The 72,089-nt window shown below is 34.4% G+C and overlaps 7 protein-coding genes and 1 long non-coding RNA gene across 9 annotated transcripts in view; 5 read left to right on the forward strand and 3 right to left on the reverse strand.

Annotated features, from left to right (window-relative positions):
- Window positions 1-316: 316 nt before the first annotated feature.
- Window positions 317-3,033, reverse strand: LOC120343046 (uncharacterized). 2 transcript variants are annotated; one of them, XR_005569567.2, is made up of 3 exons: window positions 2,967-3,033; window positions 2,141-2,362; window positions 317-2,006 (listed from the first exon to the last, which is right to left on the reverse strand). It is a non-coding gene; the product is annotated as an uncharacterized LOC120343046 (long non-coding RNA). The 2 variants fall into 2 exon arrangements; XR_013474950.1 differs by having other exon boundaries at window positions 2,766-3,023.
- Window positions 3,034-14,660: 11,627 nt separating this feature from the next.
- On the forward strand, window positions 14,661-16,069 carry LOC120343228 (TIP41-like protein). Its single transcript, XM_039412361.2, has one exon. The coding sequence runs from the start codon at window positions 14,745-14,747 to the stop codon at window positions 15,570-15,572; it is 828 nt and encodes a 275-aa protein (XP_039268295.2). The 5' UTR covers window positions 14,661-14,744; the 3' UTR covers window positions 15,573-16,069.
- Window positions 16,070-16,114: 45 nt separating this feature from the next.
- On the forward strand, window positions 16,115-19,694 carry LOC120343225 (AP-4 complex subunit epsilon-1-like). The gene has a single exon (XM_039412359.2). The coding sequence runs from the start codon at window positions 16,127-16,129 to the stop codon at window positions 18,284-18,286; it is 2,160 nt and encodes a 719-aa protein (XP_039268293.2). The 5' UTR covers window positions 16,115-16,126; the 3' UTR covers window positions 18,287-19,694.
- A 4-nt stretch (window positions 19,695-19,698) lies between these two features.
- Window positions 19,699-25,348, forward strand: LOC120343226 (inositol-pentakisphosphate 2-kinase-like). Its single transcript, XM_039412360.2, has 5 exons — window positions 19,699-19,977; window positions 20,293-20,470; window positions 21,061-21,190; window positions 21,746-21,917; window positions 22,639-25,348. The coding sequence occupies exons 1-5, from the start codon at window positions 19,847-19,849 to the stop codon at window positions 23,420-23,422; spliced, it is 1,395 nt and encodes a 464-aa protein (XP_039268294.2). The 5' UTR covers window positions 19,699-19,846; the 3' UTR covers window positions 23,423-25,348.
- Window positions 25,349-26,019: 671 nt separating this feature from the next.
- Window positions 26,020-33,121, reverse strand: LOC120342259 (serine/threonine-protein kinase 38-like). The gene is made up of 8 exons (XM_078110673.1): window positions 32,857-33,121; window positions 31,977-32,099; window positions 31,285-31,492; window positions 30,134-30,391; window positions 29,466-29,654; window positions 28,695-28,890; window positions 28,018-28,130; window positions 26,020-27,569 (listed from the first exon to the last, which is right to left on the reverse strand). The coding sequence occupies exons 1-8, from the start codon at window positions 33,028-33,030 to the stop codon at window positions 27,454-27,456; spliced, it is 1,377 nt and encodes a 458-aa protein (XP_077966799.1). The 5' UTR covers window positions 33,031-33,121; the 3' UTR covers window positions 26,020-27,453.
- A 1,454-nt stretch (window positions 33,122-34,575) lies between these two features.
- Window positions 34,576-43,165, forward strand: LOC120341820 (lipoyl synthase, mitochondrial-like). The gene is made up of 8 exons (XM_078110674.1): window positions 34,576-34,751; window positions 34,845-35,032; window positions 35,530-35,704; window positions 35,944-36,100; window positions 36,706-36,892; window positions 37,243-37,388; window positions 37,820-37,890; window positions 42,728-43,165. Exons 1-8 carry the CDS (start codon window positions 34,695-34,697, stop codon window positions 42,890-42,892), a joined length of 1,146 nt encoding a protein of 381 aa, XP_077966800.1. The 5' UTR covers window positions 34,576-34,694; the 3' UTR covers window positions 42,893-43,165.
- Window positions 43,166-43,948: 783 nt separating this feature from the next.
- LOC120342060 (mitogen-activated protein kinase 1-like) lies at window positions 43,949-56,042 on the reverse strand. The gene is made up of 8 exons (XM_039410729.2): window positions 55,869-56,042; window positions 54,322-54,504; window positions 53,557-53,746; window positions 51,804-52,035; window positions 50,984-51,115; window positions 48,646-48,836; window positions 48,072-48,141; window positions 43,949-47,478 (listed from the first exon to the last, which is right to left on the reverse strand). The coding sequence occupies exons 1-7, from the start codon at window positions 55,973-55,975 to the stop codon at window positions 48,094-48,096; spliced, it is 1,083 nt and encodes a 360-aa protein (XP_039266663.1). The 5' UTR covers window positions 55,976-56,042; the 3' UTR covers window positions 43,949-47,478; window positions 48,072-48,093.
- Window positions 56,043-67,981: 11,939 nt separating this feature from the next.
- LOC120342089 (glutamine synthetase-like) overlaps window positions 67,982-72,089 on the forward strand; it is an 8,930-nt gene continuing 4,822 nt past the window's right edge. Inside the window, exons 1-5 of the mRNA XM_039410764.2 lie at window positions 67,982-68,438; window positions 68,828-68,992; window positions 69,278-69,439; window positions 69,628-69,774; window positions 71,392-71,531. Of these exons, the coding sequence (XP_039266698.1) occupies window positions 68,833-68,992; window positions 69,278-69,439; window positions 69,628-69,774; window positions 71,392-71,531 (609 nt within the window). The 5' untranslated portion in view covers window positions 67,982-68,438; window positions 68,828-68,832. The remainder of the gene's footprint in view (window positions 68,439-68,827; window positions 68,993-69,277; window positions 69,440-69,627; window positions 69,775-71,391; window positions 71,532-72,089) is intronic.

Raw genomic sequence — 72,089 nt, forward strand, 5'->3', positions numbered from 1 at the left:
AAAGCAGGGGTTTCAAACTCGCGGGCCGCATGCGGCCCCAGAGAACTTGGAATGCGGCCCTCGAACGCTTAGCAATAATTGCAATATTTTGATGAAGCTTGGGGATGAAAATCGGAAATATCAAAAGGATTGGGAAGAGTTGTAAGACAACAATGTATGCTTAGTATGCCGTAAATCTGTTTCGAGCTGGAAGTCTTATAATTTGAAAATGATGCAGTCGGAGCATAGCGGTACGCTGACGAACAAAAATTTGACAAGCCAGTTGATATTAAACCGTTGAGCAATGACAATCGAAGGCAAGTTTCGCACTAGAAAAATTGCTGAATTTATTTTTATTCAACAAAGTGCTGTCCGCAAACAAGGAAACACAAGCGAGGTGACTTCTGGATTTGTCACCCAGTAGTCCTGCCAATAGATGATATCCACATTGCGCGACATTCCGGATCTTGGAATATAACTGAAGATCTATTTCGTTGTCTATCTACACTATACGTACAGCCAACGGAACAAAACGAAATAACCATTTTCAACAGCCAAACAAAACGGAAACGTGTAATCCGACTTGCAACTGACAGAAGCCTAAAGGACGTTTTTGTTTTTTTGCCGTCCAGTAAACAAAGTCACGTGACCCGTGCAAGTCCTCTATACTTTACCATTGTCAAATTTTCGATGCTTATTTTAAGAGTGGTTTCGCGAGTTGGCGCCTGTAATGGGGTATTTGTTTCAAACCGTCATTCTGATTCATAGCATTCAACAATTTGTTTTTTACAAGTAACGGTAAAGAATTTTGGCCTAGTTTATCACAGCTCTTTCTGCACTAATTTTTTATTACTGCAATTAAACAGAAACTTCTAAGAAGACAAAATGAAAATTAAATGATTTGATTTATATTTAAATTTCCGAAACACAACTGAAAACTAACTAATAGAATTCAAAAACGCGAAAACGAAGTAATGTTTACGACCACGCCTGAAAATATGTCTGAGTGAAAAAGGTGTCTGAGCGGATGGGAAAAGGAACATTGTTACGCCACTTTTTGTAGCTTGCTGATTGGCCAATGTCACGAAGTAAACGAGGAAGTCGATGCTCAAGGAAAAAACATACCACTTAATAGTACAAAATGTGGCGGAAATGTCTGGTCCGAAAAGTTAGTCATTTGTTTGTTTACTGATCTATACATGAAACTCTATGAATTGCTGAAATTAATCAAACATTTTCAAAGATCCAGATTAACCGATGATCACGTGACAATGTTAATTAGAGTTGTTACTGTAAAATCATTTAAGATATTAGTAAGTTGGTGGCATAAAAAAGATGCCAAACGTCAGGACATACGTAATAAAAAAATATTGAGTTTATTCTGTAGTATTTTTGTAAATTTTATGTCTATATATCCAGATTAAGTCATTTTTAGTGTAGGCTATGTACTATTCTTTCCTTATCAAAACTTGTTCAAAAGTGTTTTGATTAGTTGTGCATAAAACTATGATTTTTTGTAATAAACTGTAAAAATAGTGAAATGCAAAAATGTATATGTAAATGGCATTTAAGAAAATAACAAAACTTCATTCGGCTGTTCAATTGCATCACAATATATGTTACAAAATACACCTATCCAAAAATATGCTTCAAGTATACATTATCAAAAACTGTTTGTGGCCTTTTGCACAATATGATGAGGCCCTCGAAAACCCACGAGTTTGACACCCCTGCTCTAAAGTGCACAATTCAATTTGGCTCTTACACGACAGACTATCTATGGAATATATGAATCTGTAGTTGATGCACAAAGATCAGGAAGCTCCAAGGAGCTCTGAGGAAAACACTCACAGCCGTATAAATTCCAAATTCTTTGTTACGCTTCTTGCCAAACAAAAAAATTTGGCATCTCATACCTTGGGTTAATCTCCTTGTCGTTATGTAGGCAGATGAAAAATGCAAACAATACCTAAATTTTGCTTCTTATTCATATTATGTTGGCTGATGAAATGAACTATGATGAGTAACTGAAAAGAAAATCAAAAGTGTATATTTACTTTTGAGACACCCTGTATTTTCCTATACCTCAAAAAAGCCTTCGTTACTGCCAATCATTCTATTATCTCACGCACACACTGCAGGTAACTTATTTTGCAATTACCTGTCTAGTCGACAACAATTTGTTGAGGTAAATTGCCACAGGTCTCCGATGCTCCCATCCATTGTGGAATTCCCCAAGGTTCTGTTTTAGGACCCCTTGTATTCTTGATCGCGATAAATGATTTGTCGTTCTGCTCCAATTTCTTAACCAAACTTTTTGTTGACGATACATGCCCGCTTGACAGTTCAGAAGATTTGAACACGCTCCAAGACAAAGTGAACTCTGGAATTAACAAAATATATGATTGGATGACATGTAACAAATTCACAGTGAATGTTGATAAATCAAAAGGGATGTTGTTCAGCCCCAAAACTTGCACCAGACACGCAAACGTCTCAATCAAACTTATGGGTATCACGTATGAAGTTGTCAACTTTTCCAATCTCATATTCAATAGCTGCCTCCCAAGCAAACTTGCATAAATTAGAGGCTCCACAAAATAGAGCCGTTAGAATTCTCGCTGGAGCATCTATTCGTTCTAACTCAAACACCCCATAGATCAGGGCTTCTCAAACTTCTGGGCTCGTGGCCCCTTTCGAAATATTAAAAATTTTCGCGGCCCCTGTTCATGTTAATAATGCAAAACAGTTCGAAATATTTTTATTGACACAGTCAAATTTTTCACCTTTTAGTAGGCCTACTCCATAACAAAAACAAATTCCCTTTTACTCCGATTAACACTACTTATTTATTCAGTGTGATGAGTGCGAATGTTTTGCAGCAAGTCCAGCCGTGGCTTAATGTTTGTCGATTGAAGGCCTCAATGATAATGAATTATGACTTCTGGCCACCGGCGGCATGGTCCTTATCATGCTTCGTTACTCACTTTCAATGATCAAATTTAGCATAAAGCAGCGGTTCGTGCAGCACTAGATTATCAGAGAAAAACTCACGGCGCACCTACAGGAAAAAATGCTGCCTTCAGCTAAAAAAAATAATTTTATTATCGTTAATGTGCACTTTATGCCTTTTAAAGTTTATAAACAAGTAGTAGACCTAAAGAATACAGGCGAGAGGTTAACTTCTCTTTTTAATCTCGGCCGTGTTCTTCTTTAAGAAGCTAAAAAAATCACTCATGTTTACCTCTACTATTACGCAACAATAGACCCTACGTAACAGAAAGTGAACAATATAGAGTGGTGAAATGAAATCATTGATTCATATTATACATCATTTACAACAATGAAAAAAAAAATAAAACCTTTAGAATGAATAAAATATTCAATCATAAATTAGTTGATATATGTAACACAAATCTCTTAATTTTCGAAGCGCACTTAGCAAAGCACTTTCCGGAACCGCTGGCATAACGATTGAAGCCGGCATCGTTGTGCAATCAAATCAAATCGGGTTCACGATCAGTATATAGACATTGGTATGCAAGCGCGAGGATTCTACTGTGTTTCCCCGAAAATAGGAAAATGCGACCTAGCCCTCCACTTAAAGTAAAACTTACTCGATAGCGCAATTTTTTTTTTTAATGGTTAATGATCTGTTTAGCAGTTATTTTAAATGAAAACGTTTTATGCTTAAGTAAAATAAGTTTTCCTATTTTGTATATTTAAAATTCACGTAATTCCTTAATTTGTTACTAAAAAATGAAAATAAAAGACATCTCCATTAAAATAAGCCCCATTATTATTTTTCGAAAGAAAAATTGGAAACACTGTCTTATTTTGGGGGAAACACGGTAAGATGCTGTATTCACTCGGAATCGTGAGTTTTTTTTACACATGTTTTAATAATTGTATTTCGAATCAAGAGTCTGAAAAAGTGCAATAGACATAGTACTTTGTGTAAAATTGGTGTTCTCTTTGCGGCCCCCAAAATTCGTTTCGCGGCCTCTAGTTTGGGAAGCCCTGCCATAAATCAGGATACTAAAATTGTCCGACATCCACAAATTAGAGGTCTCTAAGTTTATGCATCAATACCACAACCATAATTTACCAGCAGCCTTTGGCAATTATTTTATTAAGCTTAGAAACGTACTCGTACATGAGCACAACACTCGCTCCTTGACAAAGTCTAATGTATTTTTACCCCGTTTTTTCTTAAGCAAAACTCAAAATTCCTTGAAATAAAAAGGTGTTTTATTTGGAAATAGTATTACCCACAGTTTACTTGACGTAAAATAAAATATAAAAGCTCATGCTTTCTTTCTACCTGTCTCCTGTCAGCACTTTGAGTTGATGTGCTGTCAGCATTCATTTTTTTTAATCTTTCTTCATTCTGTATATACAATATGTATTTTCTGCACGTGTAAAAATAAACTACTGACTGACTACTTTGCGGTAACTGAAACTATTTTATAGTTGAAACCATAATGAGCTGATTCATAACCCCAAAACATGCACGATTTTTTGTCTGGAGAAGGCGTTTGATTGCTACTCCACGTAGGCTTCGTGCAGATGAGTGATTGTTACATAAGTAAACAATGCTGTCGCTGTTTGAATGTAACAACCCTCGATAGATCACTAACTACTATTAATAAACGATACTTGTTATCAGAACAAGCTACTTAGGCTACATGATGTTAGTTTAGCACTGTTTATATAGGTCAGCGTTTCCCAAACTGTGTTCCGCGAGCATTCCGTCGGAAAGGGATCAAAATAACGACTAAATTGTTCGCCATGGCGATCTCGAGATCGTAAAGTTGTCGTCCAACTAGCGACCGTTCAATAACGCGTCACCGTCGGTCTAAAGAGGACTTACTTTTTGAGGGTACTGGCATTCCCGTCAACCGTCGGCCTAGTTTTTTGGCTGTCAAGTTCACCATGAAGTTTACAGCAATGTTTTTGTTTTTTTCTATAAGCAAACATTTAGGCCGAAAGGTAAAAGGTCAACTCTTCTTCCTCCATCTCTGCTTGGTTTTACTTTGAAATGCTGAAAAAAAAAATCATTCACGTTCGCTAAACTCGATTCAACAGATAAATAAACTGCATCTCGCAAAGTTGTATAGGTCAGCGTTTCCCAAAGTGTGTTCCGCGAGCATTCCGTCGAAAAGGGATCAAAATAACGACTAAATTGTTCGCCATGGCGATCTCGAGATCGTGAAGTTGTCGTCCAACTAGCGACCGTTCAATAACGCGTCACCGTCAACCTAGCTTTTTGATTGTCAAGTTCATCATCAAGTTTACAGCAACCTTTTTAGTTTTTCTGTAAGCAAACATGTAGGCCTAAAGAATAAAGGCAAAAGGTCAACTCTTCTTCCTCCATCTCTGCCCAGTTTTACTTTGAAATGCTGAAAAAAATCACTCACGTTCGCTAAACTCGATTCAGCAGATAAATAAACTGCAGCTCGCGAAGTTGCAGCAAGTACTTCTATCTCCATTATTACGTAACATTAGAGGCGCGTTTTGGAAAGCAAAGCATATAAAAGGGGAAAAATGAATTTATTTAGTTTATATACACAGCATTTTAAAAAAAGAAAGAAAAAACATTTATAATAAATGAAATATGTTTAATATTCAATCATATTTTAGTTATGTTTAACCGTAGTAGTATATATTTACGGTTTAACACAATTTTGTTAGTTTTCGCGACGCATTAGGCGACTCGCCACGGCGACCCTTTGGGAAAGGCTGTATTACACCATTTTTCTTTATCAATTTTACCCTTTCAATTTTTGGTGTTCCGCGAGGCGAGATAAAAAGCGTATGTATTACGTGGCCAAAAAAGTTTGGGAAACACTGATATATATCGGTAAATCTTTGGTATAAAATCTATAGGTTTATATGTACTAAAATGTCTTTCTGGCGCAAAAAGATTTAGAAATATGCTTTAACTGATCCTTCACTCTAAATTTGTTCCTGGCCGAGACCCGACAATATTTTGAGCATCGCAGCAAAGGTGACCAACAGGCTCGTCATCTAAGAGTTCCGAGTACCGGTGGGGTGTGATATTTGTGGGGGGTCTATAAATCTATCGGCCTCTGTACATCTGCAGATACATTCATTTAAATTGTGGTTTAATTTCTGGCAAAAATAATTCTAATAGTCGTAACTCGGGTTCATACAACTTAATCATTATCATTTATCCCCCACTTAATAGCTATTCTGGGCGGGCTTGTAGCCCGCGAACAAAAAAAAATATGTTGACTAGCAATTAAGATGTGATCTTGTGTCATGATTTATAACAGGGGTCGGCAACCTACATACAACCCATGGAGTAAAATAATCCGGCCCGCGACGAGCGACAAAACCGGTTTTGTCGATGAATTAATTTTATAATCTACTAATAAAGAGGTTGAATTTATTATATATATAAATCTTTTTAATTTCAATCATAACGAACAATGTCGAAAGGGAACGGTATGAAACCATTCATGAGAGTAGAAGTGTGGCGAGCTCATCAATTACAGTATGTGAAAGACTGAGTTCATTTTGTCTTTGGTTTAGTAATAAGAATCACGCCACCATTGAATCAGGGTTCGATGGGGATCAACCCCAGGGCTCAATTCGTCATATTACACTATTGAAACATTTCCAATTTGCTGGCTTTATATTATCTTCTACCCTACGGGGAATCCATAACACAGTTTAGTCCTGTCTGGTTTGTTAGTCGCTGGTTCGATCCGAGTGTGCGTTCACAACTTCGTCGTTACCAAGAAAATTAATTTATTTTTTATCTTCAGATATCAATAATAACTGGAGAAATTAATTATATGGTAATCCCCGTCAAGTTAGCAGTTAACGTCGGGCTTTCGTGAATAGGCGGGCAGTGAGGAGTGAACTGAATTTCCCTATCTCAGGTTATAAAATACTCGCGGCTAAAAATTTTGAGCATCGGTTTCATGGATATTTTTCCGACCCTTGACCCCAGAAAATTTTTTCCTATACTTTACTTTGGCACAAAAATTTATGCTTATGTTCAAAATCAGCATTTTTATCAAGAGTATTCAACTGCGTACCGCTTGCAGGTAGGCCTACTGACAACTAATTTTAGCCCAGTCTATCACAGTATCTGCGGGACACATTTTTGATTATTGCAACTAAACTAAAGCTCCCCGGAGAACATAATGACAATAAAGTTATTTAATTTACAACTACTTTCCAAAACACAACTTAAAAATGACAAATAACACGTGAAACAACGAAAACGACGCAATGTTCGCAACCATGCTCGAACATTTGTCTGAGTGGAACAAATGTCTGGGCGACCGCATAAATACCAATTGTTTTGAATTAATACTAGAAAATGGTACCACAGTTTCTGATCCAGTTCAAGTGGCCTCCGAATTTAATAAAATCTTTTCAACCATAGGGAAGAAACTTGCAGATAATCGCACGTTGCTCAAAACCATGTAGGCCTACCGAATTCTTAGATGTAACTTCGCAGAACTCTTTCTTTCTTGAATTAACAACACCTTTGGATGTTCTCTATGTAATCAGGAATCTGAAACAGGGTAAAGCTGTTGGGCCCGATGGTATTTCCTCCTATTTCCTAAGAATAGTTGCCGATATTATATCACCGGTACTAAGTCATTTTTTCAATTCATCGTTCAGTCTAGGCATATATCCTTCCTCATTGAAAATGGCTAGAGTAATACCAATATTTTAATGTGGTAAAAAGAATAACCATTCGAACTACAGACCAATCTCTATTTTATCCTCAATTAGCATCATGGCGGAAAAGTTAATTTATACTAGAACAGGGGTTCCCAAACCAGGGGTCGGGACCCCAAATTGGGTTGGAGTGATAAGTAGAGTAGGTAGGGTCGCAAACAGGTCATGGGGTCGCTGAGTTATGGTCGAGGATGGATGTACAAAACATCTAATATTTGACAAACAATGTTAAATTAGCAGTTTGCACCATGGCTTACTGTAAAACAGGCTCATAGGCATCGCTCTATGCTTATGCTATAGAAAATGTAGGTGATTATTGTGACATCACCGTTTGATTTTAGCTTATTTTACTTGATACCACCACATGACCAATCTCAAAAGCCCAGGTAAAAAAGCTCTAAAGTTCCATGAAAAGATATATATACCTGGGGTCGCACTAGACACTTGAAAGTTGTCTTTGGGGTCGCCCTGAAAAAAGCTTGGGAACCACTGTACTAGAATGATGAGTTATTGTACCAAATTTAATTTGATAAACAAATGCCAATTCGGATTCCAGGCCAAACACTCAACCAGCCATGCCATACTTGATTTGACTTCATTTATCTATGATAATATAGACAAAGGCGACTATGTCTGTTGTGCCTTTTTAGATCTGAAAAAGGCTTTTGACACTGTGGATCACACTATTCTCACCCATAAGTTAAAACATTACGGTTTCAGAGGTAATGCAGGCAAACTATTATCCAATTACCTGACGGGTCGTTATCAATTTGTTGAAGTAGGCCCACACAGATCTTCAATGTTGCCCATCCATTGCGGAATTGTTCAGGGTTCCGTAGTTGGCCCATTAGCCTTTCTCCTTTTCATAAACGACTTGTCCAACTGCTCGAACCTCGTAAGTAAATTGTTTGCAGATGATGCTTGCCTGCTCGCCAACGCAAAGGACCCAGCCACTCTCCAACTTAATATGAACACTGAAATAAATAAAATTTATGAATGGATGTTATGCAACAAACTCACAATAAATATAGATAAGTCTAAAATCATTGTAATCAGCCAGAAATCTCGCATCAAATACCCAAAACTTTCAGTTGAAATTAAGGATAACGAATTAGAAGTAGTCGATTCTTATAAATATCTTGGACTCAATTTTGACCACCAATTAAAGTGGAACACGCACACCTATGAATTGCATAAGAAACTATCAAGGACTGTAGGGATTCTGGGTAAGCTCAGATATTATTTACAGGATTCTACTCTGAGGACCATCTACTTTGCGTTTTTCCAGTCCCGCATTCAGTATGCTATTGCTGCATGGGGTTCTACATCTCAAAAAAATTTGCACAACTTAGAAGTTTTGCAAAATAAGGCTATTAGAATTCTTTCCCGGGCACCTTTACGTTCAAACTTGAACATTCTATACCACAATCGTAGAGTGTTAAAACTACTTGATATCCATTAGCTAAAAAATGCTAAGATTATGCATCAATTCCAAAACAATCAATTACCAGCAGCTTTTGAGCATTACTTTGTGACACTTAGCTCAGTACATGACCACAACCATCGTTCCTCAACAAAGAGTAATTTATTTGTACTTCGCTTTTCACTGGGAACAAAATCTGGAATTAAATGGAATAAATAAAGGGTTAACCAGACGCGATTTTTGGGCGTAATAATTGATGATAAATTGTGTTGGAAACAGCACACAAACCTGGTTCTATCGAAAACAAGGTCGTCTCTTGGTGCTATTACGAAAATAGCCAACAATTTGAATACATCTTGTTTAATATCTCTGTACCACTCTCTGATAGAAAACCATATTCGATATTGTGCCTCAACTTATGTTCATCGCCAAACGTTCATTATCAAAAAAATTCAAAGTGTATGCAACCGTTTTATTAGAAGAGTCTTCTATAGGGGAAGTCAAGAAAAAGTTGATGACTTATTCAAAGAATATAAGCTACTACGCGTTGAGGATTTAGCTAAATTTGAACTATGCAGCATAATGTTCACTTGCTACAATGAGCAACTTCCATCCAGCCTGAACAGATTGTTCAGAGCGAACCCAAATTCAAACAGCAGAAATAAAGAAAAAAAATTATTCCATATGTTAGTAAAAGTATCTCACAATAATCCATTGCAGTATGTGGACCAAAAGCTTGGAATTCCCTACCTAATAGCATCAAAAAATCTAAATCAAGCTCAGAATTTCGTTCCAAACTTATGCAACATTTGTTATCGTCATATTAGCCAAACTCTCTGTTTTGAACATATTACTGTTTCGGAGCTTATTTTTTTAAGGTGAATTGAAAAATGAGGAGACGATTATAGACCATTTGGATTGAAACCACCATCGTGGAACTTCGAAGGCTACCAAACCACAACCCATCAGAGTGCGATTTCAACTCCAAAGGCCACCTCAGCAGGATACAATATGAAACAATGGACTGAATTAATATTTAGATCACCGTTCTAATTCTATTGTCATGCGGAATGAGACAAAGAACAGCAAATTAGGTCTCGGACAGCATATTACATTACATTTACATCAAATTTAAATACAGCCATCAATAGAGTGAATGCTTTTTGTTAAAGTACCATGCTGGGACTTCCTTTCCTCTTATAGGTCATTGCACAAAATGAAATATGTTTTCCCCTTCCCTCACCCCAGGAAACTATACTATTCTATTGTGATTTTAATTCAACTTGGGCACTCCATGACAGAGAAATAATGATTCTTTTTTTAAAGCATCAGCCTTAATTAAATTGTACTTTTATACATTGCTCTTCTTCTGGCAAAAGTGCAATCATGTTGGGTTTTGTTGAAATGCTTTTCATCAAGTTTATTTTTTTTCTGTAATTCTCACCACGTTCGGCTTTAACCTTTAAATAGAACAATAATACATAGGAATTTGATAGCAACACTAAAGCATTTCACCAAATCTGCATGGCTCCCATTTTTTCCGAAATATCTATACTCTATCAAAGACTATATTTATCACTCTTTAGTGGCGCGACCGTATAGGCACTGCACATGTACCTCCTATATTTCGCCCATTCATATTACCGGTATGTGGTCCCACCACTCAAGGGTGCTGTATCTACGCCTAAATTTTTATTTTATCATTATGTATATATGTATTTGGTATATTGTGTTGTCCCTATTTATACATATTGTCTTATAAACTCCCTCGTATAAACAGTTCTGTGTACTCCTCCATTACCACTTTCGGCACACCAACCCATTGCCCCACCTTACACAATTGTCTATATAAGGGACCATATCATATGCATTTAATCTAACATATTTTGTTCTGTACTTGTCAAAAGGGGTGCATGTCGCACATTTGTGTTTTAGGCCAGTACGCTCTTGTCGCTTGTGCATGCGTCCGGTCACCAATATTAATATTGTCAATTTTTTGTATTGCTTACTACTACGAGACTAATAAACATACATACATACACACACACACACACACACACACACACACACACACACACATACACACACAGACCTCTTGAACTTGTCAAGTCACAAAATAAACTACTGACTGCTGATTGACCATTGTCACGAAAAAAACAAGAAAATTGGGGCTTTAGCACCCATTGATTAGTTCCATTACAATGACCATCACAAATATGTCAACAATGACGTAACGATTGAAAGTTGTACAGACGCCCAGACAGATGTTCAAGTATGATTGTAAACGTTGCCTCGTTTTAGTGGGTTTGTATGCTTTAGTTTAGTTGCAAAATTCAAAAATTAGTCCCAAATAAACTACGATCGATCAGGAAAAAATTAGCTATCACCTACCGGTAGGTGGCATGTAGTTGAGTGTTTTTTCAATAAAAATGATGTTTCGAACATGCGGTTTATAAGCGCTAACTCTCCAAAACCATTATTGTATTCAGTACAACCAGTTTAATGTCATTGGTACAACTACAACAAGAGAGCTATTCTCAAATATATGGACACGTAGCGCCACCTAATGACAATAATTTTGATAACGTCATAGCAAAAAAAAAAAAGTAAAAGCCTTCTGAAGAAATTTTTATCTTTAACCACTGAAAATTTCAAAGCAATTGGTCCGGGAATCAAAGAAAAAAGCGATTTCTTCAAAACGTGTCAAAGAACAACATAACAACAACAAAACGATCGTTATGTCCACTAAACGTGTCAAATGGACCGTTCCCCGACCTTTGACCCTCGGAAAATTCTCCCTATACTTTACCATTGCAAAATTGTCAAGGCTATTTCAAGAGTGCTTTTGCGAGTTGGCGTCATTATGATTCATCGCATACAACAATCTGTTTTTTAAAAGTACCGGTAAAGAATTTCAGGCTAGTCTATCACAGCCTAATTTTATTTACTGCAATTAAATTAAAACTCCTAGAAAGACAGAGTGATCATTGAATTATCTGATTTTTATTTAAGTTCCCAAAACACAACTGAAAACTAACGAATAGAGTTCAAAAACGCAAAAACGAGGTAATGTTTACAATCACGCTTGAAAATCTGTCTGAGTGAGAAAAGTGTCTGAGCGGATGCGAAAAGGGGGCATTGTTACGTCACTTTTTGCATCTTGCTGATTGGCCAATGTCACGAAGTAAACAAGGAAGTCCATGCTCGGGGAAAGGTCCATTATGCCAAAAATCTAATCCAATCAGAAACACTCTCAATAAAGCATCTTGGGTCAAGGGTCGGGGAAATATCCATCGATCAAATTCAGTCACTTTGGATCAAATCATATGCTTAGTCTACATCAAGCGCGAGCTTCTTCCCGCTGGGTAAATTTTGTAGGACGAGAATTTTCAGAACGGTACCGGTAATGTTTATCCCGCGCCCAATGTGCGTACGGTATTCTCCATTACAAGGTGCCCCTTTTTAAACCGGTTCTTTTTGTCCGTTTTAGCAACTGCATTTTTAGGATGATACACGCTTTTTTGAGTTTGGTCTATTTTGTATACAGGTACCGGTACCGTATCGTAAATGTAGGCCTATATGGTGAGTGAAGCAGGTCTAGCCCACCTCTTCATGCATCCAACTTGGCAATTCTGATTTGGCATTAGGTGACCCCAACTATAATCAGCTTGACAATATCCCTTGAGAAATATTTTTCCATCCACAGTATATAACTCTTGTTGACTAATTCTGTATCCGATTCGGCCATCCTCATACAATTGTTAATTTGGTGTGGCAAAATAATTTAGCCTATTTATTTATTTATTTTGTATATTTTTCTTTTTACTAAGTAACTTAATTGATTTTGTTTTCTCGCTTCTTTCACGCCCGACCCTATCAATATCATGTCTCAGTCTCAATGATTGTGTGTATGTGTGTGCGTGCGTGCCTTAATTTTATCAATACCTTCCCACCTAAAATCTGTATGCTTTAAACCGTAGGCTACTTGAGGTTTCGTTTGCTCTCCCGATTCTATAACCAGTTTTATTTAAAGTGGGAGTGGTGACTCCCCTATGGGCCGGGGCCGTGGCCCATCGAATTGGACCTCGATCCATCAGGCTATGGGTCGTGGCCCATCAAGTTGTGTAAAGGGACTATTCACTTGGCTAACACAGACAGTCCCCGAACTCATAATAGAACTATAATGTGGAAAATCTGAACAAAATATTGTCCTAACCCTAACCTGGTACACATACTACAGAAGTATCCTTTTCTGTTGCTTGGTATTTTGCTTTATTTTTCTATAAAAGCTTATCGTAAGAAAAAAACTTGGTGGCATACCGCGATTTTTTTCGGTTCGAATATTGACAATTTTGTGAAAATTGAAAATTTTGGTAAGATAATTGAATTCTTCCTGATGAGGCCGTGGCCAGTTAAGCTATGGGCCGTAGATGTGGCCAAATTAGATGGGTCGTGGCCCCATCCCATGAGTCGAAATAAACTTATCCTTATTATGATTCTGAGTGACTCAAGAGTCTCAGGATAAAATTAATGAATTCACAGAAAAAAATACCCTAACATAATACTTACTAAATTATACGGTAATTACTGTATCCAAATTCTTAAAAAACTTATTCCCATAATATTGATTATAGTAAATACAATAATTTTTGTTGGTTATGGGTTTGTTAGCATTCGAGGACAACTTTGATTAGACTACCGGATTGGAGGTGGTAATAACTGAATATTATTGTTGCAATAATGAACAAATTTGATAAGTTTCTTTTTCCTAGTTGCAAGTAAAATTCAACAATTCAACCGTAAATAAAAATGGTTTGAATCCCATGCAGGGATGGTTATGTGCGAGAGGATTGCTGGACTCCTCGCCGCTGTAGGGTGGTTCACGTAACCACTGGTCGGTTACGGCTTCCTCCCTTATCAAGTCCATGCTTCTGTGCTTCTTCTGAAAACAAATAACGAACTAATCCCATCCCATACCGGGCATGGAATGGTAACCGGACAAGAAGCCTTGGTTCGCCATGTGGTTAAGCCACCTTATCGGCTTTCCTCTCCCCCGGGATGATTATGTATATCATTTTTTTATCTTATACACATTTATCAGTACTTGTTGTATTAACAGTTATATACCGGTAATATCTTATATCAGAGTAGTCGCTAGAATAATAGACTTGAGAAATACTGTACCATTACCAAATATATCGACATTATCGTATGCAGGTGCATTCTCGATATTCGCTGTGATAATATTATTGTTTGTAAATTATAATATCATTTTGTTGAAATTGTTTGGAAATTTTTAAAATAGCCTCCATCTTGGGCCAATATCAATATCTTGAGGAAATGATTTTAGTCAAAACTTGTACAATGATAACATTGGAATTGTCCAATATACAGATATAACATTTACATTGGGATTATTTTTTAGGAGTTTGTTCAAATATACGGTAATCAGTAAATAGCTAGTTTCAATAAAGTTCAGATAAGACAAGTTTTAGTTGAGTTTGGCTGAGAGCATAGTATGTGTTGTTCATATTTTCACATATCCTGTTTTACAGATTCTTCTGATTTGTTATAAGTGTGAATGAGGTGCTATTCAATATCAATATTTGTATGATAAATGGCAGCAAGGGCAGGAACTCCGATAGGCCGAAATTTTCAAGAGTTTCATTTTGGACCTTGGACAGTGTCTGCTAAAAAGGGTCCTATATTGAAAAGTGATGATGCTGAAACTTTATCTAGAGAGCTTGAGCTTCCTCAAATTCCTGAGATGACATTTGGTCAAAACGCTATCAAAATCAGCCACACAAACAAATTCAGCATTGAATTTAATGCAATTGATGCACTACGACTTGTTGATAACAAAAGAGATTTGATGAAAGTGGCAGCAGCAAAAGAGTGGATCGAAAGTCGCAAAGATTGTGAATATATTCACCAAACTGTAAAGCCTTTTGATTGGACATATTCAACTAAATACAAGGGCACAATTATCGGGGAACCTGAGCATGTAAAAGTAGAAGAGACAGAGGAAAAAATAAACCTTGAAAAATTGAAAGTCCGGGAAAAAATAGCGTTTTTTGAACAGGCTATTCTATTTGAAGATGAACTTGCAGATCATGGCTGTGCAGAACTAAGTGTTAAAATGAGAGTAATGCCATCATGTTTCTTTGTTTTAATGCGCTTCTTTCTTCGTGTTGATGGTGTACTGGCACGAACACATGACACAAGATTATATCACGAAGGAGGCACAAACTATCTTATTAGGGAGTATTCCGAAAAAGAATGCATGCTAGATGGAAGCAATATTCCAGCAAGTGCGCTTACAGATTCTCATGCCATTGATAAGTATCTTTCTAAAAAGACAGAAATTTTACATAAATTGGTTTTCGATGCAAATGTTACAAATATTTCACAAACTTCTTCCCCATTGTCTACTACAAGTACTTGAAACTCTAAAAAAAACACTAAAAATTTTTGTGTGATATATTTGTGCTGTGTTCGCTTTTAATGGGGTTTTAAATAAGCAGGTCTGAAATTTGAATCATGTCAATATTATGCTGAAACCTAATCCATTTATATTATTCTTGTTACAGATTAGTTGTTGATGTCTAGTTTTTATTTGTTTATCGGCAGTTTTGATAATTTTATTAATTCAAATAATGTTGAATATTTTGGTGATATAGTCCATGGTGCTTTTCAGTATGTTTCAAAATACCATTGACCAGTATAAGACACATTAATTTGGTGTTTAAAAAAATATCGTTATTTTCATTGGATACCATTTTTAATGGCGATCGAATCATATATATAATTTGAATAGACGTGATTATTTTCGTTGAGAGGTGGTAATTTGGTTAAAGTTTAATTCAAAATATGTTTGTAATTCTGTCATATACCGGTATATATATATGTAATTTTGTATTTTTCACATTCTGATTTTTTAGATATTAGTGTTATTTTATAACTATTGTTTATCTCACCACATTCAGTATTTGGTTCAAAATGATGTCATCTATGTTAGAAAAAACCTGGGAACAAACTGTTTCATATCTACGTGGAAGTTCTTCAATTCAATTAAATACTGGAATTAATTTGAAACATCTGCAGCATGCTACTATTGCCTCAAGTAGGAGCATGCACATGCAATCTTACAGGAATACCATAAATGAATGCATCGGTAATATGAGAAGCAAATGTCAAGACATGTATTTAACATTATCTGAGAAACGAGAATGTTTATTAATTGTTATTCAGCTTGGAAATATAAATGAAAAACTGAATTTTGTTCATCCATTCGTTATAAAATGTATTGCGGATTCAAAAAATGTTTTTGATAAAGTACTTGGATACACCGCTCTTGGAATATTAAATCAATCATGTCGATCAAGCGTTTACCTTGCTGTGAATACAATACTCAAAGATATATCCAATAAAAATAGTGCTGTTTCCTGTATATCCCTCACTGCCCTTGCATCTTTTATAGATATAGATCTCATTCCTGTGTTTTTGTCTCCTGTAGAGAAAATTTTGAAGTCTGGTCCTTCACATGTGAGATATAAAGCATTGGTTGTGCTACATGCAATGGTCAGAATTGGTCCGGAATATGTCATCTCAGCATGGAGCATAATGAAACATTGTTTGTGTGATAAAGATCCACAAATAATGAGTGGTTGTTTACCAATTATTGAAACACTGTTAAAAACTAGCAAACCTCCACAAGATGCAAATATTCATGGAAAAATCGTCTTTATTTTGAAACAAGTAGAACAAGGAAGATTGCCAATTAATATGATGCATAAAGGAATATGTGGACCATGGATTCAAATAAGATTGATTCATATTGTTCGTATTTTATCCAAGGAAAATTACAATGAACAACATCTTTCAGATCTGGAGGAGATATTTTCGAAGATATTTGCTAGATTTCAAACTGCAGGCTATTTACAACTGGCTATCATTGAAGAATGTGTTCGCACAATTGCAGCATTACATCCAAAAGTACAAAAATTAGAAAATGTTATGCTGGCTGCCATTGAGACTGCTCTATCCAGTACAGACTTGAATATTTTACTAACTGGTATTGAAGCATTAAAAATTATTGTGAAAATAAAACCAGGTTATTCAAAGCAATACACTAACTTATTGTTGAAAAATTTATCATGCGGTAATAAGTCTCTCCTTGAAGCAACGATGCATTTACTTGAAGATTTAGCAACGGCTGAAGATTGCCAACATATTGTCAGTGTTCTTATGGAAAATGTTCAAAAAGTGAATAATGACAAATTGAGAGAATCTATATTGACTGGTGTTTTAAAACTTATTGAGAAATTTCCTATGGATGAAAAATGGATATTAGAGCATTATCTATATCTCTTGGCCTTCAGTGATGATAGTGATATTTCTTTCGCCATCAATAAAAGAGTTGTAATGTGTTTTTCATGTTTATCTGTGGAAACGATGCAGAACGAAGTTGTGAGATTAAGTAAATCACTTCAAGAACGCTATACAATATCACAGTATTGTACAATTTTGGATATTTTAACGTTTTATCATGAAAAAATATCGATTGAGGATGCCAAAAGAACTATTAATGATATTATGTCAAACTGTCAAAAGAATCGCTGGAAACCTGAATCTTACAGTAATATTTTCATACGGTCACTGAATTGTTTATCTGCTTTATCAGTGCACCATAACTTGAAATTCGATATTAAGGAAGAATTTCCAATCTGTCCTTCTATGCTACAACAACATTATATTGAGACTTATCTTCTGATGCAAAATTCACCATTAACAAAATCAATTTTATCAATTAAATTATCTGCACTCAAAGAACCAAATTTTGATCCAAATTTGTCATTTTTAAATGACTATTCAGAAAAACACGAAGATTCAGTATCATCCTCCAGTGAGGATGAATCTTTTAAGAATCAACTCTCATCATCTAATAATAAAGTTTCGATTTCGATTCGAAAAAAGGAATCTGAATTTTTGGTGAAGCCGTATTCTAAATCAAGATTTGATTCCTCGGTTTTAACAATTGATGAAGATAAAATAAAAAAGAATTTCTTAAAGAATGAGGCAAAAGCATCTTCAAGTAAAACTGGTAATGTATGGGATAAAAGTAGATATAAACTAGATGCTGATGGCACTGAGGAATAATGAATTACTATGTGATGATAGCACAGTCTGAGCATCATAATTAAAATTGTGATTTGGAGTCCTAGAGTTATCTTGTACTTTTGTGTCACACTCATTATTTTATTCAAGTTATAATATCACCACACTTATGACAATACAGTAGAACCTCCACTAGCGAAAGACCCTGAATACGAAATTTCCAAGTTACGGAATGTCTTTTCGTAGAAATATTGCTTTGAATAACCATTTGTTAACAATTGTCAACCATTTGTCTCCCACTCACCGCGGTCTTGGCCTTGTCTAGCTGGCCAACCCCAAAGGTAAACAAACCTATAATTTTTATTCGTTATTTCTCTGTTCTTTCTTCTTTCCATGTGTACTTCTCCATTTATTATGTACTAATCTAAATATAACATATATTTGTTAGAGATTTTAGCCATTATTTATAATTTAAACTAATTTAATTTAAGTTTTATGGGGGCATAGAAGAGATAAGGGCATTTATAGGGTAAAATATGTCCAACTTACAAAATTTCTTGCTTACGAAACGGCTCCCGGAACGAATTAAATTTGTAAGTAGAGTTTCTACTGTATTGTTAAGTTTGGACGTGGATTACTGGAACACATATTGACAAACAATTGTCCATGCGTCTATATTGCATCCTTCATAAAAAAAAGTATGTCAAAAAGTCAGTTATTCATACACATATTTTTTTTATTTCGTTTGGTTGAATTTTTTTCAATATTTGTAGGCAATTCTTGTTTGTTGTTTCATGTCAATATTCTATCTATTTATGATTCCTAAAAAGCTTCAAATTTTTATTTTGTAATGAATAGCTTTTGCACAAATTAATCTTGATGTTAGATATCTTGTACTTAGAATAAAATCTTATCGTTTCGTAATTTTCAGTTTATCTAAATTAGTTGTTCACTGATATTTGTTGCTTTGATCCCCTTTTTACCCAAATATAAGCTGAAAAAGTTGGAATTTCAGTTAAATTGTGATGGTGCTATCTTTCATCAGTTTCTAGTTTTTGCAAGTTAATAGATATATTATGTTACTAATTATTGGGATTTTTTCATACTTTTTTTGTATGTTTTTTGATGGTTAAAACATAAAACTTACCATGTATATTTTTCTATTTCTGAACTTTCTGGAATATTTACTAAGAGATAAACTTCTATATTATTCATATATATATAAGAATACAAATGTTACGGTATTTTTGAATAAGTTAATGGTACTTTCTCACCACAATTGTTATTTTTTAGTGCAAAAATATTATCACTGTCTGAAATCAAAATTTATCTAACAAATGCCCAAGATAGAACATGTCCAATTCATTCCTGACTGCTTTTTCCACCTTCCCAACTAAGCAGGCTAAATTGTAATGTTATGTAATATGTATTACATTATATATTTTTGTAGGCTGATTATTCTTGTATTCTGTAAATGAGTCATGTATCATTGACTTCCTGTATAAGAAGAAGTCGTTTGTTTGTGAATGACGTTATTTTTATGGCTGGTTACTGTGCATTACGAACAATGTGTAGGCAGTTTTGCATTTATGGCATGCCAGAATGGAAGAAATAAGCGATTTTGAAGATTGGGAATACAGAGCAGAAGGAAATCTTCATATTATTGTTGCAAATAAGAGAACAAAGCAAGTTTTGAGATTGTTGAAATGCCACAAAGATCAAACAATTTATGGGTATTTTTTATTTCACATTAGCTACCGGTATATTCTGACTGTATTTTCAATTACCGTAATATACTAATATGATACACTAATTTGTATATTGCATTCTAAAGTGTTTTGATCTACTATCTATTCCTATTACTGATAATAAAATCCAATGCTGGTCAATATACAATACTGTCAAACTGTGTTTGAAGTAATTTTGATTTACCGGTAGTCAAAGTTGTCTACAAACCACAACCAAAATCAGTTTATGACTATCGGTATATTTCTTATGCATAGAAGATGTTCAAGATATTATTGAGAGCTAATTGTTAATTTTTGCAGAGATGTATCAGGATTTGATATTGAAAATGAAATATGCTTTATTCGAAATGTCGCAATACCGCTGATGAGAAATTGTAAAGCTTGCTTTCATGTTGAACGAGCTCCTCTAAGTCGAGACTTCTTGAAAAATATTTCAAAGAGGGTGGAACCACATCGACCAACATCAAGATTGAATAAAGTGAGCTTTGAATAGGGATTTTTACACCTTTGCATTGAAGCAAGGCATTAGAGATCTTCCTGTTCACTTATTGCCAGGGTGGATAAGGTTAGGGATTAGGTCGGAATCTTTCCAGTCTTGAACAGCCTAATCAATTCATTATTACCATAATTATTGAATGTGAAAATAATCTTATTAACTAACCATTTAAAAATCAGAATATATTTATATTATAATATAAACTAAGAATTTTTTTGTTTGAAAAATTAATTAGACATGATATGTATATTATGTGTGAGGTATTATAAATTTGGGGCTTTATCTTATGAACTCTGTATGGCTTAATAATTGTTCTGAATAATAATTCTTCTGAATAATAATTCTTCATCAGGGGACACTCTGGCTAGAAGCATTGAAGCAACATTCATTTTTGAAAAGTTCTTTCATAATTACATTTGTAGTCTATTTATCAACTCATCATATCCGTATTCCTCTGTTAAGAGTAACTAAAACCTGTGGGAATTTTAGATGAAATTGGTCTTAGTCTGAAAACTTGAAAATGAACATCAATGCAGCATCAATTCATCAATGATTGTTACTTTGTTTTATAGATCATAGATCAACGTTGCAAGTATGGGATGTTAATGCCTGACTTCTGTAGAGTTTTGCCGAATCCCACTTCTCACAATGATGTTAATATTAGTATTGAGATTAAACCAAAGCAAGGTTTCATTCTGATAGGTGAGATTTTTTTACAGCCTAGGCTTTTCAAGTTTTAATGTTGATATATGGGAAATAATGTTGGATACAAATCACTCAATTTATATTCCATATTGAAAATTTTTTTATTCAGTTCAGCCCATTATTGTCTGTTACGAATTTGTTTACGAATATATCAGGAACTCATTATTGACGGATGTTCTTTAATAATGGAAATTGTGCCAACAACAAAAAATTGACACAGCTTTATCTAATGGAATAAATTTAGCGTTTCTGGAAAATTTGCCTCAGAAAATTTCGCCACATAGCAAAATTCGCTGCAAGAGCATTTTGCTGTAAATCAAGTATTTGTGATGAAAACCGATAGGTTTATAGGTCTAGGGTATGCTTTTAATAAATACCAAATCTTTTTTAAATAAAAAGGTACTTCAAAAACCTGTTTTTATCACAGATACTTGTTTTACAGCAAAATGCTCTTGCGGCAATTCTTCATGCGGAACCTAAAATTATATATCCATATCCTACTGATTAGCATAATTTTTTGCTGTTGTTCCATGCACTATGTATTCTTTACAGGTCAAAATAGATGTAATTACAGTCAGTTCCAAAGAAATAAGGTTTTGAGCAAGTTTTATGAAAAGGAAAGCACATACTGCCCTCTAGATTTGTTTTCTGGATGCAAGAAAAGAATGAAAAAAGCTATTAAAGCACTTATTCATCATCCTCAAAATAATCTTCGGATTTTCAAGTAAATTATAGTTTCTTGTTGTAAACTATCATTTCTAATTGTAATTTTGATATATTCACCTAGAAGAATGTTGTGACAAGTGTGATACTGTTTTTTTTTTAAATTGAACAATTTCGAATGCCTCGTGTCAAGAGAGATGCAATAAATAGATTATGGTATCATGTTTACTGCCAAAGTGCACTCGCTTATTCTCGTTGATGTTTTTGATCTAAACCTAGGTGCATTTGTCATGTACCTTTGACAGTGATTACCAACCTTTTTTGTTAAATTCCTTCCTCGCGTTCACCCTTCTTACGCATGAAACTACTTTGTTCAATTTGTAATGGATCCCTAGCTAGTGTCACACCTGTTTTTATAAGTAGTTTATATGTGCATGAATAAGTATCAAAGTAATAACGGAAAACTGAAAAATATTATGGATACTACAGCAAATAAAAAGCAAAATTCCTTCCCCAAAACAGAAAACTTCATCCCCGATCGGGAAACGTTGACATTATGAGAATTTCAGAAGATGCTTTTTCTTATCTTTTGGCCGACTTATTATAAAGGAGCTTTGATAAGATAAATCAAAAATTGTTTACTCTTGCAATCCTATATCTTGTAATCAATGGAGTGATATGATTTTAATTGCTTGCAACCTTTGAATCTTCCTGAATTACACTTTTTGGCTACAAGTCTGAATACACCATATTTTTGTAATAACTATTCAATATTATTTTAGAAATGGACACATGATTTATTCTCAAGAAATAGTGGACAAAAAAAACTGCGATAATCATGATTTGTTTAAAGCAACTGTTCTCGGGAACTTTGTCTCACATAGCGACAGCACACGTGGAACAGCAGAAAGATTAAAACGGGCTGCACAAAACTTGCATGATCTTGTTTGCAACCTCCTTCTCCATCCAATATGTGAGCAAAAATCAGATAGAGGACATGTAGCTCAATATTGCGATGCTGGTTTTTCAAATGAGGAAGCAAAAAAGTTGAAATCGCCGTTACGTAAGCAAACCCTTCCAACAAACAGCATATTGGGTCTACTTCTATCATTACAGAAACTGGAAAGTCGTTCAATAAATGAATACTATGATATGTATATGTCTATTAAAAACCAATTGGCGATGTTTCCACATGATGCTCAGAGGCTTTCCATAGAAGGTCCATATGACTCAGAACATTGGAAGAAATTAGTTTTTCAAATTACTAAAGGTGACACAAAATCGACAGCTGAATCGGATTTGAAGAAATTAAATGATCTCGATATAAAAGCATCTTTGCTGAGAAAATTTTTGATTGCGACCAGCTTTAAAGACTGTTCAATCATATTGACATTTCAAAAGAAATTACATGATTGTGATCATATTTCCGCAAAGGATTCACCCATTAGTATAACAACTCGACATGGACAACAGTATTGGTGTTCGTTGGCGCTGGTCGACAGCGATCCCAAACTTTCGAACAGGATTCCACAGTATTATCAAGATGCTTGTAAGCAAGCAGCATAAGAAGTCAGAATATCATTGAAAATATCATTTTCTGCATGTCATTCTTGGGAGCTCAATCCATATCATTTTCTGCATGTCATTCTTGGAAACTATTGTGCATGTGATGAATTCTGCTATCCATGTCTTCTTAGTTTATTTATTCAGTATTTCTTGGTCCTTGGGACATTTTTTGATACTCCCTTAGTGTGTGTACCAGGTTCGGGTTGTGCCATAATTTTATTTCGATTTTCCTTATTTTAGTTCTATTACAAGTTTGAGGACTGTCTGTGTTAGCCAATTGAATATACCCCCTGCCCTTTTTTCAGTCCCTTTACACTCGATGTAAAATAGGTGAACAAAAATAGTTACCTCCATATTGGTACACACACTTCTGGAGCGCTCTTTTTTTTGCTTTAGCTGAAACTCCCAAGATTGGAGTTTTAAGTCTTAATGGCAATGGGTAGAGGGATATTCTATTTAAAGCCATTGTCTTCTATGTATGAATGGACAAATCTTTTAATGTCTCCCTTTTAATATATAATGTGATAAGATGACTTTTCAACCTTATCATATTTGTACATAGATTTATCACACGCTCTGAAGATCCTGTCAGGGTTTATATGGTGTTTGCAATGTAATTTAAATGCGTACTATTAGGTTATTGCTCTGCTTTGTTATTTATCTTATTAATGCAGAATTCAGGCTTTATTGATGCAATTATTTGTATGCAGTTGTACTCGTTTTCTTAGTCTACCTTGCAGTGTCTAGTTTTTATTTTAGGAGACTTCAATATTGCTGCCACAACACAATATATGTGCAATGTGTTGTACATAAAACACTATTGCTATAATTATTTTTATTATGTTCTTTAGATATTTGTATCACAATGCAGGAAATCTGTCTATGAAACTGTGTTATCAAAAGCAAGTGATGCCTCGTATTTGTCAGTGTTCACTGTAACAAAGACACCAAGTACTCTTCCTATCACCTAGCTTTGTATACTGCAAGCTTGAATGCATCATAATAACAATATTTTGTTGCTGTAGGTTTCAAACATTTGTTTTGGTGGCCCAATAGCTCATAAATAAAACTTTCGGAATCTGCACTGATTTTTTTCAATGTATTCGAAGTTGACTTCAACTTAAATTCTAAATTGGGTTCAGCTAGTTATGCCGTAAATTGAGACGATCGTTTTGTTGATTGATTTTCAATTTTTGTCTTGTATAGAACTGAGGAGCTGGTTTCCAACTCTGTCGCTTTATGTTAGAAATTATGTGAAAAAATAACTCGATGGTTAGGAGCCGGAGACTCTTATAGCTCCGGCTGCTAAGCTTGGCCACAGCTATTGAGTGCTCAAGCGAAATTTTTCAAATGAAAAATTCTTCAAATCAGGAATTTCTCGCAATAAATATAACCAATTTTGAATGTATTCGAATATTCAATCAATTTGTTGTATACATCACTGGGGCCCTTGATTAAGTTAAAACAACATTGCTATGTATATTTGGAAAACTGCTTTTCACTTATTCTTTCTATGCCTGTTTGCGATATTGTGTTGTGTATTATTCTTCTTTAATACTATTATAACTGTGGTGGTATTCACCGTGGCACATGTTATACTTTTTATTGTGTAACAACTAAAGACATACACAAATTTAAATAATGCTGCTTACTCTACATCCATATGGCATGAGATATTTTACTGATGAACTTGAATCGCAATTTCATCTGCATGTGAAATAGTATGTTTAACGCAATTTTCCTTTTGGGGTAATGTCACAGTTGCATGTCACTGTGCAATGTATTTTTATTTTTCATTCATTATGCGAGGAGATTACTGCCATCAGGAATGTGGTGTATTTTGTGCAATTTTGCATTGCCTTGCCATTTCATTTATACACATTTATGTTATTATATTTAAATTGCATTATAAACGGTTCCATGCGATATTAGTGTATTTAATAATTGCCTTGTAAAGAAAGTTCAATTAGTAATCGAGGCAGAATTTTGTTGGGAGTGATCACAGTTGAAGGTGACAAAATTGGGGGTCTTGACTGCAATACTAGAGCAGTTATTATTACCAGTGCTTAGAGATCATTCGGATAGAATGACTTAATTAAGCACTGTAAACTGCAAAAATAATCTCAAGCGGGAGCAGTGGACAATAGCAGTGCATTTAAAACCACTTGGTAATTAATAATTTCTACAACTAGTGTTTAATACTTTCAAACTTGAAAAAAGTGTGTTATCCTGAAACAAAGTCGACTGGGGACAAATGCTGAATTTATTATCTTAGCAAGACAGATTTCAGTTATTGGTAATTTTCTTTTATAATCCTGGTTATGCAACAGCACCTTCACGACCTATTTCTCCAGCCTGTAAAATAGCTGCTGGCCAAATAATCAAGATTCTTGCCTAAGTAGCCGTACAATAACAAAATGGAGCAATTCTTCCGATATAATGCAGTGAGAACAACCGAACTAGATTATGTTGTAGTCAACAGTATTAAGACTATTATCACGCATCTCTTGAAGTTCAGGGAAACTGTCAAAGCACCTAACTAAATCTGAAACCATACCAGTTAAATTCAAATCACTACAAAATAAGTACAGCAAACATTGAAGTGCTAATTTTATTCACAATACCAAAAGTATAAGATAACTACAATGAATCGGTATTTGATTTAGAAACTAAATAATGATATATAGATTGTCCTTATAAAGAAAAAATAAGATAGCACAGCTCCTAACAAAACACCATTTCGCGGTGCATGGTATATAAAACTTATATTTCTCATATCCTGACACTGGTCATTAGCTGTTTTTTTAATCATAAACAATTGATGTTCTGATTGGTCACAAATGAAGTGCATAATTCCCAGTGCTTTCTCAATTCATTAACTATTTTATGTGAAATGACTAGCTGAGAGTAGCTGGTTAATATACCATCAACATTGCATAACATGTTTTAGCAGTGTATGTGGCAGTATAAATGCTTTTAATAAAAATAAAACCCTACACGAAAAGATTTCGAAGATATTTAGTAGATTCGATTTATCTGTAACATACCTGCACTCAAAAATTAATTTTAAACAGAGAATCTTAAAACTACCATGTACGGCAGTGATAAATCATAGGACAGAATGAGCTTGATCTTTGGATGACTAAATCCTCAGAATCAAAGCACATGACCACACTTTGGTTAAGTGTCTTCCAAAATTGTATTTCTGATATATCTTAATTAGAACCTTTCGAGCATGAGTTAAAATATGAATCAGGCTAATTATCATGAGTGGGTTTTTGAGTGTTTGATGCAAACAAAGGTGAAACAATAACATGTCAAAGTAACTTACGTCTACTACGACCACACACAGACAGTGGAATGCTACAATATACAAAACATCAAAGTATCGAGTGCAATTCCCGTGCAGGATACTCGAAGAAAGCACATTCAAGAGATTCACATTCATGAAAACACCACAGAAATGTCGAAAACCTAGATAGCATGAACCACAGTACCGTTTATTTTACAAATGAACCAATACATTTGTATCTGCAACATGGGCAATTTTGCAAGTCGTTATTACTGAAACTTCAGATTGAAAAAAGTGGAGTGAAATATTTCAAAATCATCATTCCACAGTTAATATAAGAAAATTTTCAGACAATGATTTTGATAGCGACATAAATGCCAAAAGATGTTGTATTCGTGTTATAAGAGCATATTGAAATTCCTGGAACTTAAAAAATGAACTTATCAAGGGGTGTTAGGGATTACATCTCAACAAATATCGTCTGTAGACGGTATCCACCCATACAATTCAATAATATGTTCATATAATATCTAATGTATAGGACTGGGATATATAGACTTTTCACCCCCCCTGGAGTTTTCCAACAAAAAGACAGTTTGAGCTTCTGATTTTCAGTTCAGTATTCGGTCCAGAGAAAATTTCTTCTTCAGTTAATGATTTATGGGAAAGGAAAATTTAGATGAATAATAGAACTAAAATGCAGAATATTATGAAGGAGTATAAAAATGCTAAAACAGTTTTATCGATTAGGTAATAGTCCGCGTTGTGTCAGACCTTCAAACCTTTTGTATGTGTAATTGATGAAAACCCAGTCTTTAGATTCGTCCATTTCTTTACCTTGTTGTTGTAGTTGTTCTGAAATATCAAATAAAAGTACTCGAACCCCAGGACTATGAACGATTTATATTAAATGCTCACAATTCACAAAAGTAACATTGAAATTTTATTGAAAAAAATTACAAATCATAATTGAATTCAGAACTCAATTTCTGGAAAATAGTATTTGTGGGCTCAATTATTATTGAGAACCTAAGAACTCCAACTTATGGTGTCAACATGAATATGTCCATTGAAAATTTTGTTGTCTTAGGAACATGGTTGACGTTGTCTTAAGAGTGTTCATAAGTACGAGAATAACTGGTTAACTATTTCTATACCAGATATGGTATGGTAACCAGATGAGAGGCAGTGGTTCTTGATGATTAATAATTTTATCAGTTATTCTTGGGAATGAATATGAAAAAGTAATATGTAATTGTTTAACTTTAAATTTAAGACTGATACATGCGTAACCCCAACATACCTGGTTTAATATCAGAATCTGGAAATTCATCAAAATTAGAAGTATCTGTGAGACTTTTAACTTGTACAGGAATAGCAGCTGGTCTATCGCGTATATGCTCCCAGTCAACACCCCTTTATAAAAATGTTGATGTATCAACAATAAAAAGGCAATATGAACAAGAAGGCATCACTTGTCATCAATTGAGAACAAGTTTGTCAAAATCTTTGTGGTGGTTCAATTTTTCACATATTCACAAAGAATCACAATTTAGGGGTATAACACAAGGTGCCAAAGGGATTGATTGCAAGCGAAACTTTACATCTCACTTTAATTACTGAAAATATAAAAGCAACTAGACTAACACTTGGAGAAAAAAAGTGAATTTTAGAATGACAACATGAGCAGCAGAACTACCAATAAAAATTACCAAAATGAGACATTAGCCACTTTATGTGTCCAATATACGTATAAACCAATAACAATAAGAAAGGCAAATATGTAATTAGGTCTGGCAGCTGGTTTGAAATCACAATGGCCACAGCACCAGATTTCATTTTTCACCTCGGAGCTGGGCCCATAGCCATTGGTTTATTTAGTATGACCACTAAAATGGGAAATCAAACTAACTGCAAAACTATGATAAGAGGGTTTCAAATTAATTTGCTGAACTGTAGCAAAGACATAAATTTCCTTACCTGAAAAATTTGTGATTCCTTATTGTTTGAACTCCATCAATACCAAGACGTCTGTCAGCCTCAGCACAGAGAGATAAAATCAAATCACGAGCGATATCAGATATTGGAAGTTCAGGTGGAAATACAAGATGAGTTTGCCAGTGCATAACTTTGTGATATGTTTCTTGAGGACTTTCAGAACAAAATGGAGGATATCCTGCATAGAACAAGTATACATTTATGTAAAACGGCGGTGTTGTAGTTGTTGCAACACAATATGGGTAAATGACGAATTGAAATTTGAAAAATTAAAAAAAATAACGACTTTGTTGAATATTCACATGATGGGATTCCCCCTTACTTTAGTTTCTCTGTACTCAATTCATGGAAGTTTAAAATTCAATTTACAAAAATTTAGATGACACATAATAATCAATTTCCCCTTGAATTGTTTAAAGCAAATCAGTACACTAAAAAATGAATAATAATAACTGCAAGATACATGGTTGGTATTGTGAATAGTCAATTACAGGAAGGCATTAATATACCGGTATGTGAAATTTGGTGAAATATGTTATAATAATAATTGGTAAAACACTCTAATTTAAACTACAACTCATTGATACAATACAGTAATGGACTTCAGTGCCCACAAATGGAGCTGACTTGGGTCCAACTGTTAATAGCAATCTTAATACAACCAAACTCACCACAATCGGTTAAATTTCAACTGCACATCAAAATAAGATCAGCTGAACAGATCAGGTAAAATGGTGTATACTGTATACATACCTATAAGGCACTCATACATAATAACGCCTAATGACCACCAGTCACAAGTTTTCGTGTATCCGGCTTGATGAAATACTTCGGGAGCAATATAGTCTGGTGTACCGACAGTAGAATAAGCGAGTTGACGTCGTTTACTTTTCCACGTTTCAGCTTTTCTTCGTGAATCGTGCAAACTAAGAGGCTTTGATGCTGAAAATTTAATTTTTCTGTTGATAAAACTAATAGTAAATATTATTGAATATAATCAATATTCCATACCCGAAAAATAATTTTAGAATGTATTTGGAATATTGAATTATTCAATTTTAGGCACTCCGGAAGTGTGCATACCGATATGGAGGTAACTAATTTTGTTCGCCTACTTTACTTCAAGTTGTGTGAAGGCCAAGGGACTGAAACTTATGAGCAGGGGGTATATTCATTTGGCTAACACAGATAGTCCCCAAACTCGTAATAGAACCAAAATAAGGAAAATCTGAATAAATTATGGCCCAACCCTAACCTGGTACGCACACTACGGGAGTACCGAATTTTGACCATGCTTGATCACCAAATATTGTTAGTACAGTATCACAAGTAATATTATTATTGTCGAAGGATATACCGTAGATCAAGGACATCATTACAACATTATTAATGTATTTTAGATCGAAACAGTAAAACATTACCAAAGTCTCTGGGTTCTGCTCTTGACAAATCCCTGTAGTAATCAGTGCTGTGGGCTTTTTTCAATCCTGTGCAAAGACCAAAGTCTGATAATTTGACATGTCCTCTATCGTCAAGTAAAAGGTTATCCGGTTTAATGTCTCTGTGAATAAAATCTAATTGATGTATTGAATCAATTGCGAGAATTGCTTCTGCCACATAGAATTGTGTTTGTTCCTCTGTTAAAGTGTCATACTTCATGAGAAGGGTCATCATGTCACCTGTACAAATAAAACTTATGATAAAATAACGATTTATTACAATGAGGAGATGGAATGAAAAGTAGACATTTTGGGGCAACGATATCAAACGGCCAAGTGTGTGTATTTAGAACTTGAATTATAATCTTGAGAAGACAAAAGCATATATTTGTATCTTTAAAAGTCCATGCATTTAGAGAAATTGACTGGTTAGCTTAGATATGGCCAAAACTCAATAATCATCTATTTCAAATACATTCAAGAATAATATTTCCAAATACATAATATAGAATATATTTTAAAATGGGTCATTTTTAATCGATACACTTCGAAGTCAATTATATTCCAGTTGTTTCGTCACTGTCAAATTACTCAAATGCAATCATCCCAACTAGTACTAGCTTGGATTTTACAATAGAAGGATCAAGATAAACAATGGGTTGACTATTCATTTTTAATTCACAGAAATAAAAATAAAGGTCTTCTTGTTCATACAGCAAGATATCGTTAACCTCAAATGATGAATTTCCAAAATATACCATTAATTTTGAAATGAACCCTTAATTCTCTTTTGCATGTAACCAGAAATTTAAAATTTTCAAAATTATCACTTTTGAATCAATTTCAATAATCATTCCATCCGTAACTGTACAAGAGCCACCTTCATATCCTCCAGGAAAATATGGTTATGATAAACATATTGAACTATTAGCTAATCCACTAAATAATAGTTTTCCATCCAAGTGCCAGTATAGTTATAATTCCAAGTAAGAAGATGATTTCATAGGACAAATAAGCTGGTTTCAATCCTGGTTTCAATTCATGCTAATGTTCACTTGTAAATACATCATAAAAATGATGAGCAAAATGTTGATCTATGAAAATTAGCATGACATAGACATTATTATTCATACCTCCAGGAAGAAATTCCATGATTAAATACAGGTTATATGTATCTTGAAATGAGTAAAACATTTTCACGACCCACGGATTTTCTGCCTGAACTAGAATATCACGTTCAGCTCGAACATGTGCAACTTGTTCTTTATCCATCATGTCTTTTTTTCGCAGCATTTTCATTGCATAAATATGTCCAGTGTCTTTTTTTTGGACCAAGTGAACCTGAAAAATTGTGATAATCAATGGTAAAAAATAACTAGAAACTTGCTAAAATCAAGTTTTTGGATACTTAACAAATCACTTTCAACTCGAATCACTTTCTAAGTGGAAATGGAGGTACTCTCACTTTATATTTTTCACTATTTAATGGGTATCCTCGTTTTATGCCATGTGTGGCTTATGCTTACCGGTACTTCAGAAAACTGGGTCATTTTGTGGACTTATCACCAATCCATTATGGCCACCAAGTTTTTAACAAATGGCTATGCTCATGGCGATAGTACGGTATATAATTTAAGCACTGTTCTGTAGTTAGTTGATTATAACGTTAGATAAATTGCGTTTAAATTGTCTAGGAGAGGATTTTATGATACAAAATAATATGCGACGTAAATATCAATACTATCTGTATATTAGTAAAAAAATAAATTCGTAAAATTTGTCTTTCATTAAATGACATGGAAACTAACATAGAATATATACACACCTCTCCAAATGCACCTCGTCCAATGACTTTCAGCATTTCAAAATCACCCAAACCAAGTCGCGTGCGTTTGAGTCTCAAAAACTCTGTCTCCTTCAGAGCATGTTGTTCACGACGACGATCTCTCTGAAATATGGGTTGAGAATATAAGAAGAAATAATATTTCCTCCTAATGCTAGAATGTGTTAGTCATGAAGTTGTGGAGAAATTGATTCCAGATTGGTAATTTAAAAGTATTTTTCCCTTATATTAGCAGATTTGACGTTTATTAAATCAACACCTTCTCCAAATATCTGTATATTACAAAACCATCACAATCTGGAGTTTCAACTTGATGGCTGATAAAGAATCTATTGAATATATATCTTAGCAATATTTCAAAAGTAAAATTCATTATGTTCATATTACACAATAATATTTTTGTATATATAGCTTTTTCACCATTTGAATTATTCAAAACACTTTCCAGCAGCCTAATATATATCCTATATATCAAAAGGAAGGTCTGAATATGTTCTACTACACTTAAGTTTTCATTCTTAATTTCAATTTTCACCTTAGCTCAGAAGGCATTCTTTTGATACCCACTGATCATGCTTTGTCGAATTTGGTTCCAAAATTTTGATAGGAAAGTATACAAAATATTAAGTAATCTAAGTAGAATAGAATATTAAAATTGCGTGCGATGGTCCTGTAGTAGTAAGCAATGGATTTAACTATGTTGGCACCTTTCCCAGGAGTATAATGGGGCAGAAAAATCCTTGTTTGGAGTAGAAATACTGCTGATAAAAAAGCTGAAATCAATAATTTCAAGATGCATAAGAAGTTTCAAATATCTCACTTGGATTTAACAAATATACAAAATGTAGAAAAGGGCATTTACCTCATCAGTTGGTAATTCTTCATTGTTCATGGTCTTTTCCAGTAAACTCATCCTTTCCTCTCGTTCAAGTTGTTGATTCATTAAATTGGAATAAAAAGTTTCGATTGTAACTTTTGCTTTGGTTACTTTATCTAATGTGTGGCCGCTCATGGCAGTGTTGCCAGGAGCTGCCATGTTTGTCAGTTGTTGATCTTTGTTGAAAGTTTAAACTACTTTAACAGCATTTCGAGTCCACTTGGAATTAATTTCGAAAACGTCTATACTGCTGTAAAGTAATTTAATAAATTGAAGCATGAAAAGTTAAAAACAATGATCATATATCATAATATATTCATCCCATGCAGGGATGGTTATGTGCGAGAGGATTGCTGGACTCCTCGCCGTCGTTGGGTGGTTCACATAACCGCTGGTCGGTTACGGCTTCCTCCACCACCAAGTCCATGCTTTCGAAAACAAACAATATAACCAATCCCATACCCGACTTGGAATGGTAACCGGACGAGAGGCCGTGGTTCGCCATATGGATAAGCCGTCTTATCGGCTTTCCTCTCCCCCGGGATAAACAAGTAAATCTCAATCCCAATCCTATATGAACAGAGAATGTATTTTTTTGACACGCCTCACAGCTTCACTTTAAACAAGGCTCTGTACAAGCATCTTATCACTACGTGCTGACGTGAAAATCTTCTATTTTTAGAAAGACGGACGGTAAAAGTTGAGCATCTTACATCTATTGAAATACTTTATAGACAGATAGAAAGAAAATCTGTGGCATACGTAATCGCACAAGTTCAAACATGAGTGGGCCTCACCTCATTCATATAGATATTATAAAGAGTTACATATAAAAAACTTCAGATAGTATAAAACAGAGAGTAAAGTGATTTTTTAGTATTCCGATCATTGCTATCAGAGAAAATCTGAATAAGTTGATTTGATCTAAAATTACAAATGTAGTATTTAGGTATTTTCGAACTTGAAACAAGGTACTGCAGTACTGTACCAAAAAATGGCTGAATTGGTACAAGTTGACTTATTCTACCAGTGACTTAATAGTGTATTAATGAAAATTTATCTTCATTTGTAATTTCAAACTAATGACAGAATGTGGTAATGTGAGGTCAGGCAGTCAGAAGGTATTGATAGACATGGCTGCCAAAAACATACATTCAGACATTACAGTAAATACGGTATAGATATTTCAGACAATATAGACAATTTATTTCTGATCTGATGAATAACTTCGACCTCTAAATACAGACAGGAAAAAACTAAACTCCAGAAACTCTGGAGGCAGGAAGGTGATGTGATTCAATCACAATACCAGAATACTGGTACTCCTTCAACCACGGCCGTTTTGTCAGTAAATCAATTTTACAGTTGGTTATATCCAACGATTGTATATGGATGTTATTGGGGTAACATTAATGCTGTTTAACTACTCGCGCAACAGACGGCACAATGAAAAAAAAATAAAATGACAGAATTCAGGAATTGGTACTGTAAACTGATGAACTGACAAAAAATTGCGAGTGCACGTTGCAAATTTTGGTTTCACTGTCTCAATGAAAATAATAAAATATACTAATTAGTTAAAACAACGCTTACACGAGGATATTAAATAACAAATTGCATACCATTTTCACATCACTAGTTACAGAGTTACGAGGAGCGAATAAATTGCAGGATGGCGTGAGAGAGTCGATGTTACTTGTTATTGCAAAGGCGGTTCAGTTCTTAATATTTTTTAGATACCATATCAGATCTGCAGATATTGAGGTGAGTGGGCTTGTGGATTGCTGACTCTTGAATATTTTGAAAATTATTCATTTAAAACAATGTTGTGTACCACAAAAACGATTCCAATTTGCACAAGAAGAGTTTCTGCTTTGAAGGTGAGTGATATAATTTAAATTACAGAATTTCGATATCCGGTCTATTGCAAACATACCGTATTGCAGTATTATTAAAAACTCTTTTCATTTTAGGCAGTGGTGAATGCTAAACAGTTTCAACGAATAAATTTTTCAACCACAACACATGATCTTGAAGCTGATAAAAAATCTGCTATTGCAAATGGACCTGGATTAGAGGATTTTGTGTCAGGAAGTATTGAAGAAGGGGATGCATGGCAACATTACACTGGAGATCTTGTGCGAACAAAAGGAATTAAAAGGTATGTCAGCTTTTGTTATTATTATCAACTGTGCCATTTGCTATTAGGGGCATTCAAAAGTGATGATCTTTTTGATGAAATCTTGACGGCCCATTGTACAAGTGATTTTTGGTCAAAAGTAGGAAGCCTTTTTGCCACAAATGAAGTATTAATACAAACTATTCATATACGAATGGGCTACTCATTCACCAGAGTAGTGGCATTCACTGATGAACTCCAGTAGAACCCTTCCCCCTAATCCATATGCAGACATGAGTGTATATGTTATTATTTTTAAACAACTCACAAGAAAATATAAACTCAAACCATCCTGTGGTCAGGAAAGTCTCTATACTTGTATTCCAAAGTAGGATTCTTAGCACAGGCATGTATTTTTGTAAGATGATGATAATGAAAATTTCTCTCAGGCAATTTATTATTTCAAATAAAATATCCAAATTCACCATAAATTACCACAAATGTTTTACAAAATTGACTAGCCTACTTTCTGTTCATAGGTTGAAATTGCCACCTTGGTTGAAAACAAAATTTCCGCAAGGCGAAAACTATAAAAAACTAAAGTCTGATTTGAGGAAATTAAAATTGAGCACTGTGTGTGAAGAAGCTCGCTGTCCGAATATCGGAGAATGCTGGGGTGGTGGAGAGCATGGAACTGCAACAGCAACAATAATGGTATGTCGTGCTTAAAATGTTCATCCATATACAGATTTTTTCGCATTCAGAATGTCTTTGTATGTTTTGTTTGTCACACAATATCCGATTAATCAGAGAGAAAATGAGAACAGTGAGATTCGTAATGACTTTACTTGATATGTGATTGAATTGAGCGGTGTACTAATATAGATTCTAGAATTATTTTCTTCTCTATATAATCATTTTGATATATACATAATATATATATATACTTTCAGCTCATGGGTGACACATGTACACGTGGATGTAGATTTTGTTCAGTGAAAACAGCAAGGAATCCTCCACCTCCTGATCCTATGGAACCAGAAAGCACAGCTAGAGCCATCTCTGAATGGGGTCTTGATTATGTTGTACTGACATCGGTTGACAGGGATGGTATGTATAATTTAATTAAGTGTCTAGGTAATATGTTTTAGCATGCTGCTGGGCAAACCATTGAATTCAGCCAAATAATGTATCATTACCAGTGATGTTTATATACTATCTCAATTCTCCTGAAAAATGCTGATGATACCTGATAAGCATCTAGTAACATTTGTAACCTAATTTTCCATATTTAGAAGGGCAAACTAGCTTTATCGTTTCAAAGATTATATCTGGATATTAACATATGTGGTGATTTGAGAATAGTAAGTTTATATATTGTGGGCCTAGTGATTAAAGTGCTGAGATTTACTTTAAAATCACGGTAAGTTGAAATATTGGGTTTAAATTGTATGCCCACCTTCTCACACAGGATGTTATTTAAAAATGGGTAGGCAATGACAAATTTTACCAAAATGTCACACTTTATATAAAGCCATCTGAGCTTTAGTTTAGTATCAACAGAATCAAGATACTTTGTTTTATCATCCCTTGTTGCTGAATAAACTAATTAAAAAGGAGTCGTGTTGGTATGTATGGAGCAGATAACCCTGCAATAGTATTATCAGAATTATAATTGATTCAAATACTGTGAAATTCTTTCATATTTTTAACAGATTTACCAGATGGAGGTGCTGAACATTTTAGTAACACTGTGAAAAATATAAAAAGTTTTATTAACAGTATATTTGTTGAATGTCTGACTCCTGATTTTCGTGGTGACAAAAATTCTATAGAGACACTCGCTACATCTGGATTAGATGTATATGCTCACAATATTGAATGTGTCCGAGATTTAACATGGTATGTACAAATGTCCTTTAACCATGTTTAAATTTATTCAAACTATGAAGCCCTAAGACTGTCATGCAGAAGTCAAATTTGAATACTCTTCGTTAAGACAGACCTTGAGAAATTTTAGTTTGTGCGCGGTAACAATAAATATCCCTGTCAATCAAAAACATTGCATCTTCCTACATGTCCACGAATGCCCGTGTGATTTTAGAATTGTCTCGCGATTGAAATGGCCGAAACCTAACTTACCCTATGAATACCATGGTAAATAAAATAAAATTCAAATATCGGATAATTTCTGATGGAATATTACCCTCTATTACCCAACTTGTTCTCAAAGATTATGAATTAAATTTCAGGTTGGTTCGAGATCCCAGAGCAACATACGATCAGTCATTATCAGTGTTGTCTCACGCAAAGTCAGTTAATCAAAATATTTTAACGAAATCTTCTATAATGCTTGGATTTGGAGAAACTGATGAAGAAGTTCTGCAAGCTTTAAAAGGTATAAGGAATAGCAAATCATGATTTACCATTAACACATCACATGATAAATTTAGGCTTTGTACACAGGCGTGACAAATAGTAAGGCAAACGTATAAATCATAACGACATTAGTGGCACCAGTGCTTGTCAGTTTTTTTCATCACATTTCTCTATAGTATGTATTTTTCATATTACAATCTGTGGATATAATTCGAAGAATGTTGCTCAGTTGTGTACCATCATATTGCTAATATTATCTATAAGTTGAAGCGATGAAGCGATATTATGCATTATTCCAACTTGTAGTCTTTGAATCTGAAATTCCAGACGATTTTAATTGTTAAGTTACAACCAAATGTAACAACCCAAGCTTTGATTTGCAAAATTACTTGTGTGCTTCTGTACTTATTCAGCTAATGTTTTGAATATGTTTATTTTTTACATATATAGATTTAAGGAGTGCTGAAGTGGATTGTGTAACATTGGGTCAGTATATGCAACCAACGAAAAGACATGTAAAAGTAAGAGTTCTTTTACTGCTATATTATTAATGTGTTAATAATACCAACAATCAGTGTTCACTATTAGCGCACTTTTTTGCGAAAATTGCGAAGCACTTTCGCAACTTATTTTAGGGACTGCGAAATAGCACTTTTTTCCGATTTTGAATGGAATAAAAATTCAAAGTTAACAAATATTTTCGAGTATTAAGTTGACAAATAAGTAACATACTGGTACTTTTGTAACTCAATTCTGCATATCATAACGATATTTACCGGAATTCTAACCTATGAGATGCAGACATAGGAGATAAAGCTTTTGCATTAACGGCAAAATTCTTGTTTATAATATGATTATTATACAAGCACACGAATTCCGCTTCTCCCGGGGCGTTTCTTTGAACGAGAGTGGTCATGTGACTATCAATGATATCGATGAATTCAAAATGACTATAAAAAGTGTTAGTAACGTGTTATAGTCACTTTGGATGAATTGTGACCAAACTGCACGATTTTCAAATCAGACGAAACTTTTAGCAGCATGTCACAGATTTGCAAAATCAACAAATTCACAAAATACCATTAAGTGCCATTTTATTGTAATCACAATGTTGAAAGGACGTGGCATTTTCCGGAATTTTGCGATATTTACACAACTATTTCTCATTGATATGCGAGGAGGGGTGGGCAAAATTCAATATTTTTTTAAATCGAATATTTTTAAGGAGTACCGAATAAACGTGGTGGAAACATTAAAAAATCGGCAACAAAGCCTTTTTACTGGTTAATTCCGTTGTAATCGCTAATTGTTCTTGTCACCGATCGTTTTGGCGGCGATATCCAGGTTTTGGGTAATCTATATTCCCGCCCTCTCTTTTTTACAAATATATATATGAATTCTTGTGGGTCGGCGGACATCGAAGTTTTATATTTCGTGTTTACCCGTTCGTTCACATCGGCAACAAATTAACATTTGCGCTGGCTTTAATATTACCTATCAAGATTTGTAAATTTACCGTCCCAATTTTATGCGCATGGTAATATTATTGTCCATACCGTGATGCAGATATTTATTAAGACGATAATTAACTTTCTCATGTATTTCTATGGTGATAAACTTCGCAAATCTGAAATTGTGCCAATCCTGAATGTTGATTTAAAATAGTGATTGAATAATTCGGCTATAAAGGCATTTCTGCGTGGTCATAAGACGAGATGACGTTAATGAACAGCACTTCTTTTACAGGATATTTTACGTATGCGACTTAATGCTAAAAAGATTGGGCTCGAGTGCCTAATAGAGGTCAGGCGCTAATTGTAACTAATTCCCTCAAGTTTCAACTTGTTTACAACAAAACAATACCCCGGCGATGATTATAGCTAAAATGTTACCGAGCAATTCACAATTTTATTTATGGAATTTGCAAATTCACCAGTTTCTTGACGATTTTGATACTGTCACGCCCTAATTATTAGTGCAAAAAATACTCCCCTTCTTCCGCGGCGGTTTGACGGGTTCTTTGTTCCATTCTTCAGAAAGTTCTGACACGGGGGATATAGAATACTGAATCTGGAGGGTTGAATCCCTGTCCACTTACTGGTGATTTTCCGTTTTGAAATGCGTGAAACATTCTCTATTTTAAATTAAATGACGTTTCGCGGGCTAGAGTTCTCCCCGAAAATGATGTGTTCCATTAGTTAGACGATAGATAAAACATTAAATTAATAATTTTCGTGACGCCCCGTTTTCGAAAATACAAAGTTATATCGCAAAAAAAGGCGTTATGATACATTTGGAATGAAACATTATTTACGGTGAATTCAGATCACATTTTACTCTCCATGACACCCGGTATCCGAAAATACAGTTGTATCTCGAAAAATGTGTTTTGTTACATTTAAAATAAAACATTTTTGCGATTAATTTAGATTAGATCATATTTTGCTTTTCACGACACCCGTTTCCGAAAATACAAGGTTATATCGCGAAAATGTGTTTTGTTACATTTAAAATAAAACATTTTTGCGATTAATTTAGATCATATTTTACTTTTCAGGACACCCGTTTTCGAAAATACAAGGTTATATCGCAAAATGTGTTTTGTTACATTTAAAATAAAACATTTTTGCAATTAATTTAGACCAAATTTTACCTTTCACGGCAACCCGTTTCCGAAAATACAAAGTTATATCACAAAAAATGCGTTTTGTTACATTTATTTTGCATTCCCAATAAAATACATATTTTCCCTAATTAAGGTCGTCGATGAACCTGTTCCTGTCGTTCAAGCTCGACACACGTTTGGACGAGTGTGGGGCGGTTTTTTGATCGACGATAAATTAAAAAGTTGCCACACGTTATTTGTATAACGATAATAACTGAAAATTAAGATTTTATAATAGAAGTGAATTTGTCTCAAGATGGTATTTTACGATTCCTGCCCACAGAAAATAAACACGCTGACAGGCTTGGTTATAATTGATATTCGTTTAATTTATTTTACACTATTAATAAACGCGCCACACCAATTGCGACCATATAAATTGCAGTCGCATCGGTATGGACTGTATGTTTTTGGCGCTCTCAAATTAATAATAATTTTCAACAACAATTTGTTTACAATTTTAACATTCCGCCGGCCATGTATGGTCGAATAAAATGTTCACATATTCGAAACATGACTTGGCCAAGGATGGAAGGGATCACTAAAGAGCTAATAGAAAGTACATACGCGAGGGTATGATATTAATATCGAGAATATTTGTGAGCATATCACTGGACGAAAATATTTTGCACCCGGCTGTTTGTTGGCAGAACTACGATACGCTAAAGTTAATTGATCGAATACAGGGAAGTATTTATTTATCATCTCACTTGCGAACATCGAGGTTTTGGAGGAATTGTACGATCATGTTGTCTTTCTTAAATAATAACTTTTTCAATAAATGTTCATTTTACTTTTGCGTCTTTATTATATGTCTGGTTTTCATTTATTTTAAATTCGAAATTGTCCGAAATACTCCAACAGGTGTATAGGTACAATAATAATAGTACTTACCAAAGTACCTACCAGGGAAGTTTAATACACACGATGTGTAAAGGGCGTCGTAACTCCCGTTTATTAATTATAAATTTTTTTACATTCTGCTTAAAAAACAACGGCAGTCATCTCACGTAACTCTCGCGACCAAATCTTTTTTGTTTTGTATGGCATCGTCTTGGCGACGAATTTATTGCCGACTGAATTTTAATTGTGTTTTAGGTTAGTTATTTTCTGTTTGTTGGTTTCTAAACTTTACAAACTTGGGTAGCAATTACTATTAATGTGAGATTTGTGCATATGAACCATTGATTATCGCGACTGGATGTCCGATATCTGAGAATGCGTAATTCTCTTTCAACATTAATTTTCAGGATATCAGCGTTCATGTGATCGAATAAAAATTATTTATCAAATTGATTGGTATTTCGAGACACTCTCAAAATTATTTGGGATCCATTATCATATCATTCGTTTATTTTTTATATTCATGTTTTTCTCAAGAATCACCCTCGTTATATTTAGTGTACCTTCGCAAAAGAAAACTCTTTGATGTCATCGTTCCTATTAGTGTAATTGAAATATATGGAAACCTCGCAAGTGGCGTTGTGATGCGAATATTTGATACTAGGTCAGCAGCATTACAAAGAGTGCTATTTATGAATGCTGAAAGTACATGACATTACTAAACATTTTGCCAATATATGATGTTTTCTGCCCGATTTAAACTAACTCGCACGCAAACCAAGGCATGTGGACATTTAAAAATTAGTTGTCTTTGGGTAAGCTCTGAAATAGTATAATATAAATGTAAATGAGAAATTAGGTCACGCTAGCTCACGAAACGGGAGGATTTTTAAAGTGATCTTGTGTAATATTTCGGAGAAAAAAGTTTGAAAGGAAAGTAGGTCAACCTATCTCCTAAAACAGGGGAGTATCCTGCATAATATTTCGGAGGGAACGTAGGTTAACCTATCTTTTAAAACAGCGGGTGGCGACTTTCAAAGTGGTTCAAAATCACAAATTAATAATTATCAGATTAGGTTTGGGGATGAATCGAAAAGTTGAATTTCCAGCGCACCTAACCCTAATTAGTTGATTGCTATTTATATTTGGGGGGGGGGGGGGATTATTTTGCACCGGTTTGGTACAAACGATCCACCCTGTAACAAATATGGTTTCCAGCCGGCCTCGTGTCTGTTAGATGGAAGGAGTAACAAATGTGAAAGTCTATGCTGTTTACGCCAGTAAGCAACTGACACCGTGATACATTGCATGAAAGTTTTGTCCGTGGCAGGTGTTAGCAGATGTCATTTCGTTGCCGATGAATTCGCTTGTTTTAATTAAACATGAATTCGCTTAAAGGGAACTCGGTTAACGAAAAGGCTTCTCTTTAATTCATAATATTAACCGGAGGAGCGCTTTTTCGAGTATCTATGCCGTTTTGAATGGGTTATATGAAAGGCTAGGGCACCTAACTTGTTAAAATCGGCAAAAGCACTTTCGCACTTTTTTTTTGGACTGCGAAGCACTTTCGCACTCATAATTTGCTTAGAGTTAACACTGCCAACAATCGTTTTCTCTTATAAAAATCTGTGTCTCTGTGACCCATGATTTTACTGGTTTTGATGAAAATTCTATTTCGTGCACATTTTTTACTGCTTAACCTAAATGTTGATGAATAAAAAGCATCACATTCCGTTGAATATTGACAGCTCCATATGCCTTTACTTAGATTATCCTATATTCAGAAACTATTCTTACAAAACCACAATATTATTTCGCTATATTGGTAATGTAAATTCATCATATTTTAGGTGAAAGAATATGTCACTCCAGAGAAGTTCAAACACTGGGAAGATGTTGGGAAGGATTTAGGATTCTTATATACTGCCAGTGGTCCACTCGTTCGTTCTTCATATAAAGCTGGGGAATTTTTTATCAAAAATCTTTTGGATAAACGGAAGACATCTGCACTATAATATAACTTCTTGCAAGTCGAGATATTTGGAGAATTCAGCCTACATTATTTGTTGCCCACTTGTCACAAATGCTGTCCATTATCAATTCAAAAATAGTACTACTGAAGTAACCATCCATTTGGTAGCAGTAATGTGCTTTGTGGAAAATTCTGAGTAAACCCTGTTCCTTACGAGTCTTTATGCATGTTAATATAATACTCTATTCTACTATACACATGTTGCGTTATTTATTGTATAAATATATTTAGCCAAATAAACGACTAAATAACTGAGCTGGTTGATGTATAGATATAAGTATATATATAAGATGGGAAGTGGGTACTCCCTAAGTATGTGAACCAAGATGGTGGACACCGGGACGTAGTACGTTTACCAGATTAGGGTTAGGCCATAATTTCCGGTACGAATACTACGGAGGTTACTTGGCTAGTTCCCGAACTCGTAATAGACCTGAAATAAGGAAAATTGGAATAAAATTATGGCGCAGCCTGGTACACATACTACATTCCGGTGTCTGCCATCTTGGTTCACATACTTGGGGAGTATCGGGAAGTGTATCCCTAATTCAGTGCAGATGGAGACAATAAGAGGTAGATGGTGGAGGTATTTGGGAATGGGTTCTGTGTAGAAATTTTACCCATTCCCACAATCTAATCACATGCTTACCACCGATTATGAAACATTGCATAGATTCTCAGTCCAGGTTTAACTATGTTCTGAATGTTTCAGATTTTTTCTGTAGGTACTTGTATCTCATGTGTATGTGAAAACAAATCTGCTTACTGCTCTATCACTGCAAGCCTTCAGATATTTTTTTGCCTATAACTAGCCATATCTTAATTTCTAACCAATCTCTGTTTACATGACCATCCCCGTCATAATTGACAAACAAAGCTTTTTAGAAAGAAGTCTAAATATAACCCAAACTTGGACAAAGGTTGAACAAAATTTTGTGCTGAGAAGTTGGCATCGTACTTACCGGTAAATCACAACGAGAATGTAATAAGTTGATACTGTTATTGACCCACACCCCGTTACAGCTAATACAAGAAAAAATTGTCTTACGTAGGCTGTATTTCGTCAGTCGATTCTGGAAACTGTACAATGTGAGAAATATGTGACGCACACAAAATATACTGATTTACTTATGCCTCAAAAAAAAAATTTGAAAAAGTAAGCCAAATCGCCTGGTAACATATCAAGTTAAACAAGCTTTAATAGAACTCCACACGAATACAAATATCGAACAAATTATTGTGAGTGATTTATCCAAATGATATTTAAGAAATGCATATACAAGAATATTCTTCGTTTGTATTTTGCACTCAGCAACTATTTTTCAGAGAATGTCCTGTATTTATTTCATATCAACTCTGATATTTAAAATAAAGTTATCCTGAGAGGGTCAAAAACTAAGATATTTGATATGAAGGTATATCAAAAAATTATCTGCTGGATGAATGGAAGTTAATCATATTTTAATCATTTATGAGCTTAAAATAAACGCAGCTTGGAAACTAGCTTGGTTAATTTATTTCTCTATACTGTTACTGTGGTATTAATAAAAAGGCAGCAATTATTACTACACCAACTTTGACTAAATACGTTGCGTAACAATATTCTGTTCAATATGCCAAAATATAATAATTACCAGGCTATGAGAATCAATAATGCCTGAACATATCATTATAGAATAGATCAAGAAAATAGTAAAAAAATAAGCAAAAACATCAAAATTTATTAGTGGTGAATACAGTTAGCAACACTACTACATCACATCACAAAAATGTGCAGTGGTGAACAACTATTAGCCATCTCAAATCTTCAGGTCTGAAAAAGACCAGGAGAGGTCTAGGCCCAAGTAAGGCATACTAAACACAGCATACATACACCTAACTACAGTACTTCCAAATCTTTGTAAAGATATAAAAATCACAAACTTGGACAATTTCATTACAGCCAATGTGAGCATCTTGTGAATTATGCTCATTTTAAATCTCAAGTAAAATTAATATTGATTTAGATTGATTATTTATTAAGACTCACTTCAGTGTATAGAATTGTAAATATGAAGACTATAATGCTTGGAATGGTGTAGGATATATTATGCAAAATTTTGATGTGACGGGGACCATGAGTTTGAAAAAGGTATAGATTGTGGTCTACTATTACTATTAGAATAAACAATGTTGAATGCAGACTAGGGAAAGCTGGTTGAACCAACAGCAGAATATTGAAAAAGTCCCAAAAGGTTGAACCAGTGGGTTGTACATGAGGCCACAAGCACCTCCTTTGGCTTTGTACGTCTTTCAACGGTTCAACACGTAATATTCCTTTAAACCCAGGGCTGTATTTTTGCAAGCCGAAGGCTGTAAACCAGTACTTTTATGAACCTACAGTAGGTCCCAAAGAAGCGTCATCAATTACAAATTGAAAAGATATATGAACCAAGGTCAACGCATAAGGATTACTTTGATTATTGCCACTTTAACTGTAAACATTTTTTTGATACTCAAAATTTTTATTAAATAGAGGTTGGGTTGGTCCCAAGATTGTCTTTGACGCTTTTTTGAAAGGTTGAGAACCATTACTGTAGATGGCGAGAACTTTTTAGGACTAACATGCATGAATCAAATATCGCAATTATAGTGGTTGATTACATTTTACCGCACATACAAAAGACCTCCATTAACATTCGAGGATATGCCCAGATGCTAACTAATGTGCCCACCACTGACACTGTGAAGATACAAAGCAAGACTTTTTGACGACTGTTATTCATGGATTGTCACATTTGGGCAGAATTTTATAAAGCAAAAGCACATCTATACCTACTGCACGTATATGTACCATAAACATAATATCAAAAAACAAAATCATTAATTGAAAAAGCTGATTATTTCAGTATATATATAAATGTTACTTATGTATATATATACTGTATATACAAAAAATTGCTAGCTATACAGAAAATTGAAAACAACAAAATTCCAACTACTACTATCGTGAATACAAAGTAATGTTAAACTAAATTTTTTAAGATGAAAAACATCCTTTAGCATTATATTTATTACTAAATGGAATGTATAGGTTGGGTTGGGCCCAGGGATGTCCAAAACAAATCAGATGTTCAAGGTTGGTTGTATTCCATATAACATATTCTTCTGGAAATAAAGCAAGAATTGAGAACATTGAAAAAATCCTTGAAATGCCATTTAAGCATGCAAGACATGGGTGGATTAAAAAGGCTTGAAGTAACGCTCGATATTTGTATGTAATAGAAAATAACTCGTAATCAGTCCAATTTTTTTTTTAAATACTCGTATATATCTTAAATGTACATTTCTGCGTGAATTCTCCTATTGAACATGAGCCAATTGAGAGAACATATTCCACCTATTTTATGTTTTTTTTCTTTTTTTTTTCATTTTCAGGAAGATGAATTATTCAGTTTTGGCCATCCCTGGAACTTGGGCCACTTCTAGACAAAATAAAGTTGACTCCACAAAATCATAAACCAGTGAGCTAGAATGGTATTTGCTGTACTTTCTAACAAGTTTATGACATACTTTTCAAGCCAATATTTTTAAAAATATCGTTAGTTTTTATTGTACTATTAACTGGTCGAAATCAAATTGTTTTAGCTTACTATAAAGAATCTTAGCACTATAAAATTGTAGTTTTAATATTGAAATATAGGCTGTTGAAAAAGCTATTCATTAACTCACACTTGAATGCATATAAGACAAATATTTTGGGGATTGGTTAGGTAATCACCTAGTGTCAATAATGAGATGAGGTACCAGCATGTTTTGAAAGTCAACAACATAAGCACCAAATTTGTGTGAGGGAACAATTTGATAGTTTATTAGATTTTAATATGATGATACTATATTAGAATATAGCAGGGGTATGTGAACTGACAAAAAAAGTGAAATTGTCCTCATGCTTATGCTGAGTCTGATGTAGTTTGTTACTACATTAAAATCTTTCATTCTCATTACTGAAATGAAAACTTATGAACGGCTTTAGATGATCCGAAATTTAGAACACCAATTTTGGCCGATCCGGCTAGCAAAAATTATTTTAGCAACAAAAAATTAGAAAAAGCATACACCGGTAATAAGATTATGTTGAATTTCATTAGACAGTGCAAAAGTTGAAACTGTATCAAGATTTTGACATACATAAAATTAATATCAGGAACTCGATGGAAACAAAAACATATTTTCATGCAGAAAACTATAAAGACATAATATTTAAACAAACTTGACAACAATGATTACATTTTTTGGTTGGAACTTATAAAGGTTCACTCTTGAGTCAAATCAAAGAAATTCTTGGTTATCATTGACTATGCATATTCACAATGCTATGACAAAAATTGAACAATTGAATTCATCGAAAAAAGTAGTTGTAGCATTGTGATGTCAAAATATAAAATACAACTTCTAACAAGAAAAAAAAGGAGAATATATAGCGATGTTAAACAACAAGAGTTGGTAAGGAAGAGCATGGATTCTGTCGAGTAAACGGCAGTGCAGTGCTCGAATCAAACATATGATACCAGATCAGAAGAATTGATGCTGAAAAGTAAATTTTAAATTTCTATAAAAAAAGTACAAATACAACCCAATTTAAAGAATATAATGATTCATGTTTTAGAAAATGTGGTAGCACTTGAATTAAAATTGATGTCAGTGCACAATTAAACTGTAGTGTAGGGGATTTCTAGCTACTTCCGTAGTCTGTGTACCAGGTTAGGGTTAGACCATAATTTTATGCCGATTTTCCTTTTTGTAGTTATATTACGAGTTTGGGAACTGTCTGTCTGCCCTTCCCATAGGTTTCAGTCCCTTCACACAACTTGATGTAAAGTAGGCGAACAAAATTATCCACCTCCATATCGGTACACACACTTCTGCAGCGCCGATTCTTATTATTATATTTAATGTATTCTAATTTGGAATTCCATGATTACAATCTTGAATTAACACAAGTTTCACACTTGAATTTTGAAATATAGTTCAACTATTAAAATTGTAATAATCACATTAAAACTCAAACATAAAATATTTATTTAAATTTTAGTAGATTAAAAAAAGACTTGAAATTAACTAGACAGTCAGTCAATGTTATCGTTATTCGAGTACGAGCTACAAAAACTAGGATTTCATACCTCCAAATCATGTAATTAATTCTTAGTCATCAGTAGGATGGGGCCCTTCAAATTTGGCTGGGTCAGTCTCCTGCAAATAAGAAATATTATTTTTCTTTAGTATGCGAGGTTTTTATAAAAACATACCGATACATTATTTTTTAGTAAATAGGCTGAGGATAACAAGAAAAAAAAATAAGCAGAGAATAAGCAATCCAATAATCCATGAGTTGCATAAACACATTTTTATACCAACAATTTGTAAAATGATTCAATGGTCGAGCCTAAAAACCGTTCACATTTGATGCGCATAGGATTTTTTATACCAAATGATACCAAAACTTTCGAATTAAGTTATCCACTAAATCTGGGGATGGAGATCAATTCCTCATTGGGAATTGTCTCCAGCTTCACCTTTTTAATATTAAAAATATTTTATTCGTTATTTGGTACCTAATTGAAAGGGAGTAAAAAGTTGCAGGTTTAAGTTTGATTCATTATTACTATCTTTACTGAGACCGGATACCAGCACAATCCTTTTTGCATAGAGCCCACAATAGTTGGCCCTGAGTGTGTGTTAATTAAATGATCATACCTTGAATATCATCTCCTTCAATTTCTCTTTCGGCAAGTCATCCAATTCCTCTGCGAAAGTAAAGGGTTTTTCTGCCTCTGGTTCATCCTCTGGGTCATAATATTGTTCAAGGTAGGGATGACCAAGTGCGTCTTCCACGCTGATTCGTTTATTTGGATTGAATGTCAACATCTTATCAAGAAGACAAAGGGCTGCAAAATGTAAAGTGTAGAAAAAGAAGAATATTTCGGAAGCATTTTAAAGAATTATCCTTTTGTGAGCTGTTATATCGCTAATACGACTATCATATAATCGTTGAAAATAGGCAAACCCAAATACCTTTTTATAAAATGAACATCGTTTTGCTAAATTATTGTTGGGGAAGAAATTGCTATTTTCGAAATAATGATACGGACATTTTCAAAATTTTCAGTACTTGGTTGAAGCCATGGACAACATATCGACTCTTTTTGGATTTCTTCCAATCCTATGGAATCAAAATTTCAGCACAAATTTTGCTGTTTATTTTAATTAGAAGGGAATACTTTTTATTTTATCGTGAATCTCGATTGTACATCTATCATTTCGGCAAAGCAAACTTGGTGCTTTAAGGCCGTACCATATAATAATTTACTGCAGTGATAAGACAGTCAATTTCGAATTGGAGGTTTTGAATGACCAAATAACATAATTTAATAAATGTCGCATAGGTTACCAGTACTGAAGTTAGTCATTGAACCTTCATGTCCATATTTAAGAAACAAGCACAAAATCATCATCAAAATAGGACGAAGAATAACACAATGCCACTTTTAACGCAATTCGAAATCAATTGAATGTAGGAAACAATGCTTATTAAATAAAATTAGGAAGGCATGTGAGGCATATTCCCTACTAAATCTATATTGTTTATTTTCACTACACTATTTAGCCAAAAGATGGAAGAATAATAAAGTCCCAGATCCACTTCTAATATATACTCCCTTCCTATCTATTTAAATATTCAAATACAAAACTATAAACTGAAACTAATATAATTTCAAATGCACCATTTGAATTTTCTGTACATTTCTATAAACTCAAAACTTGTACATCAAAAGAATTTTATTAATAATTTACAAACTCAAAGGCCAATAAGCCAATCAGTCATATTATAGGATGCAATAACCCATTTGCTAGCCTGTTAGACTTATTTAGTACCGCAGGGTAAAGATGAGGTGAGTTGTATCCTTATCCGATTATTCCACCCAGGGTATTATTGAAAGTAAAAAAACTTACTAATAAGATCAAAATATATTGCAATTCGAATACCGGAGACAATGATTTATCATACAAACGTTTTTAATATTATAGGTATAAGCAAAGATTGGGTTCTTTATAATTCATGGACTGTGTCTCATTGGTAATATAATAGGAATGAGAAAATAATCTGTGATAACTATTCCTATTTTTAACATTCCTTATTTGTATCATGCGATATAATGTCTGCATACACTATACGCATAATGGAAAACTTTTACTATATAACTTTTCTTTCTCATACATATCACTTTAGTGAATAAAGTAGCCTTATTTGAGCTTGAAACAAGAGAGCAAAAATATACACACAGAGGTCAAATGACTACAGCAGTGTCCGCAAAATTTAAGCCAAATGTTGATAGGATTGTATCAAATGTCATATGAAGGTGTTTCCGTAAATTTAAAAAAAAACAGCAAAATTTGTGGTGAAATCAGAGAAATTTCAAAAATTGAATGAAAATAGACAACTGGCCACTTGATCATGAGAAGTATATAATAATCTCCACGAAATAGCAAGTATACTTGTGAGTGTTATCTGACTTTCTCAGACAAAACAAGATAGCCATTATTTGCTGTTTCAGCCCGTTCGATAAATTAACTTCTTAAACCAGACAAGATGTAACCTAATCAAACAACGAAGACGCCAATCAAATAACAAATATGCCACTAATCACTGTTTTATTAACTTATATTTCGTTTGGCCCGAGGAACTCAGACTATATTTCAACAAAAGCTCACAAATATACTTGCAATTTCGTGGAAAGCAATTAAGTCATTTTTTCACCACTTTAATACTATCTCGTTCAAACATCCTTGTTTTAACGGCCACATACGAATCTTAAGCAGGAAGTTGGCAAGAGGAAGAAACCTGCAGTTCAATACACAGTATCCCAGACCCCAGTACCCCCGACACCTTCAAATACTAATAATTTGAAACTCAAAAATGGCAATAATGCATAAACCCTTTTTTAACAACAATTTGTAAAATTATTCAAAGGTTAAGTCTAAAAACCGTTCACATTTGATGCGCAGAGGGTTTTTTATACTAAATGATACCAACCTTTGGCATCTTTCTTAGGAAAGAGTTTTTGCCAAGGAATCTTCGGTTTGTGTGGCAACGAGAGGAGATAAGCACGAGCTTTATCATTGATGATGCATTTGAGATCCTCTTGTGAAGGTGATCCAAGAATACCTGTTAATAATGAACATAAATAATCAGAGATTGATTGCTACAGAAACTAAACAACGAACCATATAAAAAAAATTATCAGTTGTTGTAATAGCTTATTTTGTGTCGTGTATTGAATTCTTACTCTAATATTATCTAATGTAGTAACCAGGGCCATGGTGCTAGAGCTGTAGTCACCGGGAATCAGCTCAGGGGCACTACTGAGCTAGACTGTTTGATATAAACTCTAAATAAAAAAAATAAAAAAAACAAAAAATAACATATATCCCTGCATAGAAGTCGATCCCCTAAGGCCTAAACAGTGAAATTATAAAAATCCGCACATAAGCCGACCCTGCAAATCGAAATAAAATGATAACCATTATTGTTGTTTTACTTTTATTATTAACGGTAAGAAAGTCTCAAATTCATTTGACCAATCACAGACTGTTATTGCTGTCATAGCGTAAACATGCAAGCGATCATGTGTATGACAACCAATCACAAACTGTTATTGCCGGCTGCCGCCATGGCATAAACATGCAAGTGATCACTTGTATAACAAAAAATCACAGAATGTTATCGCTGTCACAGCGTACCAAGTTTTAAACTCGGCTTATAGGCTATGCGAAGATATACGGTGTTATATTTTTGCAGGAACAACCTTTCTAATTTTCGAGTGATAAACGACAGATCAGTTTAAACAACTTACCCAATATGTGATTGAGCTGATCAAGGTAGTGTTTTCCAGGAAACAGTGGACGGTTGGAGAGCATTTCAGCAAGGATACAACCTACAGACCAGATGTCAATAGACTTGGTGTAGCCTTTTGAATTGAGCATAATTTCTGGGGCACGGTACCATCTAGTTGCAACATACTCAGTGAGGAATCCAGTATGATCATGTACCGGATCTGCTACACGTGCAAGTCCAAAATCACAGATCTGTTTTTATAAAGGAGGCAAACAGAAGCTTCGTTAATTATGCATTGAGTGTAGAAAACCAAAATAGAAAAAAAATCAATAAACGAGCCCAGAGATTTGAACCCTATCAAGCATAAATGGCATCAGAGAGGCATGATGCATCTAAGGTCCAAATAAACACCAGTATCTCTGTATTTTTATATTATGTGTTTCTAAGTGAAAAGGATGAAAAGTGTGCCCAAGTAAGGCTGCTGCAATCAATAAAACTTGCCTGGTGGGAATGAAATCCCTCTTTGCCGTCAATTCCATATCAACAGGTGATATTACAAACTGATTAAATTTACTAGGGTCATAAATCCTAAATAACATCAAAACGATTTGAAATGATATTCAAGTTTTATTTTGTCATTCAAAAACACAGAAAATTATTTGTTTCAGGTGATGCAATGTAATAAAAGAGCACAAAATTAACAAGAGATTTTTTGTATATCAAAAGCTTTCAGATTATAAACATTGACAGGTTCAACAACATTATTTGTATGTTTTTATCTATGACTAATAGTCGGATGAAATGCACTGTGTGAATACGTCACCTAACTTGCCACCTGCCTCTACCCGCAAGGAATTTATATTTTGTTGAATACAAAAAATTCTATTAGCTATCAACTGTTTATAAATGCCTGAAGCTGGATCCAGGTAATGCCGAAATTCTCATCACAATGCGCTATATAAGTTTTACAAATTACACATCTCAGATGTTTTTTAGATAGCTCTACACCTTTTTCTGTGGAGAAGGCTCGAGACAAGCAACCATTGCTTTACTTATCGATCTTAAGATCGGTAAGTATGTTGACAGGTATTTGTCTGTCTGTGTGTTAGATGCACGCGATATCTCACAAAAGCGAGGTTGAATCTGCTCCAAATTTTGCATGTGCATTCATCATAAGCCTAACGGTGTCACTATGGAGTAAGACCACTGTTTTGGGGTATCCCCTAACCTTGGATCGATAAGTCTTCGGTTTCTAACCGATATTCTAGTTAATAAATTACTAGTTTTTGAAAGTATCGGAATCTTTCCGATTTGGCATTACCTACTCAATTTATTACACTCTAGGTGAAGTGGTGGGCATTGAATTTGAACCAGCAATTTTAACATAGTAAAGTCGTTCACTTTACCCACAAGGCCATCACACCCATGGTTATAGTTTAAATAGTTTGAAAAATGGGGCATATTTGACATAATTGATTATTATTTGAAAAAAACCTGAGGTGGATTTATTTAATTATGATATAATAATATAGTAGCATGATTTCATTCATATTTTTGCATTTTTAAAAATGTTGACCATCCACACTCTTATTTAGTACCTTATTAGTTAAGTGTACTACCACCAAGCCTATGTTGACATCCTGTCAAATAGGAAGGTGATCACACATCATGAATTCATATATTTTGCTTCACTATCATCGCTATAAAATACATGACTCACATCATGCTTTCATGAAACTGCAATAAATCAATATATACCACGTAATAATCACCTTCAAATCGCAAGTGGTGTTTAGCAACAAATTGCTCGGCTTCAAATCACGGTGAATCACATGAGCTGAATGAATGTATTTCAATCCTCTCAAGATTTGGTACAAGAAGTAACAAATGTGATCGTTGCTCAAATGCTGAGTTTTTAGCAGTTTGTAAAGATCGGTTTCCATCAAATCTTGCACTATGTGTCTAAATTGAGTTATAGATAATATGATGTATTATAAGGAGGTAAAAATTTAGAAGGGTCATTTCAAATTAAAGATTAAGAGCAACACTAAGAACAAAAATGATGAATTCTAAATGTCGAGTATATAAAAATTTGTGGTAAATAGTGTTTTTATAGCGTAAATTTAAAAACTTCAATTAGAGTTTTACACCAATTTATTGAAATCAACTAACAGATTAAAATATCTGATTTTCATTTTTTTGTGGGACATACAGTATTACAAATTTCGTTATCAACTTTATGATGAAAGAGATGTTGACTAAAAACTTTTTTTATTGAATTATGGATATTCACATTTAGCTTTGAATTTTTTGATGAACAAAATAGAAAAATTTGAAGATTCAAATTCTGGCTTTATATAACAGAAAAAATTTTGAAGTGCACATCACTCAACAGTCAATATCTTACTGAAAATCGGGATCCAGTGGCTACTTATTTTCTCGTGTTGAGGAATATGACCTAGCCCAATGTTAATAAGTACTGGAAAATGTATGTGAAATCGATGAAGTTTGAACTATAACTAAATAAATCTACTTACACATCTTTCATGTTTGCGATATTGGCAGACCGAATGATGTCTTTGATCGTAATAATATTTTCATGGTTGAAACTGAGCAATATCTTGATTTCTCTGTAAGTACGCTGGCAGTAAGTTTGATGCTCGAATGGACTAATTTTCTTGATAGCCACTTTTGTTCCTTTGAATGTGTCCATTGCAGACCTAAACCATAGTTCGAGTTTATAACAAGTGCAAATATTTTGGTCATGTGACAGTTGACGTATGTCACCTGAGCTCAAGAATATAATTTTTTTCGTGGAATAAATTTATTTAATAATTTATTCCCTCTACCAGTTCTTCATGCAATGACTTTTTATCGAATAAAGTTTTCAAATACCATAATTTCCAAGTCCAATTTATCAAGATTTTCAATTTCGTTTGATCTGAATTGTATGAATATGGCTATACTACCCAAAAATAAAACACATTTTTGAATAATCTGTAAGAAAAATATACAATATTCTTTTTGATTGCATTTTCCTCAAAATAAGTTACCATTAAGTAATATGCAACTATTTATAATACAGTTGAACACTCTCTTGAAAATGACAGTACACTTGTAAAAATTACATGTGAAACTTTTATGTTAGATTCAAAACAAGTACTCTGTCCATAAAAACAAAGAAACTTTATTTCAACATGACCAGCAGTTAGGGGTAGATCATGATAATATTGAATATTATCAAGCATGTGACGACAATCTTATCCAGTGTATTCTTAGGCAAACAATTTCTTATTAGTTGAAAATGTCTAGTACATAATGTGTAAATATTTGACTTTCATAACTCTACCCTATGTTTGAAGAAACTGTATTATGACAAAGCTTTAGATCTATATTCATCTTCTTTTTATTACTTCATTATATTACAGAATACAAGTGCATTTGAGAATTGATTGTAGTATCAATGAATTCAGAAAAATAGTTCCCATACAGGATTTAAAATGTTACATATTTATCATATTGACTATGGACAACAACAATATCAGGTACTGAGCTGCTAAACATATGATGAAAATGCTGAGGAAAAAATAATTCTCGGAATACTGATAAATCTTATTCAGGGTTAATCTTGCTCATAATCATGATCGATATTTTATACCCTTCTGAATTAGTAATATTAATAAAACTTTGATATGCACACTATATCCAACTAACGGATATTTTGAGATAACAATTCGAGATGACAAACTTATTATGAATTTCAAGTTTATTTTGAATTGAAGTTGAAATTTCAAGTACATCACCCTATGAATATCCAATACCGGGAAATAATTTAGTTTAAAATTTGCCCTATTGCAAATTTGCAATGTTATTGCGAGTCAATTATAGTATATGTATTGATCAATTAGGAATAATTAATATTAAAAAGTATCGCACACAAGTATCCTACATTTGAAATATGAAAATTATATCTATCAGAAGAACATTATTACAAAATCCAACTTTACATTAACAGTAAATAAAAAACTCTAATGCTGACCTATTTGCCAGTGTAGCAATTCTGTATTGAAAATAAGATACTTACACAACCATTCCATAGGCTCCTTCTCCAATATATGACAAGTTTAAATATCTTGGTCCAACATCAAAAACTTGTCCCCTCACCACCTCAGCACAAGCCTTACGTTCCATGCTTTAAATTTACCTCAAACGATATAAACTATAATAGTGTGAATGTGAACTATAAATCAAGAAAGAAAGAGTTTTTGTTATATTTAATTTTTCTAATCAGAACCAAATTTTAATAAAATAAAAATAATATAACATGAAGTAATCTATGCAGAATAAATTTGACTAATCATTCAAACATAACTAATGAATTCTGAAGAGTTGACATCCTACTAAGAAGTCTGGGGTATATTGTTGACTAGCGTAGAACCCTTGCACCTTGAGCTCAATTCCTGAAAAAACTTAATCTAAGGTATTGGAAAATATTACTAAAGAAGGTGATCAGAAATATTGGCAAGAGTACCATAAACTCAGCCAAACAGGAAGTCGGTTACAATTTACATTCAGTCAAAAAAGTATTAATCATGATTCATGATACAGTTGTTCACTACACATTCACCAACAGCTGATAACCCTAAAAATCATCACTATTCAAAAATGTTCATGATAAAATAGCATAGCAGTATTAATATGAATCAAACAAACTGCTACAGTTTACTTCTATTCCATTACAACTAATACTGAATATCATGCGAATTCTCGATTTTAGAATTGATTCAGATCGATTTGTATTTGAAAAGTCATCATTTAGAACAGTTCAAGTCTCACTGTATCTCAGCTTTTTTTTACTTTCAAACTCAAACCAATTATTGAATATACATCGACAACAGTGAACTTCAACCACTGAAAATTTCAAAGCGATAGGTCTAGTAATTAAAAAGAAAAATATTTCTAACAACAGCTTTATACCAAAATGCCGAATTTAAAATATATTTGGTATTCCACATTTGGGTATATTGTATTAAAATGTTCTTGGAATACAGTAGTAAATTATTGCATTTTGGCCATTTCTGGGTATTACCTATACCTTCCATTCTTAATGCTAAACCTAAGCAATGCCTCATATATTATATATAGATATCTCAAAGGCGATTGCAGAATTAAAAGAAACAATAACTACCATTTGCTATACATAGACACAATAATATTATTATATTATGATGATCAAAGATTTTGCATTATTAATGATGATCATAAAATGAAAAAAAAAGTATTCCATGCCAGATTTTAGAGTGCAGTAACCGCCAAATAGCTCGCTTGACAAAATTCTGCACAAGCAAATTTCCCATTTACATTATATTTTTGTCTATATATTCTTTTGAGTGGCTATTTTTCAGTAATTAAAATTTGCTCACCCTTTAGCTTTAAATTTTGTACAATTTATCATATATAGCAGGGGTGGCCAACCTGCTTTCGACCGCGGTCGACTAAAATCTTCAAAATAGCTCGCGATCGACTGATCAGTAACATGGGTATATATATATAACTAATGGGTACTGAATATACAAATGACTGCACTGCACACACGCATACGAAAAATTCCAACGCCCCAATAAGGTCGGCTCTGTAGGCGCATTTTCAATAAAAATCGTTCCATGTTATTTGTTAATGTAATTGTACCAGGAGTAAATTTTCATCGCTTATTTGAGATTTATTGAGTAATACGATTCAGATCTACAGCATGCCTAATTTTCAGTCTTAAATGTTCCTCAAGAAATCTTGCCAAGTATCCATATTATTTAAACAGCGAAAAATAAATATTCTCAAACCATATATGTTACACAACTGCTTAAACTTCCGTTCTAATTTACAATTGCCCTCTAGTTTACAGTCTTCGCTAACTTGGAATTATAAAAAATTTGGCATTCTAATGCCACTGCTGTCGTTGTGAATACAATTTATCACACTACTCTTGGAGTGAGACAATAACTTTCGCATACTGCAGAAGTTATTGTAAGATCGTTTCTCAGTCAAGACATACGACATTCGGCACGTTCATTTCTAAACCTTGGCAGCGATTAAACTTTCATTTGTTACGAAATAATAAGCGCTATCAGGTTTGCCCAGACTCAAATACTGTATATCATATTTTGCGCATGTACAGTACTATATTCTTCCTTCGTAAAACTGGTTCAAGGCAAAATTTTAGGGTATGTTATTAAATTCACTCAACATCAGACATCAATTAGAACATAAAAGACATCAATTATAACAGTGAATGCAGACTCTTCCTTTACGAAACAGTCTTATAAACTAAGATGAAGCGCAATCTAAAAACGTTACCATGGGTTTACTTTGAAAAAAATAATCCCATTTACCGAAGAGAAAAATTTACCCTAGCATTCATTTTAGCAAAAAACCATCGGCAGGGGAGAATTTCGGTCATGTGATGGCTGACACATGTTAAATCATTATTGAGACAAGCATGGCGCAATCTGCAGAACTGCCTTTGTGCCAGCACTCTCGTTTCAGACACAAATAGAGTGTTTGTTTTATTGAACCAAATGTCGGGACATCTTGGAATCGGAGAACTGTGCCCAACTGACATTCGCATTGGGAGTTGATGATGGAAGAAGCCGTAAACAACCAGCAGCTATTAATACGCGAACCACCCTCCGGTGACAAGGAGTTCAGCCATTCTCTTGCACATAGTTAACCCCCACAGGATTCTGCGAACCCGCGCAGGGTAATCAGGGGCCACATCGCCGAGAATAAATCACAACTGTGGTCTGTTTTAAACAAATATATGTGAATAAATCTCTGTGTCTCCTTTACAATGCAAAGCAACTGGATATCAGTCATCAGTCACTCAAACCTGAAACCCAAGTGCAGTTTCAAGTATTTTGTGGCGTCTAAAGCTGCCGCAAAACCATGGCAAGATTTCCAAACCATGGCCGCTATAGCCAAACCTATGGCAACTGACTTTTTAGCTGCCACAAACCAATGGCGAGCTGCCGTTACCGCGACAGCAAATTGAAAACCAAAGGCGGGTAAAATTTTTCTGCCATAAACAGGGCATGTCGGCTGTAATGGTAGGGCTGCCCCTAATGGTAATAAATATTGGGTAGGTCTGTAGGTTGGAACATTTTTTTTATAAATACAATTTGGATAGATTTGAGGTTAGATTTGAGGTTTAAATAGATATAATTCCGCATGATAAACTAAAATCTGGTACACGACTTTGTGAATATACCGGTATTACTGAATAGCGCCATGGCAAGAGACGCCACGATTCGTTCGTGGCGGGAGCTGCCATGAAGTGGTAAGAACGGCGACTCCTGAAACCAGTAAACCTTATAATTAATAGATTAATGCCATCGAGTAGTTCAGTCTGTCAGTAGTTGGAAAGGCTAAGGCTGTGCGGGACGAAACAGCTTGTGTCGAAAAGTCTGTAAACCAAGCAGAAATGATCATGACAATACAATCATTGTATAAGAAAATAACTAAATAAAGCAATAATTAATAATGCAGTACTGTAATACAGTAATAAGGGAACACAGCAGGATAGGCTGACAGTGATAGATACTTTATTTCTTTATAAACAGGGTGAGAATAGCGGGATCAAGAAAGCAGATTGGCCAGAACTTACCATAGACTACTTGTACAACGTAGGTAACAGTACGGCACAGGACGAAACGTATCTGTACCGGTATATTTTAGACGCCTGGTCATATCAGCATATTGCTGTATTGTGCAGGGGGGTGTCAGTCTGCACTGCTGTACCGGTAGTGGAGCAGCGGCAGAGCGGAGAGAAACTGGTACGATTTCAGCATTTGCAATTTGCGTTCCTCAGCATTAGGAACATTATGTAGGCTACCGGCACATAACTTTTGTAACATTTCGCTGATTCATATTCCAAATGAACACAAAAGAAAGCCTTATAAACCAACAACACGGCGGGCGACTCAGCAGTCAACAGCCAAAATAACCTTCCGATGGATTCCGCGTGGTGGCGCCCTAATAGAATGATCATAGTTGGGTATATAGCAATGAAAAATGGTAAAATCCTGATACACAAAAGAAAGTGGCATTTATTTATATAATAGTCGATCAAGTGACTTTTTGCTATTTAATTACATATTATTGTTTTTCTTTCCTTAAATACATAAGATGTGATATGTTGCTGTTTTCTTATAACATTATTAGACTACAATTGCAAACATTGTGAGAAATTACCTTTTATAACTGTATTGCTGAATTAAAAATTGTTATTTCAATATTATTCTATTTGCTATATGATTGCCCTTATATGGTATATACCTAAAAGGTGAGATTTTTATTTGCTAAATGATTGCCCCTGTATGGTATATACATATAATGTCAGATTTTCTCAGTTTTCTAATAACATAATTAGATTGCGAATGCAAACATTGTGATACTTTTTATGACTGTATTACTGATATTGTTTATTTCAATATAATTCTATTTAGAAAAAAAAAAAAAAAAAAAAGAAAGCGAAAAAAGTTATCCAATATACCGGGGCAAATTAGCTTTACATAATGAAAAGGATATTGGTGTGAAGTTGATTTGATGGCTAAGGTATAGAGAGAGTGATCCCATTTCGGGTGCTTTTTGCATGGTGTGATGAATTCTTCTGTGTCCCAAGCAAAATGTCCTCCCAGATAAGGGGTAACCAACCCGCGGCTCACGAGCCGCATATGGCTCTTGCTCCGGTTTCATGCGGCCCGTTTCGCCTTGGTTATTTTAAGGAAAAAATAACTTGCAAACTACGATCCATCATGTTCCGATTAAACACATTATGATTCATCTCGTATTCTTCTTTTACAGATGGATTCATTTGTATGTATGTCTTCATATTAACATTTGCCTTGGTTAACGAATCAATAATTGGACACGTATAGTGGACATATCGATCGTTTTGTTGATATGTTGTTCTTTGACACTTTTTGGACACCTAGTGGAAATATTAAAAAAATGCTTTTCTCTTTGATCATCGGACCAATTGCTTTGAAATTTTTAGTGGTTAAAGATGAAATTTTTCTCCAGAAGGCTATTACTTTTATTTATTTCAAATATTTCTGTTAGCTCTGTAAGGTTTGTTTTTGTTTGCTATGACGTCACTGAACGTTCTGCGGACGCATATGCAGGCACTCCTCCGTTGGCGTGACAGCGGATTGCAAGTTTTTCGAGGTTACCGGTGAATGGCGGTAATGCTAACGGTACGATAGACCGTACTTCACTGCTTGGCTTGGCGTGGATATATTTGTAGACTGTGGTCTAAAGGTACGGTAAACTGTACCGGTACCGATACTGTACTGCTTCGCTCGGTGTGAATATATTTGTAGACTGTGACCGAAATGCTTCGCTTGGTGTGAATATATTTGTAGACTGTGGTATCTGCTGTTATAATACCGTGATAAATCGAATAAGTTGGTTTTGCAAAGAAGAAGCATCTGGCATTACAGGTAGGAAGGGGAACACGTACTGGTAAGTCACCGCATATGATTTTTGGGGAATTGTTCTGCGTGTCCATATATTTGAGCATTGCTCTCTTGTTATCATATATGTTGTTGTTGGTATTTTTTTTCATATTGTCATTGCTGCTGCAAAAAATCGCTCTTATCTTTAACTACTGGACCAATCGCTTTGTAATTTTCTGTGAATAAAGACCGGTACTGCACAAGATTAGATACCCTAATACTTCGTTTTGGCTTTCGGGTGCATATATTTGACAATTGCTTTTTTATTATTATTTAATATTTCAAGAATAGAGGTTAAAAGTTTTGTAACGTTTTTGTTTTTAAAATTATTCCGGGTGTTTGCATAAACCCATCGGTTGAGCATCAAGTAAAATATTGTAGAATACAGTAATATTAACAAACATGGGAACAGTGTCGATATCCTTTGCCGAGAAACGACATAAACGGTATGGATATATGGTCCCAGTCGCCATTTGCTTATACACTCTGTCTTTTTTTATTGTTATACACCATAAGCATTTCACAATGAATGCATTTCGTGAAGAAAAAATAATATTCACACTTTACTTAAATATAGCAGTGGCGGCGCGTCAATAGGGCCAACCGGTGCAATCCCCCGATTGTTTTTTCGGTATAATAAAAAATATTCGAAATATACCTCAATATCGGTTGCACAGACTGTCTACACTAGCCATATTCTCCCGACATGGTTCATTTTTCACTCGCAAAGCCTTCGCCGAACGTCGACGGGGCGACGCCGATTTTGCCGCGGTTGCTCATTGTATATCATATTCTCTCTTTTATCTTCCACTCGCCGCGTTTGTCTCGATTGTTTTCTGTTTCTTTTACTAAATCATCGGGGCCGATCGGGGCTAGCCCCGAAATTATGACGACACAATGCCGACGTTTCTTACAACAACGTGTTGACATATTCACGCATTCCTTCTCGTTCGTTGGTTGCTTGAAGAGTTGATAGTTTCCTCGCCTTCGTTTTTGTCGCTTGTTTCGCTTTTTGAATCAGTTAGAGACCTTTAGTCCATTTGCTTTCGATTTTCCACATTCCTTTTGAGCTCCTCACTTCTTTCCGGCTTCGCATTTCTTAGCCTTAGACCTAATAACGAATAAGGTTGATGCACTACTTCGCACTCCGTTTTCGCAGCTGCCGCTGGGACAAAAATTAGAGGTACAACGTCTTGGGCCTTACCAACCAAAAAAAAGTGTTCACTGGAACAATCCCATGACGGAGGAAGGCGTCGGCGTACATTCTGCGCAGAAACTTGGTATAAAAAACACGAATGGTTGTGTTACAGCGAGGACAAAAATGCACTTTTTTGTTTTTATTGCCTACTTTTTGCTACCGCCCGTGACTCACGTTGGTGTAAATATGGTTTTAGAGATCTTAAACATCTTTCCGAGCGTGCCAGGGATCATCAATCTTCTATGGAGCATCTGGACAATGCAGTAAAATACCGAACATTCGGAAATGTTAATATTGCAGCACAGTTGGATGAAGAACGCGCGATTTCTATTCGTCAGCACAACCAAAACGTCGAGAAAACCGCCATGTTCTCAGTCGATTGATAGATGTTTTGAAGTTCATTGGTTGTCACGAGCTGTCCCTCCGTGGGCACGATGAACGGGCTGGCTCTTCTAATAGAGGGGTATTTTTGGATATGGTGGAATACACCGCATCCCTAGATACAGTATTGAGAGATCATCTTGATGCCGCAACTGTTTCGAAAGGGACATCTAAGGATATCCAAAATGATTTGCTCGACTCAATGTATAAAATTTATTTACAACATTTGGCTCTGGAAATTGAGAATTGCCAGTTCCTTTCGATTCAGTCTGACGAGACAACTGACATCACGTGCGTTTCCCAACTGGCTGTGATTTTTCGGTTTGTGAAAGATGGTGAACCTACCGAAAGATTTCACAGCTTTATACCAATCGTTGATCGCACGGCTTGCGGGATATCGGCTGTACTGAAAGAAGTGTTACAGCCTTACAACGCGAAGTCAAAATTGATAGCTCAAACTTATGACGGCGCGGCAGTCATGAGTGGGTCGAAACATGGTGTTCAAGTTTATATAAAAGAAGATTTTCCTCATGCGCATTTTTTACATTGTTATGCACACCAATTTAACCTCGTTATTAAAAATATGTGTCTTGATACCCCTCTCGTCTGTATATTTTTTGCAAATGTTTCGGGGTTTTCTTCATTTTTTCCGTTTCGCCGAAGCGCTCTGACCTCCTTCGCCAGATATGTAGCCGCCGTCTCCCAGCTTGTGCACCAACACGTTGGAACTTCCAATCACGCGTGGTGCAGGGCGTGTCCGAAATTAGGTCTGATCTCATTGAGTGTTTCAATGGCATTCAGAGTTTGGGACGAACGCTCTGTGAGGGAGGCGGCAGGTCTAAAGCGTCTGTTAGAAGATGGTGAGTTTTCATTTTTTCTCGCTTTTTTCTCCACAATATTCTATCACGTGGATGTATTAAACGGCGCATTGCAGTCAAGGCTAATGGATGGAGCGTCTGTGCAGTCGTGTATTTCAGACTTCTGCGATGCTGTATCTCGTATCCGGGAAACAATAAAATACGACGACACATGGAGTGCTTCTTTACGCCGCGGGCAAACAACGCAGCGTTTGATTTTGTCTGCAAAGGAATGCTGTGACATTCTGGTGAATCAAATAGGCGATCGTCTGCGCACTGAACACCTTGCCGCGTTCTCTTTGATGAACCCCAAAAATTTTTCAAAATTTGCACGTCAATTTCCCATACATTTGTTGGCTACTGTCTCCAAATTTTACCCCATGATAAACGTGGGTAAATTGGAAAATGAATTGCCAATCAAACTTTTTTGAACATCACATCAACTTGCGCGCTCTATGGGTTCCTCATAGATAACACTCTAGTAACTACCTTTGCGGCGTCTGCAAAATTTCTGGACATCATTTTGACGACGCCTATTTCTCCCGCCGACGCAGAGCGAACATTCAGCACGCTGAAGCGTATTAAAACGTATCTCAGAAACACAATGAAGCAAGATAGATCAAATTCCTTGGCTGTTTCATTCATTCACAGAGACGTTATTTCTGGGATGCATGACTTTAATCAGCGCGTTATTGAGCCTTTTGCTTCCAAGAAACCGCGGCGTGTTGCATATATGTTCAAGCAGTAGAAGTCTAGCAGCATATATATCTATGAGTCAGCGACGCATGTCCTTATCTTTGCATAACTTTCCTTTCTTCATAGTAACGTTTTAAACCTTATCTTAGGTTTTGTCTGCTTTCCCGAAGTTTCTGTTAATATGGGGCTCGACTTCTCATAAAGTTTTTTCTAAGGACTTAGGAATAATAAACGGGTTTTATTTAAAAAAAAATAGTATCAAATTCAGAAAATTGATGGGGATTCCACGACGAGTTCGGTGTATATTATATATATATTTATTTCACTCGAGAGAATAAGATTTGTTGGTGACCTATTTATCAGAATTTTTCTTATCTGTGGAATGATTTTTGGGCAACATGAGAAATTACGACTGAGATAGATTTCTGTCCCCTTCAGCTGACAATCCGCGGATATGTTTAAAAATCTGATATATATATATATATATGAATAATAATTCGAAAAATCGACGGAACATGTCAATCTACCGCAGAAACAATAAATTAAAATACACAGCAGCAGTCGCCCAACAGGACGCGCTGTTGAGACTCTTATGAATGTTGACCGCGTAGTATTACCGACACACAGAAGTCATTTTCGAACCCGGAAAAGTTATAATATTCACAGTTGACTCCACTGGTATTTTTAATTGTTATAAACTTTAGCAAACTTCATTTTATAGGTCATGTAAATATATTGCACTGATTTTATGAGGCAGTTGTTCAACGATCCATACAAGAATCGATCCTCTGGTGTATCATTATGGCACTTTATTATTTTTCAAGGATACTTATATTTTTTGCGCTTAAGCGGACACATGCTATTTGATGAGAAAATAAATTGCCAAAATTAGTTATAAAACTGTAAACAGTTATATTACGACATAGCCTACTACGTTTGAAATAAATCGTCTGGCTGGAGTTAGTTATTCCGCGATAAAATTATAAATAATGCACAATCATTCTTTTCTTTGTCGTTTTTTGTGTTAAAAGGGGCAATCAGAACAAAAAAAATGTCTGTATTCATAAACGTAACATACCGTATTCATTTAATCATGCGGAGTTCTTTAAACCTGATATCTCCCTCCAAAAATTTACACCATATTTAGGTAACTGTTTGGATTAGCTTTTGATAGCTTAATTACGTAATTATCCAAAAAGATTTATGAATCACTAACAGCGGTAGAGCAATGTCACAGCCGATTATTAAAATTGCCCATGATTAAAAATATGACCATAGCTCAACAATCTGGTTTTGAGTTTTTGTGAAGCAGCAATTATGGCTCAATAATTATGATCTCTTAGAATAATATCGATTACATATTACAACACTAAATCTATCCTGTTTTTGGTGAAATATAGGAACTATTTTCTCAACATGAGCCGACATACATACGCACAATCCTAAACTTGGGGCCCAAAGAAAAAGATACAAAATTTTTTTAGCTTTTTCTTCGTATAATAAAGAACTCACTCTCCTATCTTCGTAAAATTTGACTTCTCGTTAGGAAATGTCAATGTCAACAAAAAACAATGCTTTCTTGGTGTCTAGCTTGAATCCGTATTCACCAGATTATCTCAAAGAAAAGCGCTTGAGTTTCAAAATCAAAAATATGTATCGTTCTCCTCATTTTCTTTGAACGGCTATTTCGGGTTACGGCTAAAACGTTGTTCAAGTTTATTCGGTCGTATAACGCTCAACTCAATTTATATTATATAAGGTGGTGCACATGCTGTTTTATGTATTTTTATATTGTTGAGCAGAACCCGATCAAGAATTAAGAAAATATACGAGAAAGGTGTATTTAACAATGATAGTATATAGTCTACTAATTATTTAACGAGGCCGTGAAAATTTGACATATATAATATACAAATGGGAGAAGAGAGCAATCTTCAACTCCGTCCCTTGTTGAAAATACGGAACTTGATAATAATCACTTAATTCAAGATAAGAATTTCATGCATAAATCCTGATATTTAAAAATTGAAAGGTTAAGTAGTGAATGAATAACTTTGAATTGATTTTGTTACAATGATAAAGCACAGTACACTACAGTGTTCTGTCATGTTATCCATTTTGAGTAATTTCTTATAATAATCGGCAACGTATATCTCAAGTATTTTGAGAAGATACCATTAACAGCTTAGAAGTGATATATAACATGAGAAAACCGTTTATCAAGATGTTGCATCGCATGGAAATTTTGTATATGCTTCAAGTGCATTTGAATAAATATAGTGGAACCGTTTCAAAAAATTACAACTAAGAGTGTAATTTATAATTCGGTAGTTATACACTTTAATTTAACCTTTTTGTGCGTTTTCATTGAGGTGAATTGAAACTCTTATATTCTGAATGCAATGATTGTGTTTATTGTATTGAAAAATCTCACAAACGTTGTTTGCACTAAAGCACAAATTCATACACAATCTATACCCTACAACTTCGCCGACGGCAAAATAAACACGACATACTTCGTGTAAAGCTCGTGCTAAAGGCCGTGACTCGAGTGTGCAACGTATGAAAATTAGCGTGTGTTTATAAAATACAGGTAAACGTAAAAATGAGCGTAATATTTACTCAAATCTAAAATTCGGTTGAAAAAATTAAGTTTCATTGTGATAGAGATACTTATAGCAATGTAATATTTTCGCCTTTTTACCACCCGGAAAGAAATATTTGAGCTTCGGTGTATCGCTACGCACTATAGGATTTAATTTACATATTTATCCCGGGAGAAAGAAAAAATGATAAGACGGCTTAATCATAGAGCGAACCACGGTCTCTCGTCCGGTTACCAGTCCAGAAACCTAAGCAGTCAGAAGAGGTATTACGTTTTGATCTGTGTGTTTGTGTGGATCTCAGGATTTGTGAAATGACTTCTCGGGTAGATTCTACCAATGCAAGGCCTAGGTCAGAACGGTGGTATAATTTCAGCATGTTAAGGTTACGGATTATAAATATAGTTGTTTCGGTCTCGCCTATGTAGTTATCTGCTGTAGATATCGACCAGAACTCGATCTGGTTGGTTATTTATTTCCACGCAGAGGAATGATTGGTGAATGGACGAGAGGCCACAGCGATAGTTCGATTTTTACACGCAGGCTTCAGTCCGTGACTCGTTCTGCCAATCGCCATCCTTGCACCGCTAAATACCCACTTGTGCAACATCGACAGAACGGGAATTCCAGTGTGATCACAAACACTATGTTGACTTGAGAAACATTCTATTTTCACTCCGCGTACGTGGCCAGGCTGATCAAATGGCCAGTTCTGTGTTTGTAGCGCTGTTGACTCCATTTTTACACGGGATAGGTATAAAATCCAAGCATGTCTTCGATGCCTTCAAAGCGCCATGTCGCCAAGTGCCCCCGGCCATCACCGTGTGAGTGTCTTATAATTGAGATCATTCAATTTAATACAAAATAGGATAAGAGTGCATACAACACGACTACGGGTATTTATACTTCGCGTGAGAACAATTTCGATTTCAAACCGGCAATACAATACCGGGAAGGTTTTCAGACGCATGTCGTGCATCTTGTGTTGTCGGTAATCGCGGGGTTAATGCGCTCCTCGCTTATCAAGTGTTTATGACGCAATAACTCATCACAATGGTTTCGTTCTCACTCGTATGATAAGCTATTGCGTTACTGGACGGGGTGTTGGTGCTGGTAGTTTCTTTTTTCTTTTGGTGAATTTAGGTAAAGTTAGGCGTCTTTTATATATTCAAGGATGGCTTTGAATAGGTTTTAGTCTGAAAGTGACGGCGTTGAGCGTATTTGCACTGCCAAGTTAAAGCCCAAGTTTGGGTTCAATTTTGCTTATTTCACTACCGTGTTACCGGTACTTTATATCACATCTTACTTTGTCACATTCAAAGAACTGAGTTTTATATACGTACTAACCATAAATTACTTCGGTCGGAAGTGGACAAGAACTCAACCATATTACAATATTAATATTAACAGGTATGAATTTATTTGAAAGTTGTAAATTAATCAGATAACTACGGTATCTGACTATTCTGGTGGAGGCAACAGTAAACTATCAGCCAGTTATTTAAATTAGATCTAATGGAGAAGTAAAGCACATTTTTTTGGCCTTTACTTGAGACAGTCTAACAGTTCAATGTCCGACAATCTTTGTCTGATATAATCTGTAAATTCGTTGTCATCACCTCAATATAAATCCAGGAAGGGGTAAAATTGGTGCCAGTATCTGCCAGTTGAGCAGTTTTATAAATTTAGGAATTAAGACCTAAAACATAAAAATTTCTCGCCCCTTTTGTAAGGACCTGATGCCGCATTACAATCTTTAGATTTCGATCATATTCAAATTATTCTTATATTTCGTTTAGACAAAATGCCTTCTTCACATTTATTAAACAAGACAGCCAGGTCTGATTATATGGCTCTTGACATCGGAGAAAGCTGTCAAGCAATGTACATATGGATTGATGGTACCGGACAAACACTCAGAGTCAAAACAAAAACACTTCCCAGAGAACCAATATCTATAGAAGGTTAGTTTATTTCACTCATTTATTTTTTTATCATTCTTAATATATAAGATTGGGAACACGAATCAAAACTAGTTTCATCTATGAATGAAAACAATATTACGATATATTAATTTATATATAAAGTATAACAGTATAAAGTGATTTCAATTACAAATACCCTAAACCATTGACTTTCATATTGGGTAGTTTTAATTGAAATAATTCGAATTATGGTTTCAAAAATATTGAGTTTGACAAACTATAAATTTCCTATTTATCACAGCTAATTGTCTGTACCTTTTTCAGAAATCCCGGAATGGAATTTTGATGGTTCAAGTACCGGACAAGCAGAAGGATCAAACAGTGATTGTTTTTTAAAACCTGTGGCAATGTTTAGAGATCCATTCAGAGGAGATCCTAATAAATTAATTCTTTGTGAAGTTTTGAACTATAAACATGAACCAGTAGGTTAGTAATTTGTATTGTTTTGCTATTTGACAACAGTAGAAACTATTTTCTTTTTGTATTTAGAGAATTACTTTCGATCAGAACTGTTTTTATTTTAGTAATCTGGCTGATTATTTCTTTCTTGGATCTTAAAGTTATTTGTAAATTACCCAATTATTTATTTCCAAATTTTAAATAAATTTTTTCAGCTACAAATCACAGGCATTCATGTCTGCAAGTAATGGAAGAAGCAAAGATTGCTCGACCTTGGTTTGGAATTGAACAAGAATACACATTACTTGACGTTGATGGACATCCATTTGGTTGGCCTAAACAGGGTTATCCTGGCCCACAAGGTAAGAATAAGAGAAACATATTCAAAATGTATGGGCTAATTTGTAATAGATAGTTTTTTCAGTCCACTGATATCCACTAAAATGTATTCCATTTCATCTATTTTACAATACTTTTATAACACTTAATTTATATGGTAATCCAAATACATGGCTTATTGCATAGGCTATATAGGAATTAAAATTAGAATGTTCTTTTATATTGTATATTTTTTATTACTTTTGTCTTTCATGGTTTATTTTAGCACAATACATAACTTGAATTCCATCGATTTAGAATAATATATTAAATATTTCATTTAGCACATACTTGCTGATATTCAGTTCTCTATTGTAATAAACCTTTCACATATGTAGGCCTATGTATTGTTTTACGTGTTTGAAAGTTTTGCAGCTTATGTATGTTTGAATTTTGTAATGTCTGCAAATATTTTATTCAACCGGTTCAGACTATTGGTGTTTGTTCTGCTGAGTTCAGTGGTGGTTTATTTCACCTGATCACACAACCAGACCTGTGTAGTGGTGGACATCTGTTTTAATATATTGCCAAGATACCGTCATGCTATACTAATAATATTTACATATGTGTTTAAATGGCAATAAAAAATTATTTTTAATGGTGAATGAATCTTTTTATGCTGATTGAATTATTGTTTAATTGAATTGACTTAGAAAAGTCAACATAATCATTAAATACTCATAAATGATGATTGCATAACATGTCATAATATTACATGCTATACCAGACACAAACTCATTTTTTAATATTCACACTTAATTTTACATACATGTTGAACATTTTCTGAGAATTGAAATCAAAGGCTGTAAAATATTGATTTTATTTTCAGTGATGCGAAAATAAATTTATCCTCTGGACAAACAAATATTCTTAATAAATATTATCAAAAGAAAAACAATTTTGTATTCATCAAATTGAAAAAAAATAAGATAAGTTCTTGCCCGAAAGCTTGTTGTTGCTAATTGACAATTATGCATTTAAAGTGTTGATGGGAATGGTGGTTCAAATGTGCTAATTGCATTTCCAAATATGATATTAGCCGAGTTCAGATGCAAATGTCATTAAAACTATGTATTTGTCCTTTCAATTTCTTTGTTACTTTACCTGTTCGCCTACTTCGAATTGGGAGTATTTGCTGAATGTAAATAAAACTTTACCATCTTCTGCATACTTGTAGCATGAATGGGTTTCCCTTATTTGAGCAAATCATGTTGAGAAATGCAGATTCAGCACAAAGTTGGACTTTGGCCGCTTGCCTCACCCAATAAAAAAAACATGGTTTATTGTATTGTCATCTTTGCTTATTATATATAACAATTGTAAATTGTGTTGACATTTGTTTCTCAAATAGAAATAGGATAATGCGAAGTTGCATTTTTTTTTTGGTTATTTAGGTGTCATTTTGTGGATGTCATATGGATTGTGTTACGAAATGATTCTCTTTATTCATCTCTATTGATTTGTGCATGGTTGCATAATATGTAGTCAAAAATTTGTTGAAACAAAAAAACAAAATCTTACTTCACTTATTACAGCCTACAGGTTCCACGAAGCTACTTTTATCAAAATTTCTGTTAAATATTTATCGTTTTGCATTTCAGGACCTTATTATTGCGGAGTTGGCACTGGTCGAGTGTATGGCCGAGATGTTGTCGAAGCCCATTATCGAGCCTGTCTTTATGCTGGCATTAGGATTTGTGGCACAAATGCAGAAGTAATGCCAGCACAATGGGAATATCAGGTATTTTTATTAAACGTTCTCTTTTTTAATATATTGTTAGCTTTGTATTTGTAAGTCGTGAAGAAAAAGGTGAATGAATTGAAAAGCATTTAGTTAATATCAGATATAATTTAAGTGATTAAGCAAGTTATTAATCTAGTCAACTCTTTATTTGACTGTATCTGTCATGTTAAATGGTGATATACATTCAAAGGATGTTAAAAATGGTTCAGTCAAGACTTCTCAGTCATTAACCTAATTTTGTTCCATGTATTGTTTTGGCAAACTATCAAGATTGATAGTTGTCACCCATGTTTTATAAAACATTTTATAAATAAAATGATGAACAAATTAAAAAAGATTTCATTTTAAACATTTTTTAATCTGAAATTGTGAAGTGATGGCCATGAAATAATTCAGATAAAGGGAATTGTTTGTGATGTACTGCATACTGTGATGTACTTGTGATACGTTACCCCTTATGCACACCTACATTATCAACCAATGTATTTTCTAGTTTGAAAATGTTATTCAACCTTTTGAAATAGAAAACATGTTTTCTGTATGCTCAGATTAGAG

This window comes from Styela clava, chromosome 3, assembly GCF_964204865.1.
Source record: "Styela clava chromosome 3, kaStyClav1.hap1.2, whole genome shotgun sequence".
Classification (NCBI taxonomy): Eukaryota; Metazoa; Chordata; class Ascidiacea; order Stolidobranchia; family Styelidae; genus Styela; species Styela clava.

Coding starts and splice junctions, on each gene's coding strand:
- LOC120343228 (XM_039412361.2), top strand. CDS start 14,745: ATGGCAGCAAGGGCAGGAACTCCGATAGGCCGAAATTTTCAAGAGTTT.
- LOC120343225 (XM_039412359.2), top strand. CDS start 16,127: ATGATGTCATCTATGTTAGAAAAAACCTGGGAACAAACTGTTTCATAT.
- LOC120343226 (XM_039412360.2), top strand. CDS start 19,847: ATGGAAGAAATAAGCGATTTTGAAGATTGGGAATACAGAGCAGAAGGA. Junction 19,978..20,292: donor AAAGATCAAACAATTTATGG/GTATTTTTTATT, acceptor TAATTTTTGCAG/AGATGTATCAGGATTTGATA. Junction 20,471..21,060: donor CAACATCAAGATTGAATAAA/GTGAGCTTTGAA, acceptor TTTGTTTTATAG/ATCATAGATCAACGTTGCAA.
- LOC120342259 (XM_078110673.1), bottom strand. CDS start 33,030: ATGGCAGCTCCTGGCAACACTGCCATGAGCGGCCACACATTAGATAAA. Junction 30,392..31,284: donor CATGGAATTTCTTCCTGGAG/GTATGAATAATA, acceptor TTATTTGTACAG/GTGACATGATGACCCTTCTC. Junction 27,570..28,017: donor AGATTCTGATATTAAACCAG/GTATGTTGGGGT, acceptor TTGATATTTCAG/AACAACTACAACAACAAGGT.
- LOC120341820 (XM_078110674.1), top strand. CDS start 34,695: ATGTTGTGTACCACAAAAACGATTCCAATTTGCACAAGAAGAGTTTCT. Junction 34,752..34,844: donor GAAGAGTTTCTGCTTTGAAG/GTGAGTGATATA, acceptor TTTTCATTTTAG/GCAGTGGTGAATGCTAAACA. Junction 37,389..37,819: donor AGTTCTGCAAGCTTTAAAAG/GTATAAGGAATA, acceptor TTACATATATAG/ATTTAAGGAGTGCTGAAGTG.
- LOC120342060 (XM_039410729.2), bottom strand. CDS start 55,975: ATGGAACGTAAGGCTTGTGCTGAGGTGGTGAGGGGACAAGTTTTTGAT. Junction 52,036..53,556: donor ACACCACTTGCGATTTGAAG/GTGATTATTACG, acceptor TTATAAAAACAG/ATCTGTGATTTTGGACTTGC. Junction 48,837..50,983: donor TCCTAAGAAAGATGCCAAAG/GTTGGTATCATT, acceptor TACATTTTGCAG/CCCTTTGTCTTCTTGATAAG.